At 33.8% G+C, this 50,983-nt stretch overlaps 9 protein-coding genes across 13 annotated transcripts; 7 read left to right on the plus strand and 2 right to left on the minus strand.

The window, feature by feature from the left end:
• The first annotated feature begins 304 nt into the window (after window positions 1–304).
• Window positions 305–1,405, plus strand: LOC142556810 (uncharacterized). Its single transcript, XM_075668304.1, has one exon. The coding sequence runs from the start codon at window positions 305–307 to the stop codon at window positions 1,403–1,405; it is 1,101 nt and encodes a 366-aa protein (XP_075524419.1).
• A 127-nt stretch (window positions 1,406–1,532) lies between these two features.
• LOC142537953 (uncharacterized) lies at window positions 1,533–2,636 on the plus strand. Its single transcript, XM_075643410.1, has one exon. The coding sequence runs from the start codon at window positions 1,623–1,625 to the stop codon at window positions 2,382–2,384; it is 762 nt and encodes a 253-aa protein (XP_075499525.1). The 5' UTR covers window positions 1,533–1,622; the 3' UTR covers window positions 2,385–2,636.
• A 1,918-nt stretch (window positions 2,637–4,554) lies between these two features.
• LOC142537923 (ribonuclease H2 subunit A) lies at window positions 4,555–8,826 on the minus strand. Of its 4 annotated transcripts, none has more exons than XM_075643403.1 (9): window positions 8,581–8,826; window positions 8,419–8,490; window positions 6,961–7,084; window positions 6,789–6,876; window positions 6,103–6,240; window positions 5,731–5,818; window positions 5,526–5,646; window positions 5,055–5,232; window positions 4,555–4,882 (listed from the first exon to the last, which is right to left on the minus strand). In XM_075643403.1, the coding sequence occupies exons 1-8, from the start codon at window positions 8,669–8,671 to the stop codon at window positions 5,124–5,126; spliced, it is 831 nt and encodes a 276-aa protein (XP_075499518.1). In that variant the 5' UTR covers window positions 8,672–8,826; the 3' UTR covers window positions 4,555–4,882; window positions 5,055–5,123. The 4 variants fall into 4 exon arrangements, with proteins under 4 accessions (XP_075499518.1, XP_075499511.1, XP_075499506.1 ...); XM_075643396.1 differs by having other exon boundaries at window positions 4,555–4,903; XM_075643391.1 differs by having other exon boundaries at window positions 4,555–4,967.
• A 5,930-nt stretch (window positions 8,827–14,756) lies between these two features.
• On the plus strand, window positions 14,757–16,271 carry LOC142537964 (beta-D-glucosyl crocetin beta-1,6-glucosyltransferase-like). Its single transcript, XM_075643417.1, has one exon. The coding sequence runs from the start codon at window positions 14,803–14,805 to the stop codon at window positions 16,153–16,155; it is 1,353 nt and encodes a 450-aa protein (XP_075499532.1). The 5' UTR covers window positions 14,757–14,802; the 3' UTR covers window positions 16,156–16,271.
• A 4,816-nt stretch (window positions 16,272–21,087) lies between these two features.
• On the plus strand, window positions 21,088–24,349 carry LOC142537973 (putative phytol kinase 1, chloroplastic). The gene is made up of 6 exons (XM_075643428.1): window positions 21,088–21,519; window positions 23,063–23,130; window positions 23,208–23,339; window positions 23,421–23,536; window positions 23,606–23,720; window positions 24,043–24,349. Exons 1-6 carry the CDS (start codon window positions 21,214–21,216, stop codon window positions 24,227–24,229), a joined length of 924 nt encoding a protein of 307 aa, XP_075499543.1. The 5' UTR covers window positions 21,088–21,213; the 3' UTR covers window positions 24,230–24,349.
• Window positions 24,350–28,320: 3,971 nt separating this feature from the next.
• LOC142537983 (protein GLUTELIN PRECURSOR ACCUMULATION 3) lies at window positions 28,321–37,894 on the plus strand. The gene is made up of 16 exons (XM_075643438.1): window positions 28,321–28,506; window positions 28,650–28,747; window positions 29,148–29,286; window positions 29,377–29,405; window positions 29,495–29,591; window positions 29,677–29,732; window positions 29,813–29,920; window positions 30,640–30,696; window positions 30,886–30,977; window positions 33,220–33,304; window positions 33,770–33,922; window positions 34,657–34,733; window positions 35,532–35,693; window positions 35,778–35,890; window positions 36,879–36,969; window positions 37,477–37,894. The coding sequence occupies exons 1-16, from the start codon at window positions 28,439–28,441 to the stop codon at window positions 37,570–37,572; spliced, it is 1,521 nt and encodes a 506-aa protein (XP_075499553.1). The 5' UTR covers window positions 28,321–28,438; the 3' UTR covers window positions 37,573–37,894.
• Window positions 37,895–38,356: 462 nt separating this feature from the next.
• Window positions 38,357–40,114, minus strand: LOC142537994 (UDP-glucosyltransferase 29-like). Its single transcript, XM_075643448.1, has one exon. The coding sequence runs from the start codon at window positions 40,075–40,077 to the stop codon at window positions 38,659–38,661; it is 1,419 nt and encodes a 472-aa protein (XP_075499563.1). The 5' UTR covers window positions 40,078–40,114; the 3' UTR covers window positions 38,357–38,658.
• A 78-nt stretch (window positions 40,115–40,192) lies between these two features.
• Window positions 40,193–42,072, plus strand: LOC142538003 (glycosyltransferase BC10-like). Its single transcript, XM_075643455.1, has 2 exons — window positions 40,193–40,261; window positions 40,918–42,072. Exons 1-2 carry the CDS (start codon window positions 40,216–40,218, stop codon window positions 42,039–42,041), a joined length of 1,170 nt encoding a protein of 389 aa, XP_075499570.1. The 5' UTR covers window positions 40,193–40,215; the 3' UTR covers window positions 42,042–42,072.
• A 5,549-nt stretch (window positions 42,073–47,621) lies between these two features.
• Window positions 47,622–50,723, plus strand: LOC142538015 (uncharacterized). 2 transcript variants are annotated; one of them, XM_075643467.1, is made up of 3 exons: window positions 47,622–47,889; window positions 48,584–48,921; window positions 50,267–50,406. In XM_075643467.1, exons 1-3 carry the CDS (start codon window positions 47,692–47,694, stop codon window positions 50,397–50,399), a joined length of 669 nt encoding a protein of 222 aa, XP_075499582.1. In that variant the 5' UTR covers window positions 47,622–47,691; the 3' UTR covers window positions 50,400–50,406. The 2 variants fall into 2 exon arrangements, with proteins under 2 accessions (XP_075499582.1, XP_075499579.1); XM_075643464.1 differs by having other exon boundaries at window positions 47,651–47,889; window positions 50,341–50,723.
• Window positions 50,724–50,983: the final 260 nt, after the last annotated feature.

The following is a 50,983-nucleotide window of genomic DNA, read 5'->3' on the forward strand; positions in this document are numbered from 1 at the left end:
ATATATATATATATACTGTATATATATAGGTATATGTATATATATATATGTATATTGGCATGAAGATTGAAACATGATCAGCCGATTAATTTTTTCTCAAGATCGACTTTATGGATTTTCATTAATATATTAGAGTCTCGATCAAATTTATTAAAGACAAATTCTTGCAATATAGTTTAATTTCAATAACACCACTCTTGTGCCTTTTTTATCGGCAGGGCCTGGACTCCAGGCCTGCCGGCAGCCATGATCATCCTAAGTTGGAACTGCCGAGGACTGGGCCTTTACTCGTGCGGTTCCAAATATGCGTGAGCTAGTGAGAGCTCACAGGCCGGTGGTAATATTCCTATATGAAACTTTGACACACTCAAATAAGATTGAAGAACTTAGAACCAACCAGGAGCAGGTACATCGCCAGGATGGGGAATGGTCCAAGATATGGAATTTATCAACACCTCCGAAGATACGATCATTCCTTTGGAGAGCAGCGCGTGATTTCCTACCTTGTCGATTGAAACTTCAATCTAGGAATATAGAGGTACCTTCCTGCTGCGTGATATGTGAATCGGGGCTGGAAAACAATTGGCATGTCTTCATTGACTGCCCATATGCAAAGGATTGTTGGAAAATTGCAAAGCTTGATCGCATAGTGACGGATTGTGCAAGAGAAGCAGTATCATTTTCAAATTGGGTATTTGAAAGTCTGAATAAAATCCCAAAGTCTGTACAAACAATCCTCTCGGCTACATTATGGAGCATATGGCGCTATCGAAATGAGAAACTATGGAACGGTGTGTCTAGACCTCCGCAAACCACTGTTTCACTCGGCTATGATCTGATATGGAACTGGACTCAAGCACAAAAGAACTCTACAAAAGGACAAGCCTCAAGTTCTCGGCGGGATACAGATGATCGATGGACGAAACCACCTGATCCATATGTGAAGTGCAATGTCGATGCGGCAATGTTTAAAGAACATCAAGCTGTTGGCCTCGGTGCTGTGGTGCGAGACGCGACAGGGAAATTCATGGTGAGCAAAACAAGTGTGAAATACGGTATGTTTGAAGTTAAGGAGGCCGAAGCACTTGCCCTTCTTGACGCTATCACATGGACAACCTCTCTTGAACTCCATGATATTATATATGAAACCGACTCAAAGACGGTGGTAAATGCGATCACCTCAAAGAATGTTGACCACACAGAGTTTGGCTCAATAATCTCCAGTTGCCGTACATTTCTCGACGGGCATCCTTCATTCAAAATTCAACGTGCTAGAAGACAAGCAAATATGGTGGCACATACTCTTGCTCGAGAGGCCATATCTTATGTTAATCCTTTTATTATGATTCACCCTCCAGATATCTTATGTAATTTCATTTCCCATAATTGTGTGGACAACTTTTGATATATGACATCTCATTTCAAAAAAAATAATAATAATAATAATAATAATAATAATAATAATTGATAAATTTGATTATTTAATATTAAATAAAGTTAATTACATTATATATAGTCCCCAATGCCGTCCTTCCTAAGCATTCACAATATTCAAGCAATACACAAATTTTGGAGATATATTATATTAGGGGAAAAAAAACCCTAACCAGATCTCACCACTAATGTCGAGGGAATTCAACGTGCCACCGGTGGTTTTCCCCTCCGGCGGGAATCCTGGCGGCACCACCGCCGCCGCCGTAGTCCAGAAGCGCCGCGTCCCTACCACCCCTTTCCAACCGCCTCGATCCTCGAACCCCAACCTCCCCTTCATCTCATTCGACGTCAATTCCGCAGCCGCTTCGACCTCTTTCTCCGCCGCTCCCCACTTCCCCTCCAATATTGGATCATCGGGGACTTCCTTCGAGGACGAGCCGCCGCTCCTCGAAGAACTAGGTATAAACACCAAGCAGATTTACCAGAAGACCCTCGCCATAATCAATCCTTTCAAAATCAACCACAATCTCCACGAAGACGCAGATCTATCGGGACCTTTCCTCTTTCTGATGGCGTTCGGACTCTTCCAGCTCCTCGCTGGGAAACTTCATTTCGGGATCATCCTTGGATGGGTGACAATGGCTTCGATGTTTCTATACGTCGTTTTCAATATGCTCGAGGGGAAAAACGGGAATCTTGACATGTACACATGTCTCAGCGTTATTGGATACTGTATGCTACCTATCGTGATTCTGTCTGCTGTTACTCTTTTTCTGCCGCAGGGTGGAGTGTTGATCATGGTGATCACCGGGTTGTTCGTGATCTGGGCCACACGGGTCTGCACGCGATTGGTGGTAGAGCTGGCAAATTGCGGGGATGAACACAGAGGCCTCATTACGTATGCTTGTTTCTTGATTTACATGCTTTTCTCCCTGCTTGTAATTTTCTGAAATAAGTAACTTTTTATTCATGGCATGGTGTTTGATGATTTCTTGTTGTAGTGCTCGATTTGTTGTATTAGCTTCTTTTATTGCAAGAGTTTGATTGGCTGATAGAAATTGAATAGGAATTCTGTGAGGTATTGTGGTGGTCCGTTCCAATTCAGATGTTTGATAATTGATGATTGATGGAATGTGGAGTTAGAACTTAGATCCTAGATGGAGATGTAATGGAACACCAAATGAATAAACGTATGTTGATCATCCAGGCTAGAGAATTGTTTTTTCTGTTTTCCATGATGAATTTTCTCATCATTTATGTCTGTTGTGATAATACACACTAATGGTGTGTATAGCTAAAATTTAACAATATTTCACCAAGGCTCGAGGCACCACATTCTGTCTGGTCACAAGGCTAAAGCACCAGAGACATATAAAGTGTGGGCTTTGATAACGATGCCCCGTTATTGGCGGGCTTCCAAAGATCAAGGCACTTTCCATTAGGAATCTTGAAATCGAAATAAAATGTAAGCAATAGGAATTATTTGCATTTACTGGACTAATGACTATTTATTTTATTGTCATTTAATAGGTTGTAAAGTATATATATTGGATTTATTTGATGAAGTTTATCTTCAGATATTTAGACTCTATCATGCCATTTCTCTCAGCACTTTCAATCGGATAGCCCCTGTGTTTGTCTAACTGCATCTTGTCTTTCTACTAGCCATTACCAAGCAAAACAACAATTTGTTTCATGGATGCTAAATATTTATACGTGGATATGAGATAAAACATGAAATGGCAAAGGATATCTGGTCTCTTCAGCATGTTTTTGAATGATCTTGGCCATTCATCATTCTTGAGGTCGAAACTTGACATTTACGTGGACTTGGTCCAAGCCTTCTTGTTATTAGCTTGTGTGATCTCTGATCATTGATGTAGCTTGTTGTCCGTGGTGAATAGTTTTTTCTGATTGTTTGCCCTGTGAGTCATTGAAATGATGAAAATAGATAAAACCTAATAAATATATGTATTTGTTTCAAACAATGCTCGTGGAAATAGGTTTTGAATGGACTTGTATGCTGCATGAGGCAAACGTTTTTGTAGATAGTTCCTTTTGCATTTAAGTCTCGTTAGGATAACCTATTTGTCTTGTATGATAAGATGCCTCGTCAAAATCGATATATTAATCTTGCCCATATGCTTATGCTATCCTCTTTAATTAAATAAACATATAAACCAACAAATGGGAAAGAAGATGAATGGTTACAACACATCAGAAGATGAGCGTTGGATAAACTATCCAGCGAAGGCAAATTAGCCAACGGACGGTAATCAAAATCAACTGACACAACTTCTAAAGAGAAGTCAAGTGTTAGATAACTGAAAATTAGACTTATTTCGTTTAATAGTGAGGTAGAAATGATGTTACCTCTCCAAAGGTTGGTACTGAAATATTCAGACTAGGTGTTATGTATTCTGAATATCTGCATCCTGTCATCCGTGTACCATATATCCCTCCATGCTTAATTGACACTTCTCATTCATTGAAACAAGTTTAAGTAATTGGACCTTGTTTTAATGCTTGCTTTACTTGGACGTGGTTCATTGAACAATAAAGCTTTAAAGCTTGAATTATTCATCCCATTTGTCTTTTTCTTTTCTGGGGTTATGGGATGATGTATAGATGGCCGCTGTAGAGGATCCATGAAAGATAAACTGAAACACGGTATGGAAACATAAAACTGGGCATAAAATAGTTGTAAACGGATAAAAATTGACATTTTGATTCGATTTATAACTAATTAAAAATTTTACTCAATTTCTAGTTCAACCCAATCACGAAGTTTAAGCATGTAAATCACTATTTGCTACCGAATGCTCCAATATTCCAAAGCTTGTATCGATATTTCGTCTCCATGCCCACTTAATAAGGAACTTCACAATTGGATTTCCATCCGTAGCTTTACAAGCAAATGAAATAATTGTCCGGGCATCAATAGCGTTTTTCTCACATGCACACAAAAATTGAGACTCGTTACAACAGGTCACACTTCATCCCATCACATAACGTTTTGATTGATGTCACGTAGCCTCATAAAGAAGACCATGAACTTAATTGCTATTTGCACAACCCAACAATCCCCCTCCTCTGGTTTCCACAAGGAATTGGTAGAGGTAAGATCGTACAAAAATACCGATCGTGAGGTCAAACGATTATCATCACAACAAAACTATAATTAGCAACGATGCAAATTAAAATGTTTCACCAGGATAATGGTAAAATAACTATGGTACAATAACAATGCAACTTACGCAACACAACATAAAGCTTAGGTAATTGCTGCACACAGTTGAGCCTACACTAATTCATCATAAATATCACGTAAATGAAAGAGTTGTGGAGAAGTAGGATATTTCTTTTTGGATCTGGTAGTTGTTCATGGTGTACCAGTTACGCCATTATTGTTGGTCAAATACTATTCTGTAGATACAGCAGAAGCTTCCTTCAATGTAGCAGAAGCTTCCTTCAATGTAAACACAGGTTAAAAACGTGATGCTTTCATCAAATAATTTCATTGGGTTAAAATCCTGGAGACGAACAGTGTAGGGAATGCATGAAAAAATTTGTGTATCAGCATTAGAAACAGTTTGTAATCAGCACGAGAACCAACTTACCATTAGAAATTAGAAAGCAGCTTGAGTTTACGAGACTGGAAAAATTTGCAACTGCTTTTCCCACTCGATTCAATTTCTTGGCTTTTTCCTCTTTGATGAAGAAAGCCCAATGCTGGTGAGTTTCATTTGTCGCTTGTCAGTTATTCCATTTCCATCCTGTTCAGTGGCATCAGACTCCCTGTCACAGCCATGGGAAAGAACTTGTCAAATTTTGCACTCTGCTTCATATCGATAACAGCATCATTTTGATTCCAGATTATAAAAGTTTCCTTTGTCCATCAAAAGTTACAGACACAAATGTAGAGACACCAAATAACCAAAACTGCCGTACTACTCATATGTGAAAGATTTTAACAATATGCTAATGTTTAAATTTTGGTCAAGTACAGCATTGGTCATTTGTCGAGCCAAGAAAAAAGATAAAGGAAATGACTTTTATTGGCTACTTTCATGGGTCCATCAGAGACTAACCACAAGACTTCAACAAAATCTTTAGAATATGATGTGCATGTTCCCCAACTAAAGCGAACCAATGTTGGGAATCCAAAAACTGAATGCGTATGATCTGCTAGCCAGGCCTTTGTCCCTGGATCTGGAAAATAGTCATTATGTTCAAACATTATTGAAAACGAATAAACCAATCATAAAAACCGAGAAGACCTAAAGGAGAACTAACCTCCAGGGTACCCAGATCCAAAATTCCTATGCAGGTGCTCAGCAGTTTCATCTAGCACCCAATCTCGCAAAGCTCTGTCCCTTGTGACCTGAAATGCAAAACTTTTACGTAACTGAATATAACCTAGTAAACTTAAGTTTAAAATTGCAGCAGGAAAGAGAGAACAGAGAGATCAGGCATACTATTTGAACAGCAATAAATAGGCCAAAACGGTCTATCAGACACCATGTATTAGACACCATGTATTGCAAGGTTAAGTAGTCACAACTTTTGAAGAGAAGAGGTCTGATATAATGTATGATAAAATTGCACCTCCCTTTACAAAATAATGGAAAATCTTCTAATATAAAAACAAAAAAGGTAGAGAGCCACCTTTGCTACAATACTTGCGCCGCTTACAACTGGATATAGACTATCAGCTTTCTTTGCAACAACGAATTTGATATTTGGAAATCTTCCAGAAAGCTTCACTCTATACTTTTCCGCATCTCCAACTGTATCTAAATAAACCTGTTACACGAGCAAAATTTTAGGGCAGTGAGCAAGTTTAAATGGTGAATCTTCAAAATGCTACACACTCTGACAATGATATAATAGGATTAAAATCAGTTCTGAAATTCCTTTATGCGAAAATCATTGGGTTTTGGACAATTTTATAGAATTCAATTTCAAATCAATCTTAGGAAAAAGTCTTGGAGGTAAGCATTTGTCTTGAACTCCTTGTGCAACACATTGTGTTGAACTAATATTGTAGGACATAGGCAAAATATCTATGGCTAGCACAACCTTAGATATGGTTTGATAATAAAAAGATTTGTGTACTTTGACAACAATGCCTATGTTTAGACTGTATTTCCTACCATGGCTCTCATTATTTTGCTTCATTATCATAAGTTTCCAGATCCCCAAACTTGAACCATCTAACATGGTGTTTTATGAAATCAATCCAGAAATGTTCTCTCTGAAGAGAGAGCATAAATTAAAACCTGCAAATCTCGTTCAAACACAACAACATCTCAAATTGAATTAATCAGCTATAAAAACTAAAAGATACTTACCTCAGTTAAAAGAACACCCAGGTTCAAAGCATTGTTAATAAGGCCAATTGCAGAATCATGTGATATTTCATTTAGGTTTATCTTTTCTCTGCAGAAAATCAAGGCAAAACTATGTCATGGAGTGGTTCTGATATCTCACTTGTGATAATATAACATTATTTTCAGTGCTAACTTCTTCAACATTTTGTGAGATAGCTCTCGAGGGTCTATTACATCAGCATCCCATCCAATTGATTCATCAGCCTTCAAGTTCTCGAATAATTCTTCCCTCTTCTCTTCCTTTAGAGTTTTTGAATCTACATGGACAAACAAAATGGAAATTTTGAAATGGAAAAGGCAACATATATTGTCAAATCAAAGAAATAGCTTTGTAAATCAGTCACAAGAGAGTTACCATAAAAAAATGTGCATTTCAAGGGGAAAAATAAAGGAAATGTATCGGGGTCTAATTTGTTTATAGAAATCTAACCTTAGTTTTTTCTTCAAAAGACCAAAGAAAGGAAAGCAACTAAACTACCGGTATTTCAAAACATGATGCAAGTGCTTTGCTCGACAACTGTGGTATAAAAGCATGCGATTCTTACTTTAATCGCGGCTAGTAAAATATAAACAGAAATTGTAATACTCCCTCTAATAGTTATTGAAACCCATAAATTATCGAAACAACAAACATAAAATCACAGAGAAACATCTAAAATGGTGAGAAGAAATCCATTTGTATTTGTGCATATGATCGAGTGACGGTTGTTTCAAACACCAGTAATTAACTCAGCAAGAGTGTCGAAACAACAAACATCACAGAGAAACATCTGAAACGATGAGAAGAAATCCATTTGTATTTTTGCATATGGTCGAGTGACAGATTGTTTCAAACACCAGTAATTAACTCAGCAAGAGTGTCGAGCTATACAAAAGCTATTGCATCGCCACAGGTGTTATCCTCCAACTAGAGTAATGAACACCAAGATGGTTCCAATTTATGTTGTCAAACATGCCGCACCCAATCTGTTCTATATGAGTCTAGTTGGTCTAGATGAGCCATTCAAAGATACTGCTTACCGCCAATCATCAGGATTCTAAGAGGCGACATGAAACAATACGTAGGATGTTTACTCCTAGGATCATGAGATCAACATAGTGTAACTACTTAAACATGTGCGCTGATTCCAAGCCTTCTCCCTAAGTGATTCAGCAAGCTATTAGGCACAAGAATTCAATTAGAGAAGATCCCTGACGAGAGAATTGGATGAAAACTGTCTATCTTGCCCATGTCAAAACATAGAATAACAATTGCTTTAACATCTTTTTCTCTTATAACCTACACGGTAGCATAAATCTGCACATTCTACTAGAGAACAAGCAACAACCATCACCTGATCCAATAATAAAACAAACACTTGCGTGTAATTTATACATTAGATAATAATCATTGAAAAAAAAATCCTTTAGGCACTGTAGGCATAAATGGCATAAATGATTACCAACTTCTCCCTAACTTACAAGACAGTTCCGTACTTTAGACACAACCTCAAGAGAAAATCATTAACATAAAACGAATATTTACAAAAGAAGCAAAATAGGGTGATTGAAAAATTATCACACGGTAAAAGGATTAGAAAGAAAAAAAAACCAGCAAAATTCAATGTGGAGAGACTTTTCTGGTACGATTTTGCACAGTACAAGCATCCGTACACCATTGGTCCTGCAGAAAAGATTAATTCCACAAAATGATGAGATCAACAACTGAATGACAAATTTCGAAGCGGTTGCGCGCGAAGGTAATTTTAAGTACCTAAAACAGGGCCACGCCCCGCTTCGTCGATGCCCATAATGCAAGGCTTCGATGCCCATTTCGGCGGCGGCGTCGTTTTCTCCGAACCCATCTTCTTTGTTCAGTCCTCTCGGTGTTTCCCGCCACAGCAAAATAAGGGTTTTTCGTTCCTTTTAAACCCGAACCCGGCCCGCAGACACGACACAAAATATACTAGGTTTTGGTTTGTGATCTCGGGTCGAAATGGTTCGGACTCGAATTCAACCCCGTTATTTTTTCATATGAGCTGGGGTTGATCTGAACTGAAAAAATTATCAGGTCACCAAGAACCTGACCTCACCTGACTTGTCCTTTTTTAAAAAAACATATATGTTACACTTGTTATTTTTTTAAATTTAGCAAAAATTTGTGTGAAACGGTTTCACGGATCATATTTTGTGAGTCCGATCTCTTATTTGGGTAATTCATGAAAAAGTATTATTTTTATGCTAAAAGTATTACTTTTTATTGTGAATATCGGTAAGATTGACCCGTCTTACGTGTAAAAATTCGTGAGATTGTGTCACATGATATCTGCTCTTTGAATTTTTGTTTTAGCATTTAGGGTTTCTAAAGTAAATAGAGAAGCCCAACTCATCTCTTATGCCTCTAACTCCTTTTTTGTAATTTTCTTAGGGTAGTGGTCTCTGTAGACTTTTTGTTGCTTGAAAATTGAAAACTATTTTGTCGCTTTTTTTAGGTTGTGGTCTTTGTAGACTTTTTGTTATTTGAAAATTGAAAATTATTTTGTCATATTGAAGATTTTTTGAAGATATTTTATTATTATGTGTTTGAATTAAAAATTATTATTACTATTATTATGTGCTTGTATAATTATTATGTTGCAAAAAAAAATGTCATGTTACACGGGTTACTTTGGGTTCGAGTTTGAGTTCTCTATTTTCGGGTCAGTTATGTTCGAATTCGAGTTTATGCTTTTTTTTGGTATCACCATGCTTCAACCTTACGTTCAAATTCGAGTAAAATTAAAGTAAGAAAAATTTAACTATTTTGCTTTGAATCAGGATCAAATACAATTTTTACTTTTTTATTGATTTTTGGTTCGTTTACACACAACAATTTAAGATATATAAAAGTATCACAGCTGCATCATTTGTTGGTATTGTGTTTGAGACGATGGAATAGTTGTTGATACAGAAATCAGTGCATAAAGGTAAGTAAGTTTAAATTTCATCAGGCTAAGAATTATGAATAGGTTTTTTTTAATACAGTCGCACATATTATATCTATAAGACGGGTTGATCTGATTCATAGTTATCATGAAAAAAAATATTTTTGGCATGAAAAATAATATTTTTTCATGAGTTAAGTTGAATTAGATATACGTCTCACAAAATTCATCCGACAGATGATCATTTTATAATTTTTGTCAAGACTTATTGGATTGAGTTTTTCTCATTTTGATATGACTCACATCCAATATATTTGGCTTATATGATATAAGTTTATATAGAAGATTAAATTATGTGTCTTATCTATTGTATATCGAATGATAATAACCGCAGATTTTGTCATCATAAAAAATAATAATAATAAACTCGAATTTGGGAGTCTTGCAAACAAGTCAACTAGCAAATGCGTTCGCGGAAATTTTAACTATTGCATCGAGCTCAAATTTGATCGGCATCTCTTTAGAAGTGAAGATGATTTTGCTAACAGTGACACAAAAAAGGTGTTCAGCAATCAATGGAAGAGCGCATTTCTTTGTTCGGAACTAGTTTACTTCGTGTACTCAAGAGTAGGAGTCGTGTTCATGAATTGATCGGCTTAGAAAAATTTAAGACAAGACTATGGAGTACTCTTTCTATATTTTATATTCTACATACATGCTAACATTATACTCTTTTTATCTTTTAATAGTGAATTGTTCATTCGAATTGAAAATAAAAATATGTAGAATTCACAAGATGACCAACTAAACATATTGTATATGATTTGTTCAGTCCAATTTATATGATTAACGTGATGATATACTCAATATACAATAACTTAATGTATTGTTTGGTGTGCATGATAAAGGGTGATTGATTTTTAATCTTTCAGTTATCATGTGTTCGGTGTGCATGATTAAAATTGTGATAGGTCCGTTCAGCCCGCACCCAGCTCGCACTGTATGCATTATAATCCTCTTGTTGATGGTTATATACTCCTTTGGGAGAGAATGGGTGATATTTGATTAATTTAAATTTCCTTTGATATCCTAAAGTTTAAAATAATTATAAATTCAACAAATCTAATAATATTTAAATATAATTTTTAATTTGACTAATATTATAAATAATTTAATTATTATTGGTCATATTTTAATTATTATTAAATTATTTGTAACTGTAATATTATAATTGTTTTTAATCATTATTTAATATTCAAATTTTTATTAATATTTTATCACAATAAATTCATATTTATGTTATTATCAAATTTTAATTATATTCTATAATATTAATCGATTTTTTAGCTGTTTACGGAAATTGAAATTAATGAAATTTTAATAATTAATATAATATTTTAATTTTATTTATAATTTTTAAAATAAATTAATTCTAGAAATTTATTATTTATTCAATTATTTTAACAATATATTACTAATTAATATATGATTGAGGCATTTTAGTAATCATAATATAATTAACAAAATTAATCAAGCGAGTTAAAATCATGTCAAATATCATATAATTTATCATAATATGTTAGTTATTCTTACTTTTTATTTTATGATCACTCTTATTATATATCATTTACTTATCTTATCACATGAACTAAACGATATCTAAATAAATCGAGTGTTAATTCAATCGTCGTTAAAAAAACATGTAAGAAAACCGAAGGAAAAATGTTACTCCATACTTTAGCATAAACTAACTCTCAAAATTAAATATTGTTTTATGTCTGCTCGAGGATTCCTATGCCACACCTAGTTTACATCGTAACGAAACAGATCATTTTTTTATTATTGTTTTTTTAAACATGAAATTTTAAATTTACCAGACAACATAATATAAACTAATGTATTATAATATTTTTATAATTCATTTTGATTTATATTTAAATGCGAATCAAAATATAATTATAAGAAATGATAAATGACTATACAACCATTTTGATATATGAATTAAAAAAATAAATAGAAAAAAAAAGGAAAAAAGACTAAAAAATTGAACCTACGATTTGATGAGAAACAAAAATTCTATCCGCTGATAAACTATTGATTTATATTAAATTTTTAGCTTTTTATTAATTAAAACAGACCATACTATTAAAAATTAATTACTCTCGATGTTTTAAATTTAATAATATAAGATAGAATATTACATATGATTGGATTGTTTACAGATTCTATATAAATTTATTTATTCAATACCTTTTATATATGTATAATGTATATTAATAAAACATAATTTATTTATTTTGAAGCCATGTGTCAATTATTTATCTCTCTAAAACCAAATAATTTACACATGTCCGAAGATTCATTTAACCAATGTGTCCCATTTTCTATCGATTATTTTTTATTAATCGATGTGTCGCATCTCCTGTCGATGAATGTCGAATATTCTAATTAAATAAATAAATCATTTCTTACAACAAAGCATGAAAATTGTGGTACTCAAATAGCATCAGATTGTCCAAAATTAATTAATTGAACCATCGAGAAACATGGATTTATTATTATTATTAATTTAAAAAAATTAAAATAAACCACCAATAGTTGGTCCAAAGATGCAGCTGTATATAGGTGACAGCTGCTATATACAGCTGCCAGCAGAAGTTGTAATTTTTAGCTGACAAGAAGTTGGAAGTTTGTGTGCATTAATAATTATTGGAGCATCTTTTTTATTTATTCTTGATAATTTTTTTAAGTTTTATTTTTTTTTTATTATTTCACTTTTTGTTAAATATTTTGGATTAACTTATTATTTTGATAATTTATTTTATAATAACAGAAAATTGAAGAACAAAAGCTCACATTGTATTCTACTCACAAGCGATACATACCTCATTAACAGTTTCGGAATAAATTGTTGATGATATTTTAAGAGTTAAGTGATCAGAAAATCTGGTTCGGATGTTATATCTTGGGAGATAATCTGATTTGGATGTTAAATCATATGAGATGTTATAATGCAACATTCGAGTGTTTGAAAATCATTTGATTATTGTTATCGTTGAACGATGACGATACGAGACACGTATACATTTCTTTTTTAAATGTGGTGAAGCAACTGTCACGTTACAAGATGTTTCAATTATTTGGATTCTAACGTTTGTTGGTGACTCGGTGACTAGAATGGATGTTTTACATCCAGTTAGATAATGACAACATATATGTCTCGACTCGTTGATATTTGAGTCATGATCATCGCATTTTAAAAGTGATTATTTTTCTATTGCTACACAACACGACGATCTCTCTGTGAATGAATATTTTGTCGACAACTTGATAATAAACTTCATTTGATATATTCATAACATTTTATGCACAACTTAAACGAACTCTACCAAAGTAATAGATCATAATAATTTGATCAATCTACTATAAAAAATACTATATTCGATCGAATCATTATCGATAATAACATGACCATCAAAGTACATTGATAATAGTCATTTCCAGAAAAAAAATTGGATATAGATAAAATTTAAACAAATTGATAACATAATTTTGGAAGTGAAAAAAAAAATGGAGTTAGATTTAGAAATTGTGAGAAAAAATGATAGCTTCGATACTATATGTGGGGCACTGCCCCACATAATTTGGATGGACAAGATTCACACACATATGTGATTTTAAAAAAAAATTTGTGGACCCATGTATGTATGGCTAAATTTGGGCCTTTGATTCTATCATGAAGGTAATGCCTCTACATGTAAAATGGAATCAACCAGGAAAAATGCTTCCTATTAACATAGTTCTATAGATTTTGAAAGTAAAAGGACACGAGACCGGGCTTAGCCCAGTTGGTTGGTCTCACCCTCCCCACCCCTAAGTCTTAGGCTCGAGTCCCTTTGTAATAAAAAAAACAAGAAAGTAAAAGGACACAACACTTGACGCATTAATTCTGCATATTAAACTCGAGAATCGTGCTTGAAAAGAAGCGGTCTTTGCAAGAATTGCGACTTTGAATGCAAGGAGACCGGTAAACAAACTGTGACACTGACCAAGTGAGCGTCCACCGTCAATAGGAACAGATCCTACCAGAGGCCGCGGATGTTGCTACATAAACGTCTGTTGCTATTATATGCAGAAGCAGTAAAATTATTTTACAGCGTTCATTACTGCTGATAGCGTTTTGCATTTTTTTGTTTTTTGTTTTTTGTTTTTCGCAAAACCTTGTCGGTCAAATTAGTTTTGATTTTTTCTGAAAAATTAATAATAGAAAAACCCAAAAAACATGTAAGATAATAATTTGTCAACATAAATTACTCAGCCTCACCACGCGGCGCAAACAAAGTATTATTTTCTCAATTTTCAAATGTAATATGGTCACATCCAATATATATCATCCTACAATCACTATAATACAGACGCAAAATAATAATAATAAAATTTTCTAATATTCGTGATCTATATTATTGGATCAATTTTATTTATATAAACTTATATGTAAATAATTATGCGTCATTGATTGTCTATTAAGTAAAAAAAATGATCAACCAAGGTTTCAGGTTATTAGACTTTAACCTATCTAATAGGTCGTGAGTCTTTAATGTGTAGAGATATAAGTGTAATTTCTGTTTTTATGATAGACTAAAACAGAAATATGTGTGTGTGTGTGTCATGATCCCCAGATCACGCTCTATCACGTTCTCTATTCTCTTCTCCATTAAGAAAATAATTCAGAAGAAAAAATTAAAGTATTATCTCAAAGAAATAGTGTGTTTATCTAAAAGATCAAGATACGTTTTAAAGAATTCAAAATTATGATTTCGGGTATGTTTTCGTTTATGAGTTATGCGGTTTATGGATTTTTTTCAATATATATCACATTTAAGTTTAGAATTAATAAATCTCTGCTCAATATGTAATAAAAGAAAATAATAATTAAATTTAATTTACATAATTATGATCACCAAATCCATTATATTATTTATTGATAATGTCTTTTGTGGATTATATATATATATATATATATATATATATAAAGGACGGATTCAAGAATTCGTCTCTTACAAGAAACGAGAATGGGTACTCAGAGAGAGAGTCCGAAGGTTTTCATGCTTCCATGGCTGGCTCAAGGCCATATTTCTCCATTCCTAGAACTTGCCAAGAAGCTCTCTGACTACAATTTTCAGACATATCTCTGTTCAACTCCCGTGAATCTGAGTTCGTTTAAGGGTAAAATCCCAGAAAAATACTCGAATCACGTCCACCTAGTGGAGCTTCATCTTCCTTCTTCGCCGGAACTTCCCCCACACTGCCACACAACCAACGGCCTCCCGATCAATCGACATCACACTCTGAGAAAAGCCTTGCAATCTTCGAAACCCCGTCTCTCAGATCTCTTGAAAGATCTGCAGCCGGACTTGGTGCTTTATGATATCATTCTGACATGGGCGGGAGTCGTAGCGTCTCGTCACAACATCCCGGCGGCTTCGTTTTTCACTTCTGGCGCGACCATGTTCTCGTATTTCTCTCATTTTATGATTCATCCGGGGGTGGAGTACCCCTATCCGGAGATTCGTCTCACAGATTTTGAGCTCTCCCTGGTTAGGAGGAACGCGGAATCGTATAAGAACGAGGAGAAAGATCCCGACCATGCTGAACTCCTTGATCAGAGAAGAGGTCAAGAGGTCATCTTTGTGAACACTTCCAGAGAAATAGAAGGGAAGTATGTGGATTATTTGTCTGAACTGATCAAAATGGAACTCATACCTGTTGGTTCGATGATTCAGGATTCGAGTACTAGTGGAGATGAGGGGATCGAGGTCATAAAATGGCTTGAAAGGAAAGAAGAAAGTTCGACTGTTTTCGTGTCGTTTGGGAGTGAGTATTTCTTGGACAAGAAAGATATCGAGGAAATAGCTAATGGGTTGGAGCTAAGCAACGCGAACTTCATATGGGTTATAAGGTTTCCAAAAGGAGAGGAAATGGATATACAAGAGGTACTGCCTAAAGGGTTTCTTGAAAGGGTTGGAGATAAGGGGAAGATAGTTGAAAAATGGGCGCCACAAGCCAAGATTCTGAACACCTCGAGCATAGGTGGATTTGTGAGCCATTGTGGTTGGAATTCATTGATTGAGAGTATAGATTTCGGGGTCCCGATTATAGCCATACCGATGCATCTCGATCAGCCGATGAATGCTAAGCTTGTGGTGGAACTTGGTGTTGGTGTCGAGGTGAAGAGAGATGAGAATGGGAGTCTTCAGACAAGAGAGATTTCAAGAATGATACAATGTGTTTTAGGCAAGGAAAATGGGGATAATTTGAGGAGAAGGGCTAAAGAACATGCGTATAAGATGAAAGCAAGAAGCAGAGAAGATATGGATGGAGTTGTGCACAAGTTGCAAGAACTTTGTGGGAAGAAGTGTCGATGAGAAATGGTTTATTTGACGAGGAAATTTATGGGTTATTAGAAAGTTTAATGATAAATCTATCCTTTTATTTTTATTAGGTAAAGACACGTGCTGTGAAAATATATTTATGTTATCAACCATTGTTGTTAAATAAATGAGATCAGAAGAGATAAATTTTAAAAAAATTATATATTAATGATTTCATGCTATATTAGTCGATAGAAAATGAGTAATGGTACATGTACAACCAAATTTGTACAATAATTCTTACAATTCAAAAAAATCAATACAGAAATTTCATTTATCAAAACCTAATGATAAATTAAATATAAAATCTTATTAGATAATAACAAAATCTCACGATATAATTGTTGTAAATATCGCAGTACGATATATTAGTTGTATGAAAGGATTTCAAATCCATGGATTTCAATACATTCAAATGTGTTATAAATCTAAGGAATCCATGGATTTCAATACATTCAAATGTATTTTTGTTATTTAGAGAAATAACATCATAAACTTCAAATCCACTCATTTCATGTTTATATAGTATTATTTCATGTGAGTTATGATATTTTCAAATCCACCCAAAAATAATATTATTTGAAATTTATTATACTTTATATAAATTATAATATGTAAATAAGTAATGTGTAGATTCAAAATTTGATATATTGTTTCATTGTTAACAATAAAATTATAATTCTAATCCATGAATTTAAAATCAATTTATCCAAGCACAATCTAAATAAATTAATAATTGTTGAAAAACATATTAGTAATAAATATTATAATTTTGTATAAATTAGACATTGGAGAAAATATAATATAAAATTGATATCACAATAGTTATTAAAATTAAATTTGAGAGAAGAAAAAAGTATAATACATAACGTTGACCACTTATTTTACCACGTGTTATTGATTTATGAAAAATAAAAATATAATATAGATAATATATTCTAAACCTTAAATTAATTTATTGCGTCAAATGTTTTCTTCTTTTATATTTTCAATTTATATTGCTTTCACTATTTTTTTTGTCATCATTTTTTTCTTCTCTGTGAAAAAACAATATTCTCGCCATCTTCATTAGCAAATCTTACGAGAAAAAATGTATATTCTTCTCTATATGGTGACTCTACAAATCTCCACACAATTATGTGTTTTGTAGAAAAAAAATTTTGTTTCATCAAGCAAATAAAACCAAAGAATTTTGTTATTTCAGTATTCTAAAAATTATATTTATTTTTTGTAAATATTTTAACTTAATCTACAAGCAAATAAAATCAATGAATATTGGTTATTCTATCTTCTAGACAACTGACAAAATATGATTTAATTAACATTTTATTATATTTATCAAAAAGTGTTCAACTCTTAATGATATAACATATTTACTGCAATTTGTTATTTAAATACAAAAATACAAAATTACGATAACATATTTTTTTTATATTTCATACTATATTATTGGAAGTATTAAATTTGAATATATTAATTTTTCTGAGAAACTTCTTGCGTATATAACTCATTCAAAAGATTATAGATTTACAAAATAAAACAAATCATATTAATTTAATATTTTGTGAAAAATATATGTTCACTTCATCTACAAGCAAATAAAAACAAATAAATTTGACCTTTCTTATTATCAATCTTAACTCATAAGGAGAAATATTGAACAATAATGAATAATTTTTGTAAATATTTATTCATAAAAATTTTAAAAATTTACCTTTAAAGATATGTCATTTCAGATTATATAAATCTATAATTGATTTACTTATATCCATCCTTTATAAAAATACAGCTTCGTCAATTGCAAGATCATCAAATTAGTAATTGTTATATGATCTGATCTTTACAAAGACGAAAAATAGTTAAAGTTAGTAAAACTGTCTGTATTCAATCAAATATTGTTAAATTTTAATAATAAACTAAGGCTTTGAAAAATATTAGTTGGATTTTTTTATAAAGAAAAATAGGATAGAATAAATACTCACGAAATATTTATAAGGTTATCTTTCTTCTATATCCAATAATGCTTTGTATCATTTTTGTAAAATGTAATTAACCGTCAAACCTTCTTCATAACACCAACCCACATGATTTAATTATTCGGCTTCATTATTTTAATTCGTCGTTTTAAATTAATTATTCTCAATTAATTCAAAATAGAGGATATTTAATATCATGTCCTTACACAAATTATGCTTTTTGTGGAAAAAATTCACTATATTTACAACCAAATAAAACAAAAGAATTTTGGTATTTCAATATTGTACAAACTAATTTTTTTGGGAAAAAATTATTTTCGCTTCATCTATAAACAAATAAAACCCATGATTTTTTGTATTTCAATATTCTCAAATTAATATTTTGCGGAAAAAAATATGTTCAATTCATCTACAAGAAAATAAAAACCAAAGAATTTTGGAGTTTCAATCTTCTTGGCAACTTGATCCTTGTTGATAATCTTGACATCATAATAATTGATTTTACAAAAACTTCCTCACCAAATTAAAGATAAACTTCTTGCACATATATATAAAATCATTCAAAAGATTATAAATCTACAAAATAAAATAAATCACATTCAAACAAATATTTTTGTGAAAAACATTTGTTTACTTCATGTAGAAGTAAATAAAAACCAAATAACTTAGCTTTGACTTTGTCTATGGAGAAGTAGTGAGTATTGCTAATGAATAAATTTTATAAAAATTTATTTATCATAATTTTAAAAATTTACATTCAAAGATATATCTTTTAATGCTACAAAAACTATAACTGATTTGTCAATACATATCTCTTATAAAAATAATCATTCGTTAATTACAAGAATCTCTCATAAAATAATTGTTATAGTTTCTAGCCTTTAAAAAGAGGAAAATATAGTTAAATTAATACAAATATATTATTCAATCTTATATCGTTAGATTTTCATAATAAACTAATGCTTTGAACAATATTAGTTGACTTTCTTTTTTATAAAGAAATATAGACAAAATAAATATCAATAAAATATTTATTAGGATTATCTATATTTATATCTGATAATTCTTGTATCATTTTGTAAATGTAATTAAATATCGAACCTTCTTCATGACACCAACCTTGTTAAAACAAAATTAGTTTAATTATTTGGCTTCATTAATTTAATTCTTCATTTTAAAATAATTAATCTTAATGAAAGTAAAATAAAAGATATTTAACATCATATCATTATACAAATTAAGTTTTTGTGTAAAATATATTTTCACTTTATTTACAAGAAAATAAAACAAAAGAATTTTGTTATTTTAATCTTCTATAAATTAACTTTTTTGTGAAAAAATCTACAAATTAAGTTTTTTGTGAAAAAAATCTTTTTAACTTCATCTATAAGCAAATAAAACCAATATATTTTGGTATTTCAATCTTTTCAAATTAATATTTTTTGTGAAAAAAGTTTGTTCAATTCATCTACAAAAAAATAAAAATCAAAGAATTTTAAAGTTTCAGTTTTTTTTGTTAACTTGATCATTATCTAACATAAATGTAGTTTGACAATTTTGTCATTATCATAATAACTGATTTGACAAAAACATACTCACTAAATTTTTCCTGTATATACAAACTAAGCACAAAGTTGACAATACACAATAGAAAAACTTTGACCTTGATTCACACTTTTATAATATGTATGTATAGAATTTCCTGTATATACAAACTAAGGACAAAGTTGACAATACACAATAGAAAAACTTATATATATATATATATATATATATAATATATATATATAAATGCAGATGATATATATTTCATTTGTTTTACGGAAGACTCATCCTTGAACTTTGAATTATATTGTATCATTTGGCGTTAAGGACGAGTCACCCGACATCTGGTTCATTTAGTATTGATTTATAATTCATATGCAATAAACTTTTCATTGTCCATTCCCACAACGATTCATTGGATACATACATAAAATTACCAACACGTACTTATTTCTATTTTGGTGAAGCACGAACGTGGTATGCATTGTGGCTGGACTGATGTTTACTTGATGGAAATTAAATCTTTGTATACCATCAAATATTCATACACAAACTACTCCATATTGGTGGGTAAATAAACTATTTTATAATCACGTTTTATCATATATTATTCATTTAATTTATTTTATGAACGAAATGGTGTACCAATTTTATCCCACAGGGACCACAAACTGTCAAGTAAAGTAGAAATTGCATAATCCATCGGGAACTGTTCTATCAGCATCATCGGATAAGGCTATTAGCATTAATATATCACCAACCACACAAATTACTGGCGACTAGGATTGGATTATATGGATATTGGAAATTAGATGACTTTCGAAATAATTTATTTTAAATTTCATAAATTCAAACGAATTACAAATACATACTCCACGCCAAGTTATTATGCAATTCCAGTATTAAATATATAAAAAAAAATACACCAAGACGATCGTAATTTGAATCCATCAAATCTCAATAGTCAAATCAAATTCATCAATCTAAACATAACTCGATGATCATTCGAAATGAAGTAGATCTCTTGTGAGACGGTCTTACGAATCTTTATCTGTGAGACGGGTCAACCCTATCGATATTCACAATAAAAAGTAATACTTTTAGCATAAAAATTAATAATTTTTCATGAATGATCCAAATAAGAGATTCCGTATCACAAAACACGACTCTCGTGCACACAAGTTTTTGTATTCGAAATGATTGTATTTAACTATAGTAACTTATCTATGAGAAAAACGAAACTGCTAAAAAAGTGGACAAAATGATTTTTTCCTAATTAATTATCCAATACATTATCAAGCAAACTTCTCGTGACACCTTCTCTACGTTTTCTCGTCACACTTCAAATGCTAATCTGGAAAACACCTGGAATTCTTTCACTGCGCAGGAGTATATAAAAAAGTTACTGAATTAATGGATATCTCACGTTTTACGTGGTCTCCACCTCGACTGAAATGTGTCGCAGTCGACAAAATCTTTAATCATCATTACCATTCCACATACATCACGTCGAAAAGGGGGACGAGATAGAATGGCCTTCGTCGGAATACCCAGCGCCCGAGCGCCGGCCGCTGTCGGGACCTTGTCCTACGCCCACTTCCGGCGCCGCGTGGCAGCCCCTTCCTCAACTATCACTCTGTTTCTCAAGGTCCTTCCCGAACGCGTCGTAGCGAAGCGTTTCAATGTTCGTAGTCGCCCCATCGCCGCGTTGCTTCCCGGAGTGGGAGCTGGCGGAGCTGTTCTACAGGACGCCGGGGCCACCGCGTTGGTCATCGCCGGTGCTTATGGTCTTGTCTCCACTTTCGATAGCCTCACTCGGCGCAACATTATTGAGCAGGTCTTTTTTTGTCCTCCCTTTCGGTTGTGCTTCCCCATGGACTCACTCATGTGTGTACTGTGAAATGTTGCCTGTTTTGTGTTTGATGTAATAGTGGATGAGTATATTAATCGAAAAAAAGAAGAAAAAAAAGAATCTTTGTATAGGAATTAAATGATCTAGATTTGGTAACATAAATATAGGGAAAGGGGTGGGTATTGTATAAAAAGGATATGAACTTACTAATTGTCAATAACCGGTACCAGTTGCATTATTCCTGAATCACTTCAATCCATTTCCTGAAACGATTCATTCTATTTGTTTTCTCTGTACTTTCCAAGTATAGAAAAAGAAGAGTGGTCTGCAATTTTTTATTTTCTTTTGTTCACTGAAATATTCTATAAGCAGAAATGTGTATCTTCTAATTAGAGTATTGACAAAAAGATGTGTAGAATTCTGCTTTTAGAGTTGTGTACATCATGCCAAAGCATAGAAAATCAATATGTTCTCTTCTTCTTTGGTTATAGCATAGCTAACCCATTCAACTGTACCTAATCCTCCAAACCAAGTTGAACAGATTTTAGGAGTTTGCAAATATTAGAAATAATCACTTTGTAAATTACTAGGATGTTACAATTTAAACTTTGTGAACGGACACACATTTTGTCAGTGTGGAAATTTTACGATTGATATGCTTCGAATGCCACTGTTATATCTCTATGTTTTAGTTCAAGTAAGTCCCTTCTGCTAGCTATGTGGAGAACAGTCAAGAGCTGAGAGTTAGATGTTGCATTTGAGAAATTTGAATCTTAATTCTTATCAATTGATCAAATATTCTTTGATTTACTGGTTCTTACTTTAATATGTAGACTGTTTTTTAAAATACCAACACATCAATTGTCAAACCTGTGCCATATAGAAGTTGTTTTCCATTGAGAAGTCATGAATGAGAAACCATCAAACAGATTGAGGTCACTTGTGGGGTACTTCGCTGAAACCTTGATCTATACGTCTAACAGTCAAATGAAATGCAAATAAGCCTTCTACTCCCTCTTATTTGTACTAATATTTGCATTCATTTGTGATTGAGATAGGAAAAATTTGTCAGTGGTGAATAATGTGTGTTGGAATAAGTGATCAACAGTATCTTGGAAAAAAAAAAACAGATAAATGAAATTATGTGAAACAATGAAACTTTTAAATACATTATTTGCATGATGTGACTTTCCTTTTCATCCGTGGAAATGTAAGCATGAAAGTTGCCTTGCATATAGTTGAAATTTGATGCATACTTTTTTATGTTTCAAATTATAAGGTTCAATTTCAGTGGCAGTGAATATGATTTTTTTTGTGTCTAGAGGGATGATAATCAATTTGTTCAAAATATGAACGAGGAATTGTCATGGCTGAATCCGTGGCATTCCATACAGAACGTATTTATATTATCAACACAATGCTTTGTATTCAAAACTTCAGTTTGCAGCAGTAAACAGTTTCGTGGTAATAGCACTTTACTTGCCTTTCTCTCATGTGTCCATCTTGAATTTCCCAACTCTTCTAACAGAATTTGAGTCGGAAACTGGTTCATATACTCTCTGGGCTGCTTTTTCTGGCGTCGTGGCCAATTTTCAGGTATCTACTGTGCCATCAAATATTTTGCAGTCCGCATCTCCTCGAATACTTCAGCTGATCATTTGATCTTAGATTAGTACATCAACAGGGGCTCGCTATTTTGCTTCTTTAGTGCCTTCTATTAATTGCTTGAGGCTTTTGATACACGGCCTTTCCTTAGTTCCAGATGAAGGACTCATAAAATCAGTTACACGACAGGGAAAGCCTGAGTAATTCTCACTTCTCATTTTGTCTTTTTTGAAGGTTATCATTAGATAACAAGAAAAAAATATTTCAGTTTTTCTTTGCAGGGAATTGCTTAGAGGTCCTCTTTTTTATGTTCTTGTGTTGATTTTATGTGCAATCGTTTTCTGGCGTGATTCACCTATTGGAATGATTTCACTGGCGATGATGTGCGCAGGTGATGGTGAGAGCTCTGCTTTTTAATTTTTTTTAACGTTCTTTTGTGCAACTCTTACAACTTGCTGAGACGCAGGCATCGCTGACATAATGGGAAGAAGATTTGGCACACTTAAAATTCCTTACAATCAGCAGAAGAGTTGGGCTGGTAGCATATCCATGTTTCTCTTTGGTTTCTTGGTTTCCATATGGTGCGTATAAAGATGTTCAAGCCTTTCATTTTCTTGTCATTATCTATCTGTTCTCCTTTTTTCTTTACGAGATATCACCAAATAATATCTAATTTTTCTAAATACGACCTTTTTTTTTTGTCAAACTACACTTTTGCTTCAGCTACTGATATACCACCACCAACTTGTAACTATCATTATATCTTTGAAAAAAAGATGGTAAAAATATCCTACGCTTCACCTCAGCTGCTCGAATATATATTTCAATACATGCTCAAGAAGGGGTAGGAGGAACTTGCTTATTCTCTATGATATTAAATTTGACATTTTACCTACATTACAGTATGCTCTACTATTTTTCGGCCCTTGGTTACATTAAACTCGACGGCGTGTGGACCCTAGAAAGGGTTGCTTTAATTTCTCTTGTGGCAACTGTGGTGGAATCGTTGCCGATCACGGAAACCATGGACGACAACATTTCAGTTCCGTTGGCCAGCATGATGGCAGCAGTTTTGGTTTTCGGTTACTAGCAATTGGAACAAGACGCTGGTTCCTTTTCTCCTCTTTATCCTTTTTTCAAAGGTACACTTGTTTGTATCGATCTACCATATCTGAACACATATATTTAATATATTCACATTTTGTTCCCATTTATGCCTCTAAATTTTGTTACTTCGCCTGGACGACGATAGCTCAGTTCCTTTTATCTTCCCATCATTTCACTTGTAATTGAGTTTTCAACTTTTTTAGAAAATTTCGTCGATATTGCTCAGTTAAACTAAAATCCACACTACCGTATGATTTTACAATAATATATGTTCAATTATTTAAGTGCCTAATGAACGTTGTTATATATGCTAAAGTAATGTTCTTGAAATGCATTCTTAGATACGATAGAATTCTTGAAAAAAATAACAAGATCGATACTACATTTGTTATTCATTCCGGTCTCTCTCGTTATATACAACTAGTAACCATCACACGTAGTTTTTACGTGTTCACATAATTTAATTATTCGAAAAAATTATTATTTTTTTGAAAAAGGAAAATATTATGTATATATAATGTGATTTATATGTGTGATTAAGCTAATTCGAATCTCGTTTCTAGTGTATAAAAATCAAAGCAGGAGTGTTTAAAAAAATCAAATTATGAGATTATATCAGAAGCAAAACTATCATAAAATTTATATCCCGTTATCGATGAGAAAATTTCAAAAAGATATACCATCTTTAAAAAAAAAAAATTAGATTTAGTAAATATTGTCGTTCATATTTAATTAAAAAAATGGATATATGTGTGTTGAGCGTTTTAGTAATATTTGTAAACGTGTCATTGGTAGCTCAAAGATATGCTCAATATGTTTAGTCTCGTGAAGAGTTAATTTCATCAAATATTTGATAACTTTTATCAAGAATATTAAGACTATATATATTTGAACAACGATATTAAATTTGAGTGCTTTTTTTTAATATAAAAATGATGAGTTGACCTGTCTAATCTTTGACAAAAACTTGTGTGAGACGGTCTCACGGGTCGTATTTGTGAGACGGATCTCTTATTTGGGTCATCCATGAAAAAGTATTACTTTTTATGCCAAGAATATTATTTTTTATTGTGAATATCCGTAGGATTGACCCGTCTCACAGATTAAGATCCATGAGATGGTCTCACATGAGACTCACTCCTAATCTTTAACTCGAAATAGATTAAGTTGGATTGAAGTTTTTCTAACATGTCAATTCGGTATCAATTTAATAGGGAGGTTGGGACACGACGTCTCATTTTGATAGCTCTAACAAAAATGCCGCCCAATGATGTAAGTAATGTTGGTCTCACGGACGATAATTTGAGATAATAAATATGAAAATAAAGAATAAATTGTATATCAAGATTTACGTGGAAAACCCTTAAAAATTATTAGGGTAAAAACCACGGGCAAGATGAAAAGATTTCCACTATATAGTTTATGGTGTACAACTTACTCACTGTATTTCCAAAGAGAACATACACTTTCTTGATATGGGAGAACAAAATACATCACAAATATTATATAACTAAGCACTCAAATGCTATAGGATGAGAGAAAACTCGAATAAGAGATGATTACAAAATGAGGTGAGAGAGCTCTATTTATAGATCTCCTTGTTCGAACGAAGACGAATTAAAAACGCGTACTTTGAGTTTCTACGTAAATGAATGTGTTCTCACCTCATTCAACTTTGTTGACCAAATCCTCCAATTACGTTTGCCGACAAGTAAAAGGAAATTAAATACATATATATCAAAAAACACACACAAACACACACACTTACACATTTACACATAAATGCCGTGTCGATCATAATTCTTAAAAATCAATTTTGAAGTCGGTGTGGCTAACATTTTATATGAGATAATTTGTTGGCTAATAAATTCTACTCCCGTATGAGCCTCAATAATCCAAGCACAATGACTTATTTGTTGATTGAATCGATTCTCATGTTGTTTAGTTACAAAGCCATTGGATAGAAAAATGGACACAAGAAAAACTATTTTTGTTCGAAACCAAAGAACAAACGATGTTATATCGTACCGCATGATTTATTTCTAATATTGATCGGAACAACTCGTTTGATCCTCTAGATATCTAACAAAAAATTGTAATCCTTTCCATTTTTCTTCCCCAAATTGGATTCTATAAATCTACAAACATAAGATTCCATCAACGATACTAAGTATTTGCTCGAATTATTGATTCTCATACACAAGTAAGAACTGACTAAACAACAAATTTCATACAATTATCAGCTACACACGATAACTCCAAATTTGTTTATCTTTTGAGACGAAGTCTAGTTTATAAATGACGAGAATTATAAAGACACAATCGATGACATATTTTTAAGGGGGAAAAAACCAAATTATATCTCACCATTTCCATTAGATCGTACTCGGACTATGGTCGAACCCTCCCCGCACAGCCATCCGTGCTCCTTTTTGTGACGATGGCTCAATGAAATTTGACACTTTATATAGAGATTCGGCTGCCATGTATAAATTCATGCATTCTCCCAATTTTATTATGGATTGAAAGTCACAATATCTTTGACTGGTGTTGGGAAGAATTGCATTCATAATTCAAACAAAAGTTTGACTGATTGGGAGGGAAAATGGTAGCTTGGATAAACTATTAGTAAATCTTGTGCACCTGTTCTATGTTTATAGATCGGTTTTTTCGTATAATATGTTTCTTTGTTTAATAATTTATATGTTAACAAATTTAGAAATTTTATTTAAATGAAGAACTTGGAAAACATTTCTTTTGTAAGACTCTTTGATAATCAATTAGAATAATTATTTAAGTTAAAATCTTATTTTTTTTTATTATCAAAGGTGATATTATCATTTGTGAATACACCATGAGATCAAGGTAATTCCTCCGTATCACTTATACATTATATTGTAATAATAGTAATATAAGATAGTTTAGATAATTATTTCAATCTCCAAAATGAAATAATATCTACTAAATTTAAAATAAAATGTACACTGAGGATTTTGTAGATTTTAAAAAAATAAAAATCGAAGCTTCCATTTTTTGTATTATAGAAAATAAAGATGAACATTTGTTTTTCTGGTACGATCGAATGTTTGATGTTCATTTGGATTGGTGCGAATCGAGGTGGGTTGTAATAACTATAAATCAGATATTTTCAGAAATTTATGTTTTGATATATTTTCATCCATAATTAATTACTATGACCGTTTATATTAGAATATTTTGTTAATATAATATAATTATATTAAAGTATATTAACTTGATATATTTCAATTTTTTTGAACTTCTATTTTAAAACAATATATTTCGAGTTAGCTCGAACTCATATATTTAATTATTTGAGTATAGAATCAAGCTCGAGCTCGAATTTTAGCTTTTAATTTTTTTCTTGACATTTAGTTCAATTCGATTGATTTAACCATACAACGATCCGATAAATTCATGTACTTCGAAATCTCGCCTTTTTTAAACTACATTCAGATTACCACTCATAGCATTTTGTATAAAACATAATGACATTCTTGTGAAATTCAGCAAGAATCAAGATAAAATAGACTAACCTTAGGTTAAATCAAATATATTTTAATGTAATTTGGAGATCTTAATTCAATATTATGTTATTATTTTTTCTTTTAATCTCATTCTTGTGTGCTAATAAAGGTTTTCGAGTTTCAGATTTGCATATGAACTAACATTATAAATGAATCGAGTCAAATTGTGCTTTTTTCAAGAAAACAAAAATATATTTGATTCGTATTCGAAATTATCCAATTGAGCTGAATTCGAATATATTTGAATTATTTTCGAGTCAAACTCGATCTTAAATTGTTTTATTCGACTGTTCATGAACACGGATAATGTTAATATTTTATTAATATAATATAATTATATATTAAATAAATATATTTAAACATTCATGTTCGAATATTTTGAAGCTAACTGCAGCATTGGTTCAAATCACAACAAAAATATTAAAATTTTGAATTTCAATTCAACTCGAACTCAGATCGAATATAATTAACTTCAGTCGAATTTGAGTGTTAAAATGTTTTTTGTTTTTTGTTTTTTGTTTTTTTTTTTTTGTGTGGTCGATTTATGGTTTTACCCGGTTATCTATGAGCTGGCCGAAGTGGTGACTATTCATATATATTTTCACGAGCTGGACTCTAAACGAAAGAGGAATCAATTTAATCAAGGAATGAGGACCCATTATTGGGTTAGAGCTTCTGCTTCCGATTTCACTGGATCCATCCCTCAGCCGAGAAGGCATGATTCTCACTTTTCCTTGTTACAAGTTTTCCCACTTGATTCTGTAGTTCTTGTATAATTTGATGTTCATAACAAGTTAACCGCGTGGATGGATTGATAAATATTTCAGTGATAATATTGAAATTTGTTGGTAATTGCAGCGGTCACACTGCTGTAAACATCGGCAAGTCAAAGATCGTATTTTTCGGTGGTTTAGTGGACAAGAAATTCCTCAACGATGTCACTGTTTATGACATTGGTAATTTTATGGTCTCATATGCTGTCTGAATCCATCATTATCTTTTCGGATACTTAAAATTTGCTTTTTTGTGGGTTGCGTTGTGACGCTGATTTGTATTTCTAGTTATGCATAAATATCGTCTGTTCTGTCCCATTATCTGTTTGCGAGGAAAAGTATATAGTTTACATGGGGCTTTGGCGAGGTGGGTGGAATTTACTTGGTTTCAGGGATGACAATTGTAAACTAAATTCTTTGTCCGCTTTAGATACCGTTATCATCTGGTTATGGAGTACTAGGAGCCTTGTTATGATTCTGCTAGAATAAGATGATCTAAAAGTTGTTATTTTCAAACATTTGAATCGGTATCTTTCTAATGTAAATTGATATATAAATATATTTTTGATGTTGCACCCTGCAGAGAAAAAATTATGGTTTCAGCCTAAGTGCACAGGCAGTGGATCTGATGGACAACTGGGCCCGAGCCCACGTGCTTTTCATATTGCGGTCGCAATTGATTGTCATATGTTCATTTTTGGTGGAAGGCTTGGTGGAAATAGGTATTATGCCGCAATTCGTTTTCTGTAGCTTGTTAATCACTAAAGCTTGTCTAGAATTGTTTTGTTTACCAGAAAGTTTTTGATTTACAGGTTGGGTGATTTTTGGGTCTTAGATACTGGTAAGCTTCCATTAGTGCCATAGTAGATACTCTACAATGATGGGAGCTAAATACGTAAAGGCTTTTTGCTGATGTCCTCTCGGTGACAGATATATGGCAATGGTCAGAACTCACAAGTTTTGGTGATTTACCCTCGTCAAGGGATTTTGCAGCTGCTTCACCTGTTGGAAACCGTAAAATTGTGATGTAGGAATTTTTTCTCTCTCTTTTATATGATAATTCATTTGGCTTTGTCCTATGTTTTGGGTTCGATAAACTTAATTGGATGCAGGTATGGTGGGTGGGATGGCAAGAAGTGGCTCTCAGATGTCTACATCTTAGACACAAGTAATTTTATTTTTAGTTTCACTTTATTCTTCTGTTTTATCATATTTTATTTGAATTCTAGTTTCCTTCTCTTGGAACAGTTTCACTCGAGTGGATGGAGTTATCAGTTTCAGGGACTTTACCTCCACCAAGATGTGGCCATTCTGTCACGATGATTGAGAAGCGCTTGCTCGTGTATGGTGGCAGAGGTAATTTTGCATTCTTTAATTGCTACTAAGGTGGGCAAAGTTTTCTTTGTTAAACAATCTTTTTTCTTAAGAATTAAGGAAACATAATCATTTGCATATGGAACACACTTCTGTTGTTTGATTGACTGTTATTGGGGTCTAACCTAGATCTTACTTTGGTGACCACCTGAATAAAAGATGACATTTTTGTGATGTCTGAAAATTCACGCTTCCATAGTGTTTAATGGACTGTGATTGGAGTCTAGCTTAGAAAGAAAATGGTTTCTCACTTTTGGTGACCACCTTAATAAAATAGATGGTACGTGTGATTCACTAAAGCCTTAGTTTTTCACTGATTTATAATATTTCATGCTATCACTTCTAAGCTTATGTTTGCTTCAATTCTCATCAAAGAAAAAATATGGCGAATTATTTGCTGTCCATTTTTTTATTGGACTCGCTGTTCCAGTGTTCCTCTCTCCATGTTTGGATCTTACATTTTTATTAAGGGATGTACACAAATGTACACTCATTTCCTAAAGTAAAATTTGCTTTTAAAATTTGCATGACATAACTGTCCTTATTCTTTGGCCATTACTTCAAAGTCAAAAGGGGACTATCATGATGCACAAAAAAATCATGTTTTCCTCGCATCTCAAATTGGGCAACTGAGAATGATAATATTTTTATGCGCTTAAATGCAGCTTTGTGGATTTTAATTATCTTTCGAACTATTGCAGGTGGTGGAGGACCAATTATGGGTGATCTATGGGCTTTAAAGGGCCTTATTGAAGAAGGTATATCTCAAGCTCTTTTTCTTAATACTCTCATGTAGCAGAAGCAATAAAAAAGCTTTATTCTTGGCATTCTGTAGGAATGGAAAAAACTTGTTATGTATCAAAGTAGTAATATTCATGGTTCCGACTGTGGATTCTCTTTACTTGACATGCTATCAAGTAATTGTATGACTTTCTTGTGGAAGGAAGAGAATGAAGCTCCTGGTTGGACCCAATTGAAGCTTCCAGGGCAAGCACCTTCGGCCCGTTGTGGACACACAATTACATCTGGAGGGTACTATGTAAGTAAACTCATTTAATATTTATTGACTGCATATTCAATTTGTTAGCAAATTAAACTTTTAATTGAAACCCAACGAAATCCATCTCAACAAAAAAATTTGGTCATACTTAGCCGTTTAGGTTAAATGGAACCTCTTATTTGGGCTATGTTCCACAATCTGAACGAAAGGAGTACCATATTGAAGATCTAGAAGGGAATTTGTCATTCAAAGGAGTCTTGCAAGCTTGTAACTTCTGATTAATAATCTGTTTTGGGTTACGAGGGAAGTAAGATAGAGATTGGTAGATACTTACTCCTTTCATTACTTGATAGCTGCACATCTTGTTGAAATGTTCAAAATTTTTGCTTACTAACTCATGGGAAATGCAAATTGTGGTTTCATGAGAAGATGGGTAATAAGACATGAAAATTTACCTTCAATTTTTAGCTAACATGACTTATTTTTGTAGCTTCGACACACTAATTATCGCAATTTATATGGATAGTTACATTCTATCTGAGCATACCAACTTTCAATATGTTAATGTTTTGACCAGATGCATTGTCAAACTAAAGGCATATTATCCTATGTTTGCACAATTTTCAGAGAGTACATTTATATTTGGCTTCATTTCATCTCACTCCTTGATACGATCCTTCAAACCACGAAAAGCAAACGCGCTCAAAACGGAGTCACGCCCTCGATTTGATGAAATAAAGAAACGGTTGTGTTGTCTCGATCTTTTTGAACAAGTAAGGTTGTAATATTCACCTCTAAATTTTTAGGAATTTAGCAACAAATATTAACGAAGGATAAACAATCGAAATTCAAGCGAACCTTCAAAGAACTCGTCTTTGACAATCCGAGTGAAGAACAATCGACAAACGCCACAAAGTATTAAACTTTGACAAGTTTGATTTGAGAAACACACGAAGGTGTATACAAAGCCAAACTTTGAAATTGGAAGAAAAACTCACCAATATGATTAAACTCAAGAATTAATTGTTTACAATCATTAATTTTCGTCCATATATTGTGTACAAATAAAAAAGATATCAAATCTAATTACCAAAACAAATAGGACTCTAAAATAGGAAAGAAATAATTCTGAAATTGCGCCGCGCGCATATGCGCGGAAGTTACTGTCTTCGCATTTTCCTCGTACGCATATGCGCGCCCCAATCTCGCGCATATGCGCGAAGTCTTCTGTTCCGTGAATCTGTGCCACGCGCATATGCGCGCCCTATACCGTGCATATGCGCGGAACTCTCTGCCCGTGTCGCGCATATGAGTGTCGTAACTCACGCATGTGCGCGAGACACTCCGTCCCGCGAGCCCTTCTTGATTGCTCATGATTTGACGCGATGCCTCCTTGCACCTTCGTCCAATCCTTTGAACGCCATGCCCGGCCAGATTCATATCACTCCTCAGAGGTTCAGTTGATGAAAATATATAGAAAATTCTCGGTAAACATTTTTTTTTTCAATTTAGATGGATTCAATGAGGATCCCCTTAGTTGTGTTGATTTTTTTATTAATTCATTTATTTTATTTTTTTCTTAGATTTGGAATTGTATTTTTTTGCCATTTTTCTTTCAAGAAGATGTTAATAGTGGGCATTTCCTAGAAAAATATTTGTCTAGACTTGTCAGAAAAATATAAAATTTTCGAAGTCAACATTGAAGTGGCAGCAACTAACAAACCCGGAGTTAGTTTGTAGGTTTATTTTAAAGGAAATTTTATTTTCTTAGGAAATAAACAAGTAGAACAAAAGTCCAGCTGCCACTAGAATTAGATTGTTGTCATGGTACTTGCTCTATCCTTCCAATCCATGAAATTGCATTTATTGTCGGGGAAGGAAAAGTTGATGCGACAAAAAGAAGCGAATTCAGAATGGAATAAGAACTTTATGGAGAAGAATGTTGGCAGGCTAAAGAAAAGGTCTGGATTCTCTATAGAAGAAATTTATTAAATTGTTCAGTTTGTCATGGAACAATTGTATAGTCTTACGGGATAGAACTCCGGTCTCAGTTTCTCACTTGACCTGTGTCAGCCCATATGGTGTAAACATAACACACGTACAAGTATAGTGTTCAACATTATGATAAAAGCAGCCATGAAATAATAGAGTTACTATGCGACTCAAGAAGTACGAGTTATTTGTGACGTGCACACTCAATGGTAAAGTAGTTTTATGTGAATTTAATTATTGCTTTCACTCATATCATTGCAAGTTACTAGTTATTGTTTACTGTTTGCAGCTTTTGTTATTTGGGGGACATGGGACTGGTGGTTGGTTGAGCCGTTATGACATTTATTACAATGACTGTGTTGTTTTGGACAGGGGTAAGTGCTTTTTGTCTTACATTGAAGGTTGAACTTGAATAAAAATATTAAGCACAATATTGCGCACAAATTTACCTTGTTCTTTCAAGATCATGTATGCTTTCGCCCATATATGATTTATAAGAACAAGCACTACTCTTCAATTCTCCTGGCCATGAAATCTCTAGTCTAAGAATAGGACATCTTCTCCCCAGGTGGGGAACCTGAGGTGCTCAAATATTATTCTGCTGGCGAGTCTATCTGAATAATCAGATACATGTGCTTTACTCTTGTCATGAACTGCTATTGTTCTGCGGATGTTCTCATCCATGTACTTTACATTTATCATTTAATAGAAGATATATGTGGAAGTCACTATATGAAATTCATGTGACCGATCAAAGTTAGTTGATTATTCCGTTATTTTGATTATCCATTTTTCGTAAACACAAATTTTCATGGTTATATTTTTGTAATTGCATGCAGTGTCTGTACAGTGGACACGGTTGCCAATTAACAATGAACCACCTTCTGCTCGAGCGTATCATTCAATGAACAGTGCTGGTTCACGGTATTTATTATTTGGTGGTTTTGATGGAAAATCAACATTTGGTGATCTTTGGTGGCTTGTACCAGATGGTTCGTGGTTCTGTTATATGACTATTGGCATTGTTTTGTGGTTAAAACTCTCAGTCTGAATCATTTCCATTCATGTTTGATCTGTATATTATTATAAGCTTTTGAATTAGTAAAACCATGATCTATTCATTCATCAATGATCTAGTAGAACTACGATCTGTTCTTAACTATTTAGACCCTTGTGCTTTGTAAACGATAAAACCTGCTAGAGTATTAGTAATTGAATCTTAGTTTTTTGATATTCACTTGGTTTTTCTAGCTTGGCTAAAGTTTTTAATGGTTAGCTGGAACTTGTTTGAGTAGTCTATTGTCATACACAAACTCTACCCACATGGCCACATGTGTGTTGAGTTGCACAAACTTGACCCCAATTTATTTGTTGAAAATTTAAAAATGTTTGAACTACTTTCCATGTTCTTACAGACTTAGTTGTCAAAATAGTCGATTCATGAAAAATTATAATAGTAATAAAATATTAGCGAAGGAAGTAACAAGGGGGTGAGTATTTTGTGTTCCAGTTCAAACCGAGCTCTATTCAGCCTTTAAACAAGCTTACACGTGATTTACTCACTAGCAGATCCTCTTGCTCGCACCTTGAGTGGAAACCATGGTCAAAATGTCATTGGATAACCTCTTATTTGCACTCGAGAGTGGTCAATGTATTTTTAGTAATTAAATTCGGCTTCTCCATCAGACTGTGCTAGTGGTTTTACGTGGATTATGTTTGCTTGCAGATGACCCTATTGCGAAGAGGTTGGCAACATATCCGCCAGACGTTATTTCAGAAAGTAATACAACCATGGGCTCACAGGTAATGTCAATTGTCATGAAAATATATATTCTTCCTCTTAAATATTCCTCTTATTTTAACGTTAAGATCAGGAAGTCCAAATCTACATCGTATTGTTGCTTGTTTCAAAAAATTAGCTTCTGGGTGTATACTTAGGAAAGTGTGTTTTTTAGCGATATATTTTTTTTTATAAAAAAAATAGCATCTACATCAATGTCATGTATATTTTTATTATGTACACAAAAGTGCCTTGCAGCCTCTGGTTTCTTTTCAAATTTCGCGAGCATGTGGAATAACTAGTGCATTACAACTCTATCATACCTGAATGATGGCCTATGCTGACTCCAACACTTGTATGGACGTCATCATCCAAGTTATTTGGCATAACCTTATGGAATATGGATTTCTTGTTTTCATTCGGCATTGTTTGAAATTAAATGCTCAATTACTCTCAAATTACTGAAGTCATGTTTAATAAGTTGACAACAATTCTCTTTATGTGAAACAACATAATTCTTTCAATCACTTTACGAGAAAATTTAAAGGGAATGGTTACCCATTTTGAAATCAGACGAGAGTTTCAAATTGTCCTGTAAAATGGTTTAAATGTGTCATGGAGCTGAAATTAAGTTCCTTTTGCTGGAACAAGTGCTTGGAACTTGTGGTTCCACTTCCTCGCTAGGGGAGCCTGAGATCAAAGTCAAGCTGCACCAAGCTGCTCTTTGTCAACCTTAGAAGTTATAGGACTAAAGTTCATGCATAATTTTTCTGTGTGAGACAAGGATAAATGATGTGCCAATTTTCTGTCTGTTCTCACAGGAAGGCCAAAACGAAATACCTATGATGTTAGAGTTGCATAAACGATTAGAAATTTCGATTTCTCTTTCTAATCCGAAACCCATCTTAGATGAAATGGAAGACGAAGATTTTATCCAGCTCAGGTCAATAGTTGTTGGTGACACCACTGCTAATAACATTCAGGTTTTTCAGCATATAATTTATCTTGTTAGATTCCAACATGTAACAAAATACCTGTCATGTTTGCTGACATTTGTTTTACAATAGGCTGTGCAAGCACTTCGAGACCATTGGATGAAGTCCTCTCCACAGTCTATTACATTGAAGGAGCTTAGCCCATTATTGCATGACTATCAGCGTTTGATCGCCCGCCATCATATGTGAGATTGTACTATTCGACTTTTCGTAGTATAATATGAATTAAAAAATTTCTGTGGTGGACGAAGTCGCATTGGAATCAGACATCAGTCCAGTCTCTAGAAATAATAAAACTGATTTTAGAATTCCACAGAAAAGTTGTTGAAACTTCTCAGAGTTTTATGGCTTCTTTTTTATTCTCGAGGAAATAAGACAACTAAAAAGAAGCGAGGGGGGATTTTTGTAAATTGGAAGATTACAGTGTGGAGATTACTTAAAATTTTCCCCCGTAGCTCTGACCACAGCTGGGTGAGGGGCCTGGTCGTTCATCCAATGTGTGCTTACCAGATGCAAAAATATTCGTAAAGTTGACATAAAGAAAGTGCATAAGCTAAAAAAATCTCAAACTTAATCAGAGATTAGATAACTGATTACATAAGCTTAAATCATACTTCACACAATTCTTAAGAAATGTCGAAAAGTTTGGATTGGTCTTCTTACATGTGGTTAACAAATCAAACTGGAGCAGCTTAGCATGTAATTTGTGACCGTAATACGACAGCTAACATTCTATTACAACGTAACAATCTAATCATTGAGTGGGCCTCCCAATGATTCAGATGATTGCAATATTTCATTTTACCAGAATTCTGATGCTAGAACTTGGAAGATATACCCCAACATGCAATTGATCTAACCATCAACGGATCTGACTATTATTGTAATGCTGGTTACGATAAATGTTTTGCCTGCAATGATTTCACTCTTGCTGTGAAGAAATTTTCCAATAACAAGTTATTCAGTTGTTTGGATGTCATGTACTAGTTTATATAGTACCTATGAAATCTGACGTACATATGCCATGGCCCATTGGGTAGTGTGGCACAAATCCTCCCCATAGTGGGAAGTCCTAGGTTCAATCCCCCACCCGCACAACACGCGTAAAAAAAATAAGAATAAAAAACAAGTCTGATTTACTGGTAGATTTTGACATGTTTAATTCTGTGACAGAAAGAAGGTTGGATCCAATCTAATGCTTATGGAATCTGGTTTTCCTGGAAATAGAGTTTACGGCTTCTATCATGTTAAAGATGCTGCTCAGGTATGAGACACTACAACTCTTATTGGCAGCATGGTTGCTAATGATTTCACGTTTATACAAAACATTTTAATTATTTTTTGTGAGTTAAAATATGTAATGTGACTGTATATTTCCATCAGCTATGTAAATCTTTTTTCGAGTTTCATAGACTTGTTTGGTTGACATGGTTTTGTTTATTTCCAATGATAGGTCAGTAGAATTGTTGGAAATGGCGCAAAATTGAAACTTTAACTCACAAATTTAGACCTGTGTATTCCATGATGAGAATGAACGAGGTGGCACTAGTTATGAAAATATTGTAACTATTTAAACTTTAACTCACAAATTTACAAACTACCGTGATTGAGCTAGATTGCTAAGTTTGGCCAACCCCTATTTACACCCATCAAGGAAGAAAAACATTTCTAAACTAGAAAGTGCTGGAAACTATTTGTATGATTGAATGATTCAGTTTTATGTCTCTCTATATTTCATAGTCTAATGCCCATTTGTTTATCTGAATCTTAGTTGCGTTTAAGCGACATCCCAAATCTGTTAGCGGAGTACAAAGAGCTTGTATCATCTACAAGTGTTTCAGCAGACACGGCAGTGTTTGAAGCCTGATTGCATAGGAACAGGCTGGCAGCCTGGTTTTTAAACAGCTAAACCTCAAATGAAGAATGGAAGTTGAAGCGTTGCTTATAAATTCAAGGACCAGTAGCATGCATCATTCTGAGTAAATATTTGTGTTTCAACGTTCCCTTCGTAGTTGATGTGTTTGGATTGGACCACCACACTGCATGCATAATCATACATTCCTAGGAACGAAAGCACTTGCATGTTACAGCCTTCGCATTCCATAGACGAAAAAATATAGGCAAACTGGACAATATTAAAATTCCAAGTATATTTTAGACATTCTGAGTGGGAACACTGTTTTTGAATACCCTTTTGAGCAATCTCTCCTAGACATCAATGGCAACGTCCACCTTAGGGTGCGTTATCTCTTGCTTGTCATGATCCATCACATGTTTTTTTTCTCATGCTGAACTCTTCCAACTCCATTCTGAAATTCAACTTGGTTCATCAACTGCAAGTATTAGGGAAAAAATGGAAAATCTCAGAAGATCATGGATGTATTTTATTTTATTTTCCCCACATTTTCATGTCAAATGAGTAAATGTCAAATTTATCTGAAGGACTTGGGGGAGGCTGCCATTTTTTTTTAAATAGCAGGAGACTATAAATAATCATATTATTTTCATTTTCATATTTAAAATTCGTTTTCACCCTCTAAAATTTTTAATATATTTTTTTCGTCTCTCAATTTTATTTTTCTGGCCTCATCGCTGAGAAAAAAAAAATTTATGATTTACGTCTAATTTTTTAAACTGTGCAACAATCTAAATACCATGAACTATATTTCCAATCATCATTCCAACCGCTACAATTTATTTCTCTACAACTCCACTCTCTCAATTATCTCACTAATTTTACTCGTATAAATCCAACACATACAACATAGCAAGCTCATGAAAATTGACTAAAATCGAAAAAAATGCAATGTCCGAACTAGCGAACGATACCACAATAGACCCACTATAAAAAAGAAAACTTTACCAAAAATATACTTTCCCGATCTTTTGCCTACAAACTTGGAGTTGAGGAAAATGTAGCACCCTTTGGACCAAGTCGGATTGGATACTATCTCTATTTAACAACAAATTCACGCCCATAAATGAATAACTCGTGTCCTTTAACAGAATTTGAAGGCAAAAGATCAATCCCACACAATCTGACCAATTCCTCCGCAACCACATCAACCTCTTCCTCCCCTTTCTCCCTCATCTTTTCACTCAATTCCCTCACTTTCAACTTAAAACTCTGCCCACATTCCTCCACAACCACCTTCCCAATAACTCTAGCAATCTCCCCTCTCTCAAGATTCCCTTCTGATCTATTCCTCACAACTTCCTCACCAATCCCCACCTCCTCCACCAATCTCGCATTCAATGGCTGATCCAGATGCATCGGAACCGCGATGATAGGCACAGAACAATGAATCCCTTCCATCACTGAACCCCATCCACAGTGACTCAAGAACCCTCCCACGCTCGGATGTGACAAGATTCTTGCTTGTGGTGCCCATCCTTCCACCACCATTCCCCTCTCGCCAACTCTGTCAGCAAACCCTTTCGGGAGCATTTGTTGTATCTCGGTTCCCTGCCCTTGTGGAGACCTTAAAACCAATATGAAATTAGCGCTACTTTTCTCCAGCCCGAGTGCTATCTCTTCCACTTCGCTTTCTTTCAAGAAATACTCGGTTCCGAATGAAGCGAAAACAGTGGACCCTTCACTTTTCCCGTCAAGCCATTTGATGAACTTGTCATGCTCATGATTCTCCCTCGTTTCTTGATACTGAAACAGAGTGCCCACCGGGACAAATTTCTTTCCAGTTATGAAGGAGAGATAGTCAATATACTTCCCCTCTATCTCTCGAAATGACTTGATTAGCACGATTTGGCAAGAACGGTTTACACATTCCCTCAATCTTTCAAAATCACTAGCCTCGATTCCTGTGGACTTCGGGACAAAAGAGTACCTGCCACACTCGCTCTCCCGGAAGTATATACCCGGAAAAGGGTAGTCCGAAGTGGGCTTTTCGAAACAATGGTGCATGAAATAAGAAGATGATGCCGCGCCCGGACTCAGAAACAGCACCGCTGGGATATTATGCGCTGCAGCTTCCTCCGGCACCGATGGGTGGAGGAAATCGTATATAACCAAGTCTGGCTTGAGGGTTCTGAGGAGGGTGGAGATGCGTGGCCTGCACAAGTCCATAGCTTTCTTGAGAGCTGGCATGAGGTGGGGAGGTAAGCCATTGGTGGTGTGGTAATGAGACGGAAGATCAGGGCTTGTTGGGATATGAAGATCAACCAATTTTATCGAAACCGAGTCTTTTTCTGAGAGCTTTCCTCTGATGGAACCGAGGTTTATTTGCGAAGAAGCCATGTAGACGATGGAGTTTCTGTTTGTGAGAGATTTAGCTAGTTGCAGAAATGGCGAGATATGGCCATAAGCCAGCCATGGAAACATCAAAATTCTGATGCTCCTCTTTCTGGTATCCATAAATCACTCTTCGGATCGTTAATTTGATCGAACTTTTGTAGGAAAGAAGAAACAAGGAAACTTAGATTTGTAAACAGAAGCATAAATGGATAAACTACTGATATATGGTATGAAACGTGGCTGTTGCAAGAAGAATGCATGAAATTAAGCCAGGTGGAGTTGAAGCTGGAAGGAAGGTTGCAAGGTGTGTTTCATTTGTTTGTTTGTTTATTATTTTATTTTTTAAATCACACATGTCCATTGATTCATCTCCAACGATTCAGTCAATACACAATATTTCTAAAGGTTGATGAAAACATATAGTTAAACCATTCCTCAATAACACCATTCGTAATAGCTTTCCGTCGCTAAATGATGAGGTGTTTTGTTCGACGCTCTTCTCGCATATCGAAATGATATAAAATATGAAGATTCCAAGTAAGATCTGATTTTCGTAATGATCCACTGTTCTACGTCACGATCTTCACATTTTGATACTTCATAACCGAAAATATGATATAAATTTGACGCATTAGAAAATAAAGACTCACGACATAAATATAGTTATCGCACGTTTCTCTTTTCCTACAAAATACTAAATAGGACAGTTTCCTTGGATACATCAACCTTAAATAAAATGGGAAAGAAAAAGAAAGAACCAAAGCCTTCTTCATTCCATCATCCACCTTCTTCTCCAACAACAATCGTAACGCTATTTTTACACCATTAATCAGCCCTTCATTCTTCCATAATCCTTATGGTTTTCAGAAAATTCGTGCCATCTGTTACTTTTTACGTTAAAATTATACGTACAAATTAATCTGTATATCTACACAGATTGAAAGATCCATTTATACGTAGGGAATCGATCAACATTGGTAAGATTTTTCATGCAATCGTCGTCTTCATCGTCATCAAGGAAGATCGAGGCTGCTATGTTCAACACGCCATTCGTCCTCTCATTTGCTCTCCTGCTCTCGTTCCCGTTGCTTTTCCTCTTTGTCCCACGGATTCTGCCGCCGAGACACGTCGAAATCTCCCTCCCCGACGAGCTCGACGACCTCGCCCTCTTCCGCCGCGCCACCCTCGCGTCCCTCGGCGGCCCCGCCGCCGTATCCCACCTCGGGACCGGCAACGCCAAGCCAAAGATCGCGTTCCTCTTCCTCACCAACACTGATCTTCATTTCGCACCCCTTTGGCAGCTCTTCTTCCGGAACAACGAGCCCCTGTACAACATCTACATTCACGCTGATCCCTCCTCCAAGATCGCGCCCCCGGAGGGGGTTTTCTCCGGACGTTTCATCGCAGCCAAGAAGACCCAACGCGCCACCCCGTCCCTCGTCTCCGCCGCCCGGCGCCTCCTGGCCACCGCTCTCCTCGACGACCCTTTGAATTCTTACTTCGCCCTCGTTTCCCAACACTGCATCCCTCTGCACTCCTTCAAATTCATGTACAACTCCCTTTTCCTCAAACCTATCGCTGATCCATCTCCATCCACACCTATGTACCGTAGCTTCATCGAAATATTATCCCACGAGCCCCAACTGTGGGACAGATACGTGGCCAGGGGAAAAAATGCAATGTTGCCGGAGGTTCCATTCGATCGGTTTCGGATTGGATCACAGTTCTTCGTTCTAACCCGGCAACACGCTCTGGTGGTGATAAGGGATCGGAGATTATGGCGCAAGTTTAGGCTGCCGTGCTTGAAGGTCGATTCTTGTTATCCGGAGGAGCATTATTTTCCAACCCTTTTGTCGATGGAGGATCCCGATGGATGCACTCATCATACTCTCACAAGGGTCGATTGGACTGGTAGTATAGGTGGTCATCCGCATACATACAGGCATGTCGAGGTTTCCTCGACTCTCATCGACGAGCTACGGACCTCGAATTCGAGTTATTCGTACATGTTTGCCAGGAAATTTTCACCAGAGTGCTTGCAGCCGTTGCTGGACATCGCGGAGAAGGTCATTTTCAGTGACTGAGGCAAGCATTGATCTTCCTTTTTAACTTTGAGTTGGAGATGAGAAATTTTGAAAAATAGCATTTTCTCTACATGAATTTTTAAAAATAGCATTATGTAATGTACCGGATTGCATTACATGTTTAAATAAATATGACGAGAATTGATTTAATCACTCGCCACTAACTCTGATTTTCAAAAGTCTCTCTCTTTTTGCCTTCTGATTTCTTTGGTGCTAAGATGATGCCACCTTTCTATTTTTGGTTCTTGGTTCCAACGTTTGGGGAAGATGGCTTTTATGAAAAATAATCTCAGTAGAAATGCAAGATTCTATTTCTGAAATAATTTCCAACTTATTACATGGATGATAAACTGGACAAATCCTTGTCTGATATTTATTTCTATCGGTGTTTGAAGTATCAAAGTGTTCTGAGAAGTTTTTATACGAAATATTGTCTGTTGTTCTACGTATATCGAATCGTTTTTATAACAATGGGGATCTCTTCGCAGGTAAATTGTGAACAATAGATGAAGCTTACGGTGGTGTGCGTGTACATAGGCGGCGACAGGGCGGACTTAGAGTGGAGTTGAGCCATCAAGAGATCATGTCTACTCTGTTTTCCTTGTATCTATTCATTCAACTTTCGAAGAATAGGGAATCTCCCATTTGCTTCTCCCGCCAGCTCCCCCTTTCATTATCCTACCTTGTGTATATATATACACCAGAAAAGTGCTCACGTGACGAAACTGGTGAAAATATATGAATGAAATTTTTATAATATTTAAATGAATTAAAATATAGCTAGTAGCATTTATCAATTGAAACAAATCAAACCAAAAAAAAAAAAATCATGACCATACACGGTATATGAATCGAAAAAATTATCTTATCCGCATGACACATTTTTTAATATGCTTCTTGGTTGGTTTTGACAACTCAACAACTCTTTGTCGTAGTTTTTATAATATGTGTATAACTATTTTGGTATACTCAACAAGTATATGATCATCTTTAATACTTATTATCTTATTTAGAATCATCATCTGAGATCTGACATGCTTGTAGTTTGCTTCCCTATCACGACATTTTTTCTACATTGTTTTTATCCGGTAATCTTATATTTCGACTATTTGTTTTTTTTTTTGTTGAATGATTTTTCAGTTTATGACAATCATCAACTGTAACTCCTGAGAGAAAATTCTTTTAGTCGTGATAGTTTTTTACTTGTGAGTAAAAGTATGTATAACCTATATATCATTCAACAACATAAACTATGAATGTTGTTATAATTTTTTCAAATATCGTGATATTTGTAATATCAATTTTATATATTCATTATCAATATTATTAACAAATAGTATAAGGTTAATAAATTTTAACAATTATTTCTCAATCACTGTGAAAAATAAAACTTAAAAATCTATCAAATTACTATATATTAGAACTGTATTCTCGTTTAATTTGACGTAATTCAAGGAAGCCATCTCGTTAGTCATTGTTTTAGAAGCTTTGGAACAATGATTGCGTTCATCATATCATAAGAATAATATAATTTCAATCTCATTTGTTGTGTCTAGAACATAATATTATATTATTCATTGAAACAAAACAAATTTTCTTTTATCGAATTTACATTTTGTTTATAATATTTTATATCTTGTGGAACGATATACAAAATTAATTATTGCATTTTAAAAGTTTTGAGAAGAGACACGAATAATGTAATTAAGATATGCATATGAGATATCAAGATGATATTGGAGGAAATAAAGTGCAACTGACTCAATGTCTCACTTTACTAAAAATTCACAAAAATGATCTATTGTGTCCACAAAACTTTAAAAATTTTCTCATACCATTATAAATAGAATGAGAATCGTGTACACTTTGATTTTCATGTATTTCTTTTTCTGGATGAACAATTTTTTTCTTTTTGAAAAACGATTTTATTCTTTGAGAAATATTGACATTTTATATGACATCCATACAACATAATCAACACAAATGACATATAACAATAAAACATGTTAACGCTAGGGTAAAAACTCATCTCATTGCAAAAACACTAAATGATCAAATGAAGCATATTATTTAGTAATATTTATTTAGCAGCATATATAAAAAATCGACCAAATAACTTAAAAACAGTGTTTGATATCAGTTACATTCAAACATTTCTCTCAATCACGTATCTCAGTTTACACAAAGAGTCTGAAAATATCTCTATTCTAAATGGGAGAAAGAAGTTTTATATGAACTTAATATTTATTAATAATTTATTTTTATTTCATCCGTCTCATCTCCCTTTGTCATCCCATTATTATTTATCATTAATATGGTAGATATTTTCATGAATTTGACTGCAATGTATAAATTTAAGTAATTAAAATTAAATTAAAATAATAAATTGTTTGATTGAGTTAAGTACACTATTAATGATCTTTTTAAACAAACATAAAAAATGACTTAAATAACATCATGAATATGACGAATTGTAAAAAAAAAAAAAGTAAAATAGTAAGCTCACAAATGAAAGTCATATATTTAAGAGATATTATTATTAATAGATAATATATTATTTAGAGATATTTTTTTAGCATCATATATCGAAATTGACTAAATGCTTAAATATTTGCATTGAAATAACTTACATACAAACATTTTCTCTCAATCATATATCTATGTTGATACATAAATAGACTAAAAATATCTCTATTTTAAATGAGAAAAAGATGTTTTATATGATCTTAATATTTATTAATAATTTAATTTTTTTCAATCTCACTCTTCTCCATTCGTATTCCCAATATTACCTTAATATTCGGAATATTAACAATTTTTTAATTTATAACATTATTTTAGTAATTTTCTATGAATTTGATGTCAATGTTTAAATAACTAACGTAGAAAATAATTTAATGTTTAAATATGTAACATGTAAACTAAATGAAATTCCAAATATTAGCAATTTTTTTAAATATGTAACATTTAAACTAAATGAAATTCAAAAGTAAAATCAAATTAATAATTATCTTGATAGAATTAAGTACACTATTAATGTTCATATTAAATTAACTTAGAAAATGACTTAAAGAACCTCATGAACATAAGAAATTGTAAAATAAATGAAAGTGTAAAATAATAAGCTCACAATAATGAAATTCAAAAATAAAATCAAATTAATAATTATCTTGATGGAATTAAGTACACTATTAATGTTCATATTAAATTAACTTAGAAAATGACTTAAAGAATCTTATGAACATAAGAAATTATAAAATAAATGAAAGGGTAAAATAGTAAGCTCACAATTCAAACTCATATATTTATAATAGTATTAGATAGATATTAGATAGATTAGATTAGATATATATTCTATTTCGATCAGTCTACAACTTTGTGGTTGATGTGCTATATAAAATACCTTTATCTTTGAATTTATTTTCGTAATTATTTTGAATTTGAAACAACGTTAATATGGAAAAAAAAATAAATTTATATTTATTGAAGTCGAAACTTTCAAATTTCAAGAACATATTTGCATTCATTCGAATCAATATATTCTTCTTCTTCTTTTTCGGAGTTGTGTCCCTCGAATTCTTTGGTAGCTCCTTCCTTTCCATTCTTTGTTTCGGCATTAAACAAATCTTTTAGTATTGTAAGTAGAGAAAGAGATTGTGAAGACAAATTACTTCTTCGAAATTTTTGACTGAGAAATAATTGTAGCTCATTTGATGATCTTGTTGACATCGCTTTTCTTTTATATTTCTGTCGAACTAAACTTTGTAAAAAGTTGATTCCGCACTTTTTCTCCGTCGATCTTTCATCCAACATCCACTCATGCTGTTACGAACCTTGTGCTTGTTCACTTGAGTACAATTGAAATTAATATTTTCTGATGAGAACGGATTATTGATTTTTTTCGTCGTCGACATTCTTCTCCAAAAAATTGTCATAATAGTAAAAAATAATTCTAACGAGTCCTCACTTTGACTTGGGTCTAGAATGGTTTCCCAATTTTTTGCTTCCATATTTTTTACAAAATATTTTAAAGTATCATCATCTGTACATTCAATAAATACATAAAATATATTGAAAATCAGAACCAAAAAAAAAAAAAAAAAAAGAGTGGTAGGGTATTGAATGTCAGAAAATATATCAGTATCCTTCTCATATGTTTCTAATAAACCAACACATTTAGTTATAAAATCCCAATCGTTTTCATCTGATTGCCAAACCGATGAAACAAGTTAATTATAATATGGAGTAAGCACCTGTTTATATGTTAACATAGTAAAATATATTTCTTAACGTAATAATTTGACACGATATTTAAAATTTTCTTTTGATTCAGAAAGAGGATCATGGAAGTGTTTTATTTACACGCAAAACCAATGACATGAGATGCAAATCTAATATGAAATAATGCATCATCGAAAATAGGCTTAAGAAAATATTTTAATTGTCTCATTGTCGCATTATTATTTGATGTATTATCTAATATGATCGACATAATTTTATCTTATATATCATATAGTTTATCAGTTAAGATTAATAATGTCGTGTTACTGAACTAATGAGGAATAACAACAGGCCACAACAAGTGTGGTAAGATTAAAATCCTAAACTCAAAAGATTGTCCTTTAGAAACTTAAAAAAGGAATCTTAATGAACAAAAACAACCCTAAACGAGTGTTTGGTCGGGATGATAAGGTGAGTTTATTTTTTTTAACACACCTTATCCCTCGTTTGGTACGCGTGATTATTTAACCAAGTCAATACATCATATGAATGATTAGGTTATATTAGGTGGGTTAAAATAATATCTCATCACCTCCTATGATTATTTATCCAACTCCTAATCCTTCCTATTTTTTCCAATTTTACCATTCTCCTATATCCAAACTCACCATCACTTCCCGCCACGACCGCTGCTGCCGACCACCGACCGCCCCCGCCGGCCTACCGCCGCCTCCGGCCGACAATCGCCGCCGAATGCCGACCGATCGCCGTCGGGTGCCGCCGAGAACCAGCCGACGCCGGACCACCGACCGTCGCCGCTGACCGATAAATTCCGGCCGGCCGACAGCCGTGGACGTCGTTGACTGCTAGCCGCACCGACATTGCCGACCACTGACCGTCGCCGCCGCCGGAGTGGAAGAAGAAAAAAGAAGAAGAAAGGGCAATTTTGTCCTATCATCAAAAAATTCAAAATTATCCTACACTTAAAAATCATATCAAACATAACACCATATATTACATTCCTACAATGATCATTTTCTTTATCATTTACTTACTAATCATTAGTTTATTTTATCCTCCAAACCAATCGCAGCCTAAAACAATAAACTAAAGCAATGAATCTATCAAGGAAGGAAATGATGTAAATGGGATACTAAATCTTCTAAACTAGATCTAAAAACTTATGCTGACTTGAGATTTAATTATTAAAATAAAAAACCAAGTTGAAATTTCAGAAATTCACAATTAATTATTTTAAAAAATCTTACATAAAAAATTGTGTAAGGTAAACCAAACCCACTCATATTCCTATGGGTTTGCGTTCGATCCCGAACCGGCTCGGCGAGACCGTTTCCGGTCCGAATTTAACGCCCCGTTAAGCGTCGAGTTTTTGGCTAAAAAGTTGAAACTCGGTTTTACTACTTGGAAAATGTGGAGAAAGGCTCTGGTTTGCGGCGGCGGAGGAGGCGGAGTAATCCGCCACCGATTCTCACACCCTTTGGCACACCGTCACTGGCGCGCAATAGCATCGAGGCCATCCTCCACCGGCACGGAGGCCGTTAACTCCATGATCCTACGCTCACTTAAAGATCACTACGTTGAAGTCTCCAAAATGACTCCTCCACCCGTAATTATCTCAATCTACAGCTCATGTTTTTGTTTGTTTGTAATATTACAAAATGCTCAGGGCCACTCAAGCTGTTTGAGTAAATGATTATATGAGAAGAACTAAATGGTTTTAGAAGATGGTATTTTTAGTAAGTTTTTTTTTACAAGCGAAATTCTAAAAATCTGTGAAGGAGATTTTGTTTGCGTTAATGTATATAGGGGAAAATGGATTATCTGGGCATTGAAACATCTATTACTTGGTTTTCTTTTTCTTTTTGGTGTCTAGGGGCTTTTTGAGATGTTGGATAAATTCTTGCTTTTCTTCTATGTTGTCTTGCTTGCAGCTTGCGTTTTGGTGGGTATACCCGCGAACCTGCAAATGTTTACCTATTGCTCATTTAAACTAAAGCCTGACTTGGTGCAGTACACCTTTCGTATTACAAACCCTGAAATACTAGATGGAAGTCAACCTGTAACTTTAAAGTATGATGTCTCTGTGATATGTGATGAACTGGAGTAAACCAGTTTATTCGTCTGAAAGATAAGTAGCATAATCTATTGATTTTGTGGGCACATGCACGAGGATTGCCATTTGTGTATTTGCTTATCAAATATTAGTAATTTTACCAATGATTTTGAGATTCTTATTGTATGAAGTACCTGAGTTTGTGTGTCTGACTCACTAATCTTGTGCGCTCCTTCATATTCTACAGAAAATTAGCCCCCCTTCTCCATATACTGTTGTAAAGGGGGCACTTGATAGTGGAGGTCCAGTTCTGAAACGTATGTTCCAACATGAGGAGATAAGTTTATCAGTAATGCGACTGATAGACATTGTTCCCGGGGAATCTAGAGATGACAACGGTGATGGTGACGTCAATCAGTTATTTCTTCATGTTGATATTTCTAAACAAGGGCTAGAGGAGTCTTTGCATTTTCTCTGCGGGCTGTATCCAGATGCTTTAGGTATTCACTCAGTTTCGATGAGACCAAAAGCAGACACTTCAGGATTTCTTGTGGTACCAACTAAATACAATGGCCCTGTTTTTGAGTAAGTTGATATCCTTTTTAAAATGTTACTTCTTCGGGCTTTTGTTTTAAATCAGTTATGCTGCAGGGCAAGGTGATTGAGTTTGTTTATTTCAACTCCTGATGGTCTTGCTTCATCATACAGAATAACTTCGTTAAAATCTTTTGGTTGGAGGCTCCACCGTATTTTATTGTCACTTGAATGTTGTGATTCTGTATTTGTCAGATGTAACTAGAAATAAATTCTTTATTTTTAAGAATTCAATACTTTAACGTCTCATGGTTTGTCTCACATCGCTCGTGAAAGGCCTGACAGTGGGTTTATAACCTCTTGAGCACCCTCCCCTCAAATGGCTAGCATTTTGGGGGTTTGTACTACACTTCTGCCCAAGGGTTGTAACAAATAGACTAGCAAAAGATTTTGATATAATTTTTTGGGACTAGTGCATGAAACAATGATAAAGGAAAGGCAAAAGAAAATAATATTAAAAAGTCTTTATATTGTACTTTATTGGAGCTACTGCTTCCCAAGGGCTAAAGTTCATGCACATTTGAAAAGAAATATAAATAAAAACTCAGGTAACTACTACCTTGCTGTCTTGCTCAATGGTTTTCAGCTTTCAAACATCTCTTATGCGATGTTGATACCACAGCTGGTCCATTACTAAAAACCAGTCTGAAGTTGAAAAAAAATCCTTGGATTAAAACTTTTGAAAAATGTTCTTGTGTTGTATTTTGCTTGTCTTCCTCCCTCTCCATTACACAAGCTGCATCATAACTATCCTGTATCTTTGCCACCAGTATAATTGGTTTTGAAGGCCCTGTAGCATGCAAATTGCAAAATCATTAATATAGGCAACTTGACATTTACAGGCAATACATAAACTCTCTCCAAACCACTGCATTCAATTGTATTAGCCTTTTGCTTAAGTGCTAAGAAGGGAACTGTGACGAACCAGCTGTAGGAGTTATTGGACACATTTCTGTTGAAATTTCTCTTTTTAGTTAGAGTCGTGAGTCGCAGATAGGCACCTTAAAGGTTATAAAATCCGTCTTTCATAAGTTGTAGCCTCATTATGAGATAATTTTGTCATGTCTATGTTGTAGAATATTATCCCTTTCAATTCGATAGGCTCGGGGTCATCTTTTACGTTGCTCTTAGGCTCTAGGGATGTGTGCCTGATTGTGTCTTTTGGCTGCGAGGTTGTTTTGCCATTTTAATTTCCGTTTTGTACCATTACATGCTGTAACCTTTTATGTTATTTTTTGAGTTGTGAAATCCTATTCTGTTGGTGCAGTGGCGATTTCACCATTAATGCTTTGATTTTGACATGTTTTTCTAAATCTTCATTCTATTCTATCAATAGAATCTTGAAACTTATGGTAGAACTTCAGGGAATTGCCTTAAATGACGTATCGTACATGTATAAACAATTGGCAGAGAAGTCGATGAGAAGCTTCGAGATGCTCTTCATGGTTACATTGAAGAACGAGGGATAAATGAGAGCCTTTTTCCATTTCTACAAGCTTGGCTTTATGTGAAAGATCACAGGGATCTCATGCGCTGGTTCAAAACTGTTGGCCTATTTGTAAATGAGAACCAAAGAACTTTACCAGCTTAATGGTGGATTTCAAAATGGTTTTATGATTGAGTAGGAGTTGGGACGGTTGGAAGATTCTGCTTCTTCAAACGACAGCAATTTTCAAGAATATATTGAATCTATGAATTAAACATCTTGTCTCTGTTTATTACAGTGTTTTGTTCCTGAAATAACATGCCGCGTGTTTTGACTTAATACAGAAATATTAGAATGTTTCACTTAATTTTTGACAGGATTCGGAAGCCTGAGCAATTCCTCGTATGTGAAATAACTTTTCCTTTTCATCGACGTAGATTTTGCATTTTCTTTTTGGAGAGTTTAAAGTGCTGGTGGATGGGGGACGTATCGAACCATTAACCTTCCCTATATTTGGAAGGGGTATCGCTTTTATATATGTACATATCATTCATATATCTACACAATCTACATTAATATCATCACCATTATCTTCATTAAAAAATATAATAAACATAGGGGTATATC

Source organism: Primulina tabacum, chromosome 1 (assembly GCF_025594145.1).
Source record: "Primulina tabacum isolate GXHZ01 chromosome 1, ASM2559414v2, whole genome shotgun sequence".
Taxonomy (NCBI): domain Eukaryota; kingdom Viridiplantae; phylum Streptophyta; class Magnoliopsida; order Lamiales; family Gesneriaceae; genus Primulina; species Primulina tabacum.

Coding starts and splice junctions, on each gene's coding strand:
- LOC142556810 (XM_075668304.1), top strand. CDS start 305: ATGCGTGAGCTAGTGAGAGCTCACAGGCCGGTGGTAATATTCCTATAT.
- LOC142537994 (XM_075643448.1), bottom strand. CDS start 40,077: ATGGATACCAGAAAGAGGAGCATCAGAATTTTGATGTTTCCATGGCTG.
- LOC142537923 (XM_075643403.1), bottom strand. CDS start 8,671: ATGGGTTCGGAGAAAACGACGCCGCCGCCGAAATGGGCATCGAAGCCT. Junction 6,877..6,960: donor TCTCACAAAATGTTGAAGAA/GTTAGCACTGAA, acceptor GATTTTCTGCAG/AGAAAAGATAAACCTAAATG. Junction 5,647..5,730: donor TGGATCTGGGTACCCTGGAG/GTTAGTTCTCCT, acceptor ACTATTTTCCAG/ATCCAGGGACAAAGGCCTGG.
- LOC142537983 (XM_075643438.1), top strand. CDS start 28,439: ATGAGGACCCATTATTGGGTTAGAGCTTCTGCTTCCGATTTCACTGGA. Junction 29,921..30,639: donor GCTCGTGTATGGTGGCAGAG/GTAATTTTGCAT, acceptor GAACTATTGCAG/GTGGTGGAGGACCAATTATG. Junction 35,694..35,777: donor CCACTGCTAATAACATTCAG/GTTTTTCAGCAT, acceptor GTTTTACAATAG/GCTGTGCAAGCACTTCGAGA.
- LOC142538003 (XM_075643455.1), top strand. CDS start 40,216: ATGAAATTAAGCCAGGTGGAGTTGAAGCTGGAAGGAAGGTTGCAAG. Junction 40,262..40,917: donor GCTGGAAGGAAGGTTGCAAG/GTGTGTTTCATT, acceptor ATTTATACGTAG/GGAATCGATCAACATTGGTA.
- LOC142538015 (XM_075643464.1), top strand. CDS start 47,692: ATGTGGAGAAAGGCTCTGGTTTGCGGCGGCGGAGGAGGCGGAGTAATC. Junction 47,890..48,583: donor CCAAAATGACTCCTCCACCC/GTAATTATCTCA, acceptor CATATTCTACAG/AAAATTAGCCCCCCTTCTCC. Junction 48,922..50,340: donor TACAATGGCCCTGTTTTTGA/GTAAGTTGATAT, acceptor AACAATTGGCAG/AGAAGTCGATGAGAAGCTTC.
- LOC142537973 (XM_075643428.1), top strand. CDS start 21,214: ATGGCCTTCGTCGGAATACCCAGCGCCCGAGCGCCGGCCGCTGTCGGG. Junction 23,131..23,207: donor GCGTCGTGGCCAATTTTCAG/GTATCTACTGTG, acceptor ATCTTAGATTAG/TACATCAACAGGGGCTCGCT. Junction 23,537..23,605: donor GATGATGTGCGCAGGTGATG/GTGAGAGCTCTG, acceptor GCTGAGACGCAG/GCATCGCTGACATAATGGGA.
- LOC142537953 (XM_075643410.1), top strand. CDS start 1,623: ATGTCGAGGGAATTCAACGTGCCACCGGTGGTTTTCCCCTCCGGCGGG.
- LOC142537964 (XM_075643417.1), top strand. CDS start 14,803: ATGGGTACTCAGAGAGAGAGTCCGAAGGTTTTCATGCTTCCATGGCTG.